Source organism: Trachypithecus francoisi, unplaced genomic scaffold, assembly GCF_009764315.1.
Source record: "Trachypithecus francoisi isolate TF-2019V2 unplaced genomic scaffold, Tfra_2.0 Lachesis_group12, whole genome shotgun sequence".
NCBI classification, from domain to species: domain Eukaryota; kingdom Metazoa; phylum Chordata; class Mammalia; order Primates; family Cercopithecidae; genus Trachypithecus; species Trachypithecus francoisi.
The window spans coordinates 93,030,181-93,091,128 of NW_022681457.1; the positions used below are offsets into that span (position 1 = coordinate 93,030,181).

At 56.8% G+C, this 60,948-nt stretch overlaps 1 protein-coding gene across 12 annotated transcripts; it reads left to right on the forward strand.

Annotated features, from left to right (window-relative positions):
- Positions 1–21,414: 21,414 nt before the first annotated feature.
- Positions 21,415–58,712, forward strand: ADGRB2 (adhesion G protein-coupled receptor B2). 12 transcript variants are annotated; one of them, XM_033227347.1, is made up of 31 exons: positions 21,417–21,610; positions 28,652–29,468; positions 40,757–40,840; positions 41,130–41,294; positions 42,482–42,646; positions 43,240–43,404; positions 43,486–43,653; positions 43,728–43,829; positions 43,975–44,081; positions 44,922–45,116; positions 45,285–45,353; positions 45,429–45,537; positions 45,829–46,156; positions 46,525–46,630; positions 46,832–46,875; positions 47,134–47,260; positions 47,743–47,846; positions 47,966–48,068; positions 48,757–48,907; positions 49,090–49,159; positions 49,586–49,652; positions 49,814–49,899; positions 50,198–50,296; positions 52,339–52,510; positions 52,870–52,965; positions 53,326–53,365; positions 54,062–54,681; positions 57,193–57,228; positions 57,544–57,642; positions 57,743–57,799; positions 58,224–58,712. In XM_033227347.1, the coding sequence occupies exons 2-31, from the start codon at positions 28,667–28,669 to the stop codon at positions 58,407–58,409; spliced, it is 4,722 nt and encodes a 1,573-aa protein (XP_033083238.1). In that variant the 5' UTR covers positions 21,417–21,610; positions 28,652–28,666; the 3' UTR covers positions 58,410–58,712. The 12 variants fall into 12 exon arrangements, with proteins under 12 accessions (XP_033083244.1, XP_033083238.1, XP_033083247.1 ...); XM_033227348.1 differs by lacking the exon at positions 21,417–21,610 and adding an exon at positions 24,585–24,790; XM_033227353.1 differs by lacking the exon at positions 57,743–57,799 and having other exon boundaries at positions 21,415–21,610; positions 57,547–57,642.
- Positions 58,713–60,948: the final 2,236 nt, after the last annotated feature.

Here is a 60,948-nt window from a genome sequence, read left to right on the forward strand (position 1 = left end):
GTCCAAGCCGGGGGCCCAGAGGGGCATCCTGCGACAGGTACGCCCACCTTCCCCAGCCTGGCCAGATGGTGGAGGCTGACAGGCCCCAAGGGAGCTCTCCATCACCGCTAACCCGCTGGCTGACAGGCGGGCACTGAGGCCTGGCTCCACCAGAAGCAGGCCAGGGTGTAAATAAGGAAGTAATGAGGCTCATCAGCTTCTCCCCTCAGCCCCCGCTGTCCTAGGCCAGGATAGAGCCTGTCCCAAGGTCTCTCATTCACAGTCAGACATCTACAGGACACAGAAGGACTTGGTTGAATGTGGGCAATCTCCCTCTAATGCCACAGGCACAGGGGCCCCTTCTGCAGGGTGAGCCACTCACCAGGCCACAGCTGACCTTGCAGAGAGCCTGCCTCCCCTATCTGCCTCCCACCATCTAATCAAAACAGGCAGAAAACAGTAATGTTCCGGGAAACAGATCTGAGGGCCCCAAAGCCAAACTGTCTGTCTGTCAGTCTGTTCTTCCATCAGTCCGTCCAGCCTTCTGTTTGACTTTTATTCACTCAGTCCTTGTTTTTCATTTATTCACTTGCTCCTTCAGTCATTCAGCCAATAAAGACTTTAAACAAATCATGACATTCAGTCCAATGACCTGGCTGTCCTCCTGGCACCCCTGGCCTGGGGGTGTAGGAGCTGGGAAAGGAGAAAAGGGGCCTGGGCTGAGGGAGGAGGAAGAGGAAGTGGAGGGGATCCCCTTCCCCTGCTTCTTGCTCAGTCTCTTAAATGAAAGAGAAGGGGCTTCTGCAGCTGGAGAGAAAAAAAAGCCAAATCCTAGGATAATGGATAATAATAGCTAACGCTTACGCACTGGTACTCTGTGCCAGGCACTGTTCAAATTGCTTTACATGAATTAACTCAGTTCATCCTCATAACAACTCTGAGAGGCAAGTACTATTATTAACCCTACTGGGGGGCACAGGAAGGTTAAGTAACTTGCCCAAGGTCAAACAGCTTGTCAGAGCCACCCCAAGTGTTTAAAGAGCCTAGGGCAACAACACAAAAGGAGGTCCCCAGCCCTCTGCCCATCCCCCTTCTCATCCTACCGTGGGCTCCATCCTGCAGTATAAGGGCCCTTACATGCATGCCTGTGGGCACCCCAACACTCCAGTTCCTGCTTGGTCCACACTCCTGGCAAACAGCCACCCTTTGGGCTTGAGCAGGAAGGATGCGCATGGGAAAGTGGCTCCATAGACCCTGGTTGTTGGCTTAGGCCTCCTTGGGCAGGGAATTCCAGGGTCGCGGGTCGGAATATGGCCAAGAAGGGGACTGGAGCTCCAGGTGGACCCTGAATCTTTGAATTCCTTACCCCCATGCAGAAGAGGGCCAAAGGGTGTCATCTAAAGTGGGACCCCAGGACATGGACCTTGTTTGCCCAGGTCTGAGAGTCCTGGGGACAGTAAGTGGCAGGTCCCAGATAGGATCCCAGTCATTCCTGCCAGAGAGGACCTCTCCCGAGACTGGTGGGGGCTGAGAGAGTGGAGAGGGAAGAGGTTGCTGAGGTTTACTTTCTCATCCCAACTCTGACCTTACCAAGTTCTGGCCATTTCCACCAATGGGTACGCACCCCAGCTCCATGCTGGGTGCCAGGGTCTGTTGAGGATGACTGAAATTGTTTTCTTATTGTAAATTGACCAGTTATGGTTGTATTGATTTGTGGGGTACAAAGTGGTGTTATGAGTTTTTAATACACTGTGGAATGATTAAGCTAATCAGCATATCTAGCTCCTCAAATATTTAATTTTTTTTGGGATGAGAACATTAGAAATTTACTGTTAGCGATATGTCACCCCCCCCCCCCCCCCGTTTCCGCCAGCATTCTCATCCCTCCTGACCAAGGAGTGGGGAAGAAGTGGAGGCTCCTGGGATTGGATGGGGACCTTCCCCATCAACACAGCCAACCCCTGCCTCTGCTTCCCCAGGATTCCTGCTGGGCCTCCAGAGGCTTTTCCACACAATTTACCAGGCCAGGAATTTCGATCTCTGGTGCCAGCCAGGCCCTTGTTATGCAAATATAGGGAAATGAGATGCAAACAGAGCCGTCCCAGATTAACAGAGAAATCCCTGGCAGCTGGAGGAGTCACCTTAAAGTCAGTTCACCCCAGCTTCCCCAGTACCCCTCTCCCAGGCTCTGTCAGGCTGGGCCTGCCTGGCCCCTCCCTGTCCTGGCCACGGCTTTTCTACCCCCTCAGAAGCCTGCTCAGGCACAGAAAGGGGCTGGACAAGGGGGGCCACCAAGGTCAATGCAGCAGCTTGAGATCTCTGCCCCCTCCCCTCACTTTAAAGAAATCCAGGCAAGGGTGGAAGTTAGCGGGGGGTGGTGAGTGGAGCTGAGACAGAGGGAGACCCTCTGTTTTGCCCCATAGAAGAGGGAATTCACACACACACATACACACACACACATGCACACACGCACACGAGAGTGAGAGCAGCCCCTGCAATACACACATATACACTCATGCTGACAATGACCCGCGAGCCTCGCAACACCACCCTACAGGCCTGGCCAGGCTCCCCTTCCCCGATGCCATCAATCAAAGCACAGCCACTCAGAGGCTCCAGTGCAGAGGGCGAACAGGCTGTGTCCCTGGCCTCGGCTCTGGTGGGTGGTGGGTGCTGCTGGTAGGCCCCTGGCTGTATTTGAAGACAGAGGAAATGGAAGATCCCACCTGGGGCATGACCCCCAGGAAGGAGGCTGGGAGTGTGTAGAAGAAGCCGCAGCATGGATGCTGCCCACCAGAACCCCTTAGGGTGTTCAGGCTGGTGTCTGTGCCCTGGTCGTGTCCGGGGGAGCCTGGCCCCTGACCGGCCCAACCAGCCCAGGCCCAACTTCTAAAAATAAGAGCCGAGAATCTCAGCCTCTGGTTGGTTCTGCAGGAGCCTGTTGCCTTGGCAACCCCTTCTCAGAGGCCTCCCTCCTGGCTGGGCTGCCCCGTTGAGCTGCAGGTCCCTGTGCCAGCCCCCTGTGCTGGCCTCTCTGCCAGCCAGCCCTCTGCCCTGTCCTCCTGGAGGAGGGTGGGGGGGCAGGGCAGGAGGGAGGACCTTGGGGACTCTGGCTGAGCACAATGGCCTGTGTGTGAGACCCAGGCTGGGGTTGGCAGTGTCAGAGGCTGTGTAACTGTGGGGTGGTGACTGTGTGTGTGACAGTCCCGTATCTTATAGCTCCTGTCAGGCTGTGCCCCTGGGTGTACATCAGTGCCTGTGACTTGACTCTCAGAGCCCCGTGGGTGGCTGTGCTCTCTCTCTGAGGACGTGTGTCCCCGTGTGTGACAGTGTGTGCCTGTGTCCTGAGGGAGGGACCTTGCCGGGGACTTCCTCACCTTCCTGTGGACTTCCCTCATCGTTGCCCGCCCCACCTTCCAGGGCTGGCAGTGCAGAGGTGACGAAGGTGCAGGGTGCTCAGGGTGAGTCAGAGGTCAGGCTGGGTGTGGTGGTGGGACCAAGGTCAACTTCTCCCATCATCTGCAGCCTAATATCATAGAAGCCCCAGATCTGTCTATCTAGGGGAAATGGAGGAGGAAGCCACTCCTAAAACTGCGATCGAAATCTCTGAGCATGCTATAGTCACTGTCAGCAGCAGAGGCCCCTCCCGCACTCTGCCCCTACTCTTCAATTAATCACAAGTCCTGTCCAATCTGCTCCTAATCACTGCTTCCAAGGGGCCCTCCTCTCTTGGCCACCACTGCCCAGCCCAGGCCAAACCCTCCCTCCTCTGGACATGCAGCAGCCTCCCCACCGCTGCCCCCTTGCCCCAGGTTCCACATCTGGCCTCTCTCTATCTTCCATGCCCCATCCTCTCACCATTCTGTGTCCATGAAGATAAAACACAGCTTAGATCCTGTCACCCACCTGCTTAGGACCTGTCAACGCTCCACTTTGTTCCTAGGGCAAAGTGGCAGCTCCTCAGCCTGGTCTTCTGGGCCTTCCCTGGTCAGACCTCTGCCCACCCCTCATCCTCTCCCTGTTGTCCCCTCACCTAGCCAGTGACTAAGAGTTTCCAGAAGAGGCCAGGATCTCTCTTGCCTCTGCCTGTGCACATACCTGTTCCCCAGCCTAGAACTCGAATCCTCCCTCCGTTGGATAAAGCTTAGTCATTCTGGGACACAGCACAGCCATTACCTCCAACAGGAAGCCTTCCCTGACTGCCTGCAGGCTGGTTAGCAGCCTCTGTTTCTCTTTTTTTTTTTTTTTTGAGACGGAGTCTCGCTCTGTCGCCCAGGCTGGAGTGCAGTGGCCGGATCTCAGCTCACTGCAAGCTCCGCCTCCCGGGTTTACGGCATTCTCCTGCCTCAGCCTCCCGAGTAGCTGGGACTACAGGTGCCCACCACCTCGCCCGGCTAGTTTTTTGTATTTTTTAGTAGAGATGGGGTTTCACTGTGTTAGCCAGGATGGTCTCGATCTCCTGACCTCGTGATCCGCCCGTCTCGGCCTTCCAAAGTGCTGGGATTACAGGCATGAGCCACCGCGCCCGGCCTAGGAGCCTCTGTTTCTCATCCTGGGCTGCTACTCCACCCGTACACACACACTGCATATATTTCTAATGGCTTTTATTTCCCCCAAAAATGTATAGAAGATTTGGAAGAAACAGAAAAGTATAAATTGAAACAAAAAATCACCCAGAATCCTCTCAGATTAACTCTCAGTTTATTTCCTTTCAGACTTCTTCAAATGAATTGATAAAACATTTTCTTTATAAAATAAAGCCCATCCTATCTGTATGGTTTTCTTTCCTGCTTTGTTTCATGTATCATTATATTGTGAGCATTTGCCCAGATTATTAAAAATTCTTCAAGAACGTGACTTCTAATGTTTGCATAATATCCTTATATATGGATATATCATAATTTATTTAACCAACCCTCTATTGCTAGACATTTATGTTGGTTGTGATTTTTCATAGTTGTAAATAACAGTAATAAGCATCTTTGTACCTGGTTCTTTTTAACAGCTGTGTTTATTTTTTGGATTGAGTTCCTCCAAGTAGATTAATGGGGCCAAAGGGTCTATCTGTTTTTAAAGCTCTTGACACTCCTGCCCAGTGGCCTTCTAGAAAAGTTGTTCTAATTTACCCTTTCATCAATGGAGTCTGACAGCGCCCCAGATTGCACTTTTCACCAACCCTGGTGCTATCTTTAAAAAACAAAACAAAACAAAACAAAACAAAAACCTGTCTTAATTTCAACAGGTAAAACTGCATTACACTGTTGTTTTAATTTGCATTTCTTTGATTACTGGGGAGGATAAACCTTTTGGATCTCCTCTTTTGTGTCATGCATGCATCACACTGAGCTATAATTATATTTTCACATCTTGCCTCTCCCTCACCAACCTCAGCTCTGAGGGCGGGAGCTGGGACGGAGGACATCGTATGCCTAGAGTACTGCATGGATTGAATTGAGGCCTCTGGCTTCAATCTGAGCTTTGGCCTCTGGCAGACCTGGGGGTCAAGCCTAGCTCTGAGGCTTGAACTTGGGCAAATCGCCTTGCTTCTCTGGGCCTCAGCTTCCTCATGTGTCAAGTGGGTTTGAAAGAGCACTAGACGGCCGGGTGCAGTGGCTCACGCCTGTAATCCCAGCACTTAGGGAGGCTGAGGTGGGCAGATCACGAGGTCAGGAGATCAAGACCATCCTGGCTAACACAGTGAAACCCCGTCTCTACTAAAAATACAAAAAATTAGCTGGGTGTGGTGGCGGGCGCCTGTAGTCCCAGCTACTCGGGAGGCTGAGGCAGGAGAATGGCATGAACCCGGGAGGCGGAGCTTGCAGTGAGCCAAGATTACGCTACTGCACTCCAGCCTGGGTGACAGAGCGAGACTCTGGTCTCAAAAAAAAAAAAAAACACTAGACATGAAGAGAAAAGTGTGGAGAGGCGTGTGAAGAGCTGTGAGCAGAAGAGTTTTTCAGGGCTAGGAGGCAGTGTTCCGCTCACATCCAGGGAGCTAACTTTGCTGAGGGAAGAGAAAATGTTCAGGACCGGCCAACTCCTCCTTCCCTGAGGCAAGATGGCGCCCAGATGCTTCTTGATTCACAGGCGGATAGGAGCTCAGAGAAAAGTGTCCAGGCAAGACTGGGAAGGACCATGGCACAGCAGAGCAGGTTTCAAATTCAAGTTCGGCCCAGACCAGGGAGTTCCTGTCCTTGTGGTAAGTCAACAGTGGCTCTGTTCATGTGTGGCAGGGTTTTTGTGTTGTGGGCTATTGCCCACACCATTGCCTGCTATGATTTAATCACCATCATTAGTACCAACTGAACAGAGCGGGAGAGTATCTCTGCCTTGGTGGCACAGCATCTCTTCTGGAGGCTGTCCCTCAGCCATGGGGAGTGTCTTGTAGACAAACCCCTGCTGGGGGCGCCCTCATCCATTCTGGCTCAGGACATATTCCAAGACAGACATGCACAATTTCTCAGCACATTATTAGCCTAATGATACTGTCATTTGAGATCTGGAAATGAGGAGAAATCAGCTTTTTCTCGGTAATTAATGTGAGCGATGGGCCTTGAGATAGAGTAGCAGCCCCCCAAGTGAGAACCAAGCTCTCAGGCAAGTCAGCCAGGTCATCCTCCTGCCTCTGGAAAGATCTGTGTTCCATCCCCGGCTGCTTCTTTCCGACATCCCTTGGATAGGTCAAGCCCCCTCCTCTTCCCCATTGGTCATTCCTTTAGGGATCACTTTAGGGATCACCTGAGCTCTGATGGTCAGGAGGTTCTTCCTTGAGCCTGCCCACAGCCTTTCATGCTGCAGTTCAATCTGCTCTGCCACTGCCCCCATGAGAGCTGCCTTTGCTTTTTGGGAATTCTTGGCTATAGGGGCTTTCTTTATCTCACTTACTGAAAGCAGAGGTAAAAACACCAGGGTGGGGGCTGGTGGAGGTGGGGTACTTCAGGAGAAAACCTTAAAGGGGATGGAGGCGGGGCTTGGCTCCAATGGGCAGAGGCTGGAAGCTGACCCAGCTTTCCTTTCTGAGAGAAGCATTTGCCACGTTCATAAATATTTTTCTGGGTCTCTGCCTCAGTTTCCCCACTGTGCTCAGGGGAAAATGTTTCTATCGTGTCCCTTTGTCTTCTCTCTCCATTCACTTTTGGTGCTGCGTGGAGGAGACATCAAGTAAATCAGCACCAGGCCCTTCTTTTGAGATGGGGTTTCGCTCTTGTTGCCCAGGCTGGAGTGCAATGGCACGATCTCAGCTCACTGCAACCTCTGCCTCCCGGGTTCAAGTGATTCTCCTGCCTCAGCCTCCCGAGTAGCTGAGATTAAGGCATGCACCACCATATCCATTTAATTTTTGTATTTTTAGTAGAGACAGGGTTTCGCCATGTTGGTCAGGCTGGTCTCAAACTCCTGACCTCAGGTGTTCCGCCTGCCTCAGCCTCCCAAAGTGCTGGGATTATAGGCATGAGCCACTGCGCTGGGCCCAGGCCGATTCTAATCAGCTCCAAGTCGGGTGGAACAGGCAGACCCTGGTACAAAGAGCTCTGATATGGAGTGACCTGTGCCACAGAAGAAGGAGTTTACAAACAGATCCCAGGGGAGAGAAGAATGGATACTTCCTGGGGAAATCTGGGAGGCAGAAGAGGGGGCCTGGGAGGATGCATTTGGTAACAAAAAAGGGGTGCTGGGAAAGCAATCTGGGCAGAGGGAACAGCACAGCCAAAGGATTGGAGGTGTGAAAGAGCCTGGCATGATCTGTAAATGGTGTCTAGCTCCCAGGGAACAGGGTGGATGCAGAGGTAGGAAGGGAGAGAAAGCTGGGAGGTCTACAGCGGGTTGGAACTTTATTCTGAGAGCACTGGGGAGACATTGAGGGTTTAAGCAGGGGAGGAATAGGGGGCAGTTTCGTGCCATAAAGTGGTCACATGGAGAAAACGTGGACAGGGATGGTGGGGGGACAGGACTGGCAGCTACTGCTATGGTATCTGTGGTCCTGAACAAGGATAGCGGGTTGTAGAGATGTTAAGAGGGCAAACCAAATGGGACCCCATGACAGGTTGGAGGTGGGATGGATGGCTGCTGGTAATCCAAGATTCTGAGTTTAAGATGAGTCCCAGCACAGTCTACTCCTTCTACCCTGAAGCCACGTTAGTGCCCAAGGCCTCCAGGAGAATATTTAAATTTCCTGGAATGACAGTCCCAGCCTGGCCCTATATACCTCTGTGACCTCAGCTCCCCTACCTTCCTGTGCTCTTGCCCATGTGGTTTCTCCATGGGAACTCTCCATGAGTTCCTATGGCTTATTCTAGCATCCAAGCCATTGTTCACATTAATTAATGTTCCCCTTCCCTATGCTGTCTTCTGTCTTCCCTGCCTCCCCAAAATCTTCCCCATCTTCTCACTGAAGCGAGCCTTGCAGGCCTTAGTGCCCCTCCACCCACACTTTCACCTTCCCTCCCTTTCCTCTACCCTCTTCACTTAGCACAGGCCTGAGCTGACCATGTAATGAGCATAAATAGTTACCTAAAGATTCTACAAGGAGAACTGCAGGCCTTGGCTCAGATTAGAGCAGAAAGTTGGCTCCCATCCTCCAGTGGCCCTGACAGGACCAGGCCAGGGGAACAGTCTTGTCTGCAGCTATGTTCCTCGGCCAATGGAGCTGTCGTTATTGTTCCAAATTAGGCACCAATTTGCCCGTGTAATTGTTTGCTAATTAGCATGAAATCCTAATGTAATTAGTTGGGCCCCTTATCCGGGAGCCTGGGGAGTCAGAGGCAGTGGGGGGCCGCTGGAGCAGGGAGGGTCTAGGAGGCTGGGGAAATGGTTGAGAGAGAAGGCCCCGGGCTGCCATCAGGGCTGAGACAGGGAGTGATAGAAATTGCAGAATCTCATAGTCAAAGGGCCTTTGGAGAGGCTAGCACTTGCCAACACCTTACAGATGGGGAAACTGACAACAGATAGGGCAAGGAGCCTCCTGGGAGCTGGTGGCAGAGCTGGGCCAAACATCCAGGCCATCTGTTTACACTGACCAGAGCGGTGCTCTGGCTGTGGGTGAAGGTGACATGGCCCATGGCTCTCTGGCATCTGCTTCTTTTTTTTTTTTTTTTTTTTTGAGACGGAGTCTCGCTCTGTCGCCCGGGCTGGAGTGCAGTGGCCGGATCTCAGCTCACTGCAAGCTCTGCCTCCCGGGTTTACGCCATTCTCCTGCCTCAGCCTCCACAGTAGCTGGGACTACAGGCACCCGCCACCTCGCCCGGCTAGATTTTTGTATTTTTTTTTTAGTAGAGACGGGGTTTCACCGTGTTAGCCAGGATGGTCTCGATCTCCTGACCTCGTGATCCGCCCGTCTCGGCCTCCCAAAGTGCTGGGATTACAGGCTTGAGCCACCGCGCCCGGCCTGGCATCTGCTTCTAAAGAAGGGAACCAGGGAGAGTGGGTGGGGGTGTGGTATCAGCCCACATCTTGTTTTTTTCTTTGAGACAGGTTCTCACTCTTGTTGCCCAGGCTGGAGTGCAGTGCAGTGATCTTGGCTCACTGCAGCTTTGACTTCCCCAGGCTCAAGTGATCCTCCTGCCTCAGCCTCCCACGTAGGTGGGACTATTGGCATGCATCACCATGCCTGGCTAATTTTTGTATTTTTAATACAGACGGGGTCTCGCCATGTTGCCCAAGCTGGTCTCAAACTCCTGGGCTCAAGTGATCCGCCTGCCTCAGCCTCCCTAAGTGCTGAGATTATAGGCGTGCACCACCACACCCAGCCCAGTCCATCTTTTAAGCAGGAATGCAATGGAAAGAGGGCCTAGGCAGGATACCAAATTGTTAGAACTGGAGGAGCAGCAGGAACAAAGAAGAGGTTTCCAGAGCTTCTTTCTGGGGAGTGACTTGGGTGTCAAGAGGGAAGATGGGGAGGCCAGAATGCTTTCCTCCGACTGAAAGGCAAATCCCCCACCACCACCCTAGGCTTTCTGCCTCTCCCCATCTCTCTGGAAAGGGTCTGGAGAAGGTGCTAGAGCCAGCCCATACCAGCTTGTGAGAGCTGACTGTTAAATTCTTAGGAATTTTGCCAGTCAGTTAACTTCACATTGGTAATGTAAATTGGCCATCATGGGAGGATTTACACCATGGAAATTGGCAAATGCTGCAAATCAGGGCTGCACTTCCCCGCCCCCAAGCCAGTTGTTAAATTGTACCAGCATACCACTGAACCTTCTGAAGTGTGATGAAATAGCCCCAGCTCTCTCCCAGGCAGCTGGGTAAGATTGGGAGGAGGAGCAGCTGTTCTCAGGATCATTCTGGGGATACCACATTAGTCACATGTTCTCCACTCCCCACTTCCCATCCCTAGCATCCAGTCTCCCCACAATTGACTCTCACACCTCAGGTTGCTCCCTCTTCCCCTCCCTGCAGTTATCCTCTGTGTCAGTTCCCAGGCTTCAATTATCTTTACTCCCTATCATTTATATTTTAGAGTTGGGGTCTTGCTCTGCCCAATCTTACTCTGTCCAGGCAGTGATCATGGCTCACTGTAGCCTTGAACTCCTGGGCTCAAGCAATCCTCTTGCCTCAGCCTCCTGAGTAGTTGGGACTACAAGGGTGCACTACCATACCTGGCTAATCTTATTTTTTAGCAGAGAAAAAGGGTCTCGCTATGTTGCCCAGGCTGGTCTCAAACTCCTAGGCTCAAGTGATCCTCCCCCATTGGCCTCCCAGAATGCTGGGATTACAGGTATGAGCTGCTGCACCCGGCCTCTTTAATCCCTATCTTTACTCAGATCTCTCCTGTTTCCTGGACACTGTCTCTGGATGTCCTGAAGGCACCTCAATGCAGCATGTCTAAAATAGAAATCATCGACTTCCCACAAGTCTTTCCCCATCTGAGTAAATGGCACACTCCCCCTCAGGGCCTTTGCACTTGCAATTTCCCCTGTTTGAACAGCTCTTCCTCCAAATATCCCTCATATCCCTCAGGAGTCTGCTCAGGTGTCACCTTCTCAGAGACATCTTCCTTGACCACCTTTCCTAAAACAGCCCCCATTCTCATCCACCACTTCTGCGCCCTTGCTGGACACTATTTTCCCTCTTTGCACTTGTCCACATACGCATTCCATACATTTAGGTGTCTGTGTCTGCCTCCCTTTCCCCACTAGAAGGTGAACTCCACATAAACACAGCAGTTATGTGGTCAGGTTCTAGAAGTTCCTTGGCAGCTTGGAACTGTTCGACTGATTGTATCTGTTCTACTCACTCAGTGCTGGACACTTTTAGTAAGCTCCCAATAAATATTGCTTGAATGAATGAGCCTCCATCCAGTCCCCTTTTTCAATCTTGACTCCTCAAATCCACCTTCCATTTGCCCCAGTTGTTTCTTAAACAAACTTGACTGTGATTCATTCCCGTCCAAAACCCTTCATAGATCATAGATCTCTTTTGCTTTCAGAATAAAATCTACCTCTGGTTTTGCTTAGAAGGCCCTCAGTGATGTATTTCCAGCCTAACCTTCATTTCGCACATCTTCCCCCAAGCATAAGCACCACACACACACACGCACACAGCCATGCACACAGCCTGGGTATACTATTTCTGCCTCTTCTGTACAGTGCTCCCTCCCTTCTTAAGTGGTCCTGCATTCTCTGACTCATTTACTTCTTTCCTTCATTCCGTCAATAAGTGTTTTAAATGGAGCAGACCCTTGGTGCCAGGCCCATAGCTGAGCATTACTGGGAGGAGTCAGCCCACACCCCTTCTCAAAATGCTCCCAATCTGGCAGGGAAGGAGGCTGTGAAACCATCATTCCATCTGTAGTTCCTCCTTTACTGTCCTTTGGACATCCTGACATCACCTCCCTGTGCCCAGCCAGTTCTCTGTGGCGGGGGTTGGGGGGAGAGCATCCCTGTGAAGAGGCAGCCCCTGACCCTTGCCTGCTTCTGGCTGTGGTGTGGCACCTGATGGAAATGACTGGATTTGGGGTCTGCTTTTTCCTGCTAACCCTTGACTGAGAGCTTCAGGGAGGTAGGATGTAGGGAGAACCACCTCGGGTTCTCCAAAGCCCATCAGAGTAGAGGCGACACTGAGTGACTCAAGGCTGCCCTTATTCTCTGGGACTTCTGAGTCTTGGCCTTCTTCACCCCACAGGGTCCAAGACCCAGGGAGAGGTGGAGTTGTTCCAGTGTGGGGTGTGCACAGACTTGCTGAGTCTCTGGGTCGGGGGGTGTGGGTGTGTGCACTCCTGGGTGTGCACTGGTGGGCTTGTCCCTGAGCCTGGTGTCAGGGGCCTATCCCAGACTCCTGTGCTGGGTCAGCTGTGCTGGGGAATGTGGTGTGTCTGAATTATGGCAGTTTGTGCATGCATCTGCTCAGGGATGGTGCTGCCTGGGACCCCGGTGGTCCCTCCTGCACTCTAGCTTGAGTCTCCAGCTCAGCCACAAGACAGCCAAGATCTCACAGAGAGCAGGTCCATTGCCGAAGACTGATGAGCTGTCCCCAAGCCCTCAGCAGAGCGAGAGCGTGAAGCCGGAGCCGCTCGGTCCCTCCCGCTAAAGGCCCATCCTCTCCGGCCATTGCCTCCCGAGTGCCCATTGAGTGCCCGTGGGTCAGCAAGCGCGGCCTCTGGAGGAAGGGGCGGGTGTGCCCAGGGCTGGCGGCGGGCCCGGGGTCTCTGGGAGGAGAGGCCCATTCGCTCAGCTCCCTCCCGGCGCCCAGAGAGGGCCCCGGCGGCACACAGGGGCACATAGCGCCGGGCGGGGGTTGGGGGGGTGGGGGCGGCACCGTCCGTGGGGTGCGCGGGCTCGCTTAGCCTTCTGCACCCGCACCCCCTCGCGCAGTGCCCCTTCCGCACACTCACACACACTCATTCCTACAGCTACACACTCCAGAACCTGCAGGCGCAAACGCTTGCAGGGACACACCACGACACAGACACCCAAGCACACGCACGCATCGGCTGGAACACAGACACACAAAGGCACAGGCAGGTTCATAGACTCGTCCCTGAATCACACATAGCCCAGACTCAGATGCACACACACAGATGGGAACGCTCGCTGGCACGTGCGCAGACACAAGGACACACCCGCACACCCCCGCGGGGGTCCGAACACACTCGCGCCCCGGCAGACGCTCACAGACACACGCAGGGCCGGGAGCTCATACACACAGACACAGGCTCATATAGACAGACTCGGTCCTAAAAATACCCACTCGCAGAGGCAAAGATAAGCGCACAAGCACGCACAGACACACCGACAGGCGGCCCACGGACACCGCTCTCCCTGCCACACAGCCCACGCAAGAGCTCACACACGGCCTCACGGAGGACAGTCACAAAACACCCAGACACACGCCACACACGCAGTCGCACATTCGCGGACACACAAAAGCGCCGCACACACAACAGGGCAACGCAGACGCACTTGGGCCCCGGCTGCCTTTGAAATTCAAATTCGCGCTCTCTTCCGCCGCTCCCGCCCAGGCGGCCCCACACCCGCGCCGCCACCGCCACGGGCTCGGGACTCACGACGTGGCCTGCCTTGAGCGGAAATTAAAATTCATTTCAGGGGAGACCCGCACAAGGTGTGGGAGCGCGGGCGGCTTCTGGCGGTGGGGCCCTTTGTGAGGGTAAGGGGTAAGGGCACCATAGGAGTGGGAGCCTCTGTCCCCCCATATGTGACCTTGACCCGGTGGCTGTGCAGCCTCAGGGTTCCCTCCGGAGGCGGACCTCCAGTGGAAAGTCAGGCTCCAAGCTGGCCAAGCTGGTTGTAAGGGAGGGCCTGATGGAGGATTCAGCCTGGGAATAGGAGGGGGTGGCAGGCTTCCAGGGAAGGATTAGTTCCCAAAGTCTCCAAAGACAAGAATCCCAAGGCCACAGGTACAGATCTGCAGACATGCACCACAGTGGATCCAAACCCCTCATCCAGACACAGATATAGGACATCCAGAGACACACACCCAACAGTAACACACAGACCTCACTGGAAGTTGAGGGCCTGCCAGCACCGCCAGGCACACACAGAGACACGCACCGCAGGTTGGCATAGACACATACCACTGACATGCAGATGCGGTCATATTTGGGCCTGCAAATGCCAGGCACCCTGACTCACCAAAGGCACAGACACACACAGGCCTGCAAACACTTTCCACACACACACGTTCAAGCACACACCGAACACAAGGAAACATCGCACTCTGGTTGCACACAAACTCCAATAACACGCAAACGCTGCCCTGTCAATACACCTCACATTTGTCCAGACACTGAGTGGATGCCAAACCCCAGCATCGTAGGTGTGTATGCATTCTATGCCACACACACAGACAGAGAAAGAAATGCACGAACACACCGCACACTCTGCAAACAAAGGCACACACACGCACATGCAGCAGAGATCCCAGAGCCAGGTCCAGGCTTCTGACGTACAAAGCCTAGGCAGACAAACACGAAACCTGCACACAGGCACACCATATACACACACAGACTCTCCCCCTACACATTGACGCACACAACCACCCACACGTGTACCGGAGCTCAGCCCCACTCACTCCCACTCTGACACACAGAACACTCACTTGGCGAGGTGCTCCAGGGCCCTCCCCTCCAACTACAAGACTCCGGAGCCTTACACCCCTACCCCCGCCCCATCCACAGGCTTCACCCCCAAGCCTGGGACCCTCTGAGGTGAGAGTTGCGCCAGAGTTGGTGGTGAGCCAGAAGCAAGCCCCACAACCCTGCAGTGATTGCTATATTGCCAGCATGAGTTGGTGTACCTTCCTCTCCAGCAAGAGGGACAGATGTCCTCCTGGGGTGTGTCATCGTGTGGTCCTGTCAGTAAGGAGTGTGGTTGTGCCAGCCAGAGAGGCATATAGGTGTCACTGGTCCTGCATTTCGTCCTTCTCAGCATCCTTAGCAACTCTGGTTGCCTCCCCCAAAACCTAGGTGTCCAGCCTCAGCCTCTTCTAGCAGGTGTCAAGCTCTGGGAGTCAGACCTCCACCGACCAAATCTCTCACCGCGAGGGAGCTGGTCTTCTTTAGAAGATCAACTCTAATCCCGAAATAATTTTTTTCAAAAGTTGGTGCTTGGTCTGTCCACTGGGAGGTGGCAGGGAGGACCAGGCCGAGGCAGAATGAGGCAGAACTGAAGCAGGGCCTCTAGCAAACCCTGAATGGGGTAAAGGCCTGGCTCTAGTCTCAGCCTCTCTGTAAAGCAGCTTCCTCATCTGTGAAATGCAGGTGACCAGACCGATAGCAAGGGTTGTTCTGAGGGCTCATTTGAACAATAGGTGAAGAGCAGCTGGCACAGTGTCTGCCTATAGAGGGGCTTGGCTGGATGAGCCAGTGCCTCCAAACCTCTAGGTCCCTGCACCCCTGCCTGCTAAGCCCATGTGTCCTGCTTGGCACAAGCCCAGTTCAGCAGGATCCAGGTGGCACAGAGCCCAGGAGAGAGGACCTGGGGCATCCCAGGCAGTGGAACATACTGGCCTTCCCCCACTGCCAGTGTGCCCCATGCCTGCTGAGAGTGTCCCAGCCCCTCCCTGAGGGATGCTCCTCACCCCTGCCCATGGCAGGAAGCTGGGAGCAGCTCCTCAGGCGCCTCCGCCCTCTGCATATCCACCAGCCTCAGGGTGTGGGTACAGGGTATGGTGCTGTCATCCCCGGCTGTCTGGAATGGCTGCCAGGGCTCATTGACCTTAAGGCCTACAGCAGGGGAGTGTGGGATTAGACCTCAGGAAGAATTTACCAAGGGGGAGTGCCTGGGCTCCCTCCTGTGAGGGACTGTGTCTGACCTCAGTCTAGAGCCAGAGGTGATGGGACTAATAATAAGCCAGACTGATCCCCACCGGACCAGAAAAATGGAGGGGGCTTGTGTCCTAGAGTTGTGTGTACGTGGTTATTTATATACTTGTGAATCCCAGTCCAGTGTATATGTTGATGGGCCAGCAGCTGTGTCAGTGTGTAGATATGGCTTTATCTGTACATGCAGGTTGTGTGTGCGCACGTGTGTGTGTGTGTTTACACAGACATGGAAGGCTGAAAAGGAAGAGGAACTTCCAAATAAGGAGAGGAGACGCTGCAGAGAAGTGGATCCAGATTCAGTTTCTCTGCAGGGATCCCCCCCGCCACACTGTCCCCATCACACTGGCAAAACCTTGGCTCCTGCCTCCTTATCTGGAATGATCTCAGCAGATAAAAGCTCCTCCTGGTACACCTCTCTTCCTTTTGGGGATGTGGGGGTTGCTGGGAAGGTGTTAAGGTAAGGGCCCCAATTCTGAGTGATCTCCGTGTCCCCAGAATCTGGAACAGCCCATAGACCTAGTAAGTTTGAAAGGGGCCCACATTCATGCAGATAGCGTCTACATGCAGATGACATCTGGGCATAGCACTGTGTGAGACACTTCCTCTTTTTCATCTGATGTGACCCACATCAGCTCTGCTAAGTTGGGATCATTGTTTCCATTTTACAGAAGAGAAAACTGAGGCTTGGATATCGTAAGTGATCTGCCCAAGGTCACACAACTGGTGAGGGACAGAGGTAGGAATCCAGATCTGTGTGGCCTCAGAGCCTGAAGTCTTGGTTCATCACATGGGAAACTGTGAACCAATGTTTTACTGCACAAACATCAGTCAAGAGTCACAGATCAAAAGCTCTGTGAGGGCAAGGTGTCTGCTTGCCATTTCACCATTCATTCACTCAGCAAATATTTGCTGACTACTTACCTTGTACCTGGTGCTGGGTGTCACAGACCCCAGCTATGAAGGGATGGACAAGGTCCCTGACTTCACAGAACTCACAGTCCAGGGGGGCAACAGGTGACATGTGTGTAAATAAACAACATATTTTCAGAGCAATGAGTATTGCCAAGGAAATGTAACAGGGGTATGGGATGAAGCAACTGGGGGTGGGGTAGGGTTATTTTAGAGGTGTGGTCAGGGGAAGCTCCCTGGAGGAAGTGATGTTGAAGGTGAGACCTTCTTGATAAGGGGTCAGCCATGGGAATTGCTGGGAGAAGGGTCTGGAGTTTCCTAAAAGCAGCAAGGAGAACTGTGTGGCTGCAGCATAGTGTGGGGTGGGGGGAGGGGACTGGAGATGGGTCTGAGAGGCTGCTAAGGGTCAAGCTATGCAGGGTCTGGAAGGCCACATTGTCAAGTGCAGTGGGAAGCTACTAGCAGGCTTAAGAGGTGCCCTGATTTACACTTTTAAAGAGATGGCTCAGTGGGTTCCAGGAGAATGGACTGGGGTGGGGGAGGTAGAAGTGGAAGCCCAGAAATTAAATAAGGGAGAATCTAGGCATTGGATGATGGTGGCGTGGACTCCCCTGTTGGCAGTGGGGATGTAAAGAGTGGATAGATTTGGGATATTTTGGGAGGTAGAAGCAACAAGACTTGCTGATGGCTGGGATCCCAGTGCCTAGAACATAGTAGACTCAATAAATATTTGTTGAATAAATGAATAAAGGTGCCAGGCTCTATATATATTTGTGTGTACCCTCTGGTATGAGGCATGTATGTAAAGATCACCCAAGACCCTAAAGGGCTGCTCTATCCTCTGCCCTAGGGGCCAGGGGCCAGAGAATGCAGGTCCTGCTCAAGGAGTTGCACACAAACCAGGCATTTCAGAAGATTTGGCTAGGGAGCAAGGCATCGTCCCTTCTTTCCCCAATCTGCAACAGCAATAAAATGACAAACACCCAACCTGGGTTGCCCCAGGCTCCTAACCCCTTTGGCATCTGCAGCAGGAAGGATGGAAGCTAGACATGAACTATTTCCCACAGGCAGAGAGGGCCAGTCCACCTTTTCCAGGATGGCCTCCAGGATGCATGCCATTCAGAGCTCTCAGGTGTTGGTCATAGGAACTCTGGGGCAGAAGATTGTCACATGGATATAGGTGTCTTTAGGGACAGGTTATGAGCGCCTGATAGGTGGCTGGGGTAGGGGTGGGACTGGAAGGAGACCTTGGCACCCACAGCTTTGGGTGGCCTAGTTGAATGGCAGTGGTGGAACAGGGCTGAGTGAGGGGTGCTCCTAGGTCCCACTGGCTGGAAGGAAACCTGCCTAGGCTCTGGGCCAAATAAATCATTGGGAAGGGAAGAAGAACATTTTCTCATCTGTTTAAAGGGCAACGAAGCATAGCAGCGGCCGGCCCAGCGGGAGGCAAGGCTAAGGCCAGGCGGGTGAGGCCAGGGCAGCTCCCTTCCTCCACACACCATCCTCTCCTGAGCAGCCCCACCGGCTTAGGCCTTGAGGGTTGTCTGCCTTCCAACTGGGCCATTGATGGTTGCTATTGTTGACAAAATATTAATTAATTAGTAATAAAATAATTACTTACAAAGGCCCTTTCAGGGACATAACCCTTGCTAATCCATCTTTTATCTCACTGGATCCCAGGCTGAGATCATTTATACCATTTCCCAGATAAGGAAACAGAGGCCCAGAGAGCTGAAGGGACTTTCTCAAGGTCACGTAGCATGGCAGGGTGACAGCAAGGCAGTTGCCCTTGTGGGGTGGGTCCCCATAATCCCATCAGAGGTTCCAGAGGGGGCCCCAATGGGACTAAAGGGCTGAAGTCATTGTTCTCGGTCCAGCTTAGGGGGTTCAGGGGGATGTCCCTTTATTCTGCTCAAGCCCTCTGTGCTCAAGCTCTGGCCGGTGCCCCTTCCCATGCCCAGTCTCTGCCCCATGCTCCCAGGAGGCCCCTCCTGGGGCTAAGACTTGCTCTCTTCACCCCCACCTGAGCTTCAGAGAAGTAATTTCTCTTCAACCAGCTGGATTTGAATATGGAAACGATTTGTAATTACACCAAGTCCTCCTGGGCGGCCTTATTACCAGAGTGAGTCTGGAAGGGCAGGAGCTCATGGGAAAGGAGGTGGGGAAACCCTGATGCGGAGAGGTGTCTCCAGGGAGAGCCTTCCAGAGGTCAGCCTAGTCTCGCTTGCTCACTCCTGTACAAGTCCGGGGAGGTCCTGCTGTCCCCACACAGCTCCCACAGCCCCCTTCGCCTTGCTGACCTCCCCACCTTGCCCCTAGTGAGTCCCCAGGTATGGGACACCATCTCTGTCAGTCCCTCATTCTGTCTTCCGATCTTTCCTTGGGCGTACATTTTTGTGGCTGATGGAAGGGGTCAAGAAGTCAGAGGGCTACCGAAAAAAGAGAGAGACAAAAAATGCTGCTGTCCATCTGGAGCCAGTCCCTCCCATCACCTCTCACCCAACTGCATCCTGGGGAAGAAGGAGGGGGTGTCCTCAGGGATCCAGCTGCATCACATCTGCAAGAGACCTGCCTGGGTTTCTCTGGGCTCCGGGTCTCTAATATGCTAATAGTCATGAATATTCATAGAGAGGGAAGCAAGCTCCCTGTGGGAGAGGAGGGGGCTGGAGCTTTGGACAGGGTCCTGGAGATTTCTAAGGGGCTTGCATCCTTGTGGGCAATCCATGTCTCCACCATTTTCCCCACTTTTGCCCACCTCCTTGAAGCCCCAGTCTCAGCTACCCCATTGCCCCTCCCAATGCCCATGTAAGGAGGGGGCCCAGACTTCCCACTGCCCTGGGGTGGCTTTCAACACACTTTGCAGCTGGCAAGACCTGCCTGGCCTGGCTTTCACATAGCAGCTGAGCCTCGAAACCCAGAGATGTCTGAGTGTGTTTGAGGGTGCCCAGCAAACCCTAGGAGCCTTGCTTGCCAGTGCTAGGCCCAAGGCATGGGTCTCCTTGGGCATCCGCAGGGAAAGGGAAGGTGCCGGCCCAGCCCTCCTCCCTGCCTCATAAGGCCTCATAAATTCTCTTAAGGTGACAGGTGATATTCCTTCATCGCCCCTTATTACCTCCTTCCATTAAAGTCGATAATCTCTCACAATCACTCACAACAAATGTCACTGAGGCTGCTGGAGGTGGGAGGGACAGAAGGAGGGAAAAGAGGGTGGTTCTCTGCCTCTTCTTGGTACTGCCCCTGAGAAGAGGTAGGCTTTTCTCTTCTTGCCCCATCTCGAGGGTGACACAACTCAAGGAGCATCCATGGAGAGGTGGGGTTGGTATTTGCTGGAATGAGGACTTCTTTGCCCTGAAAATTTGGCCCTTCCTGGCCAGTGAACCTTCAAAGAGTATGGTCCTGAAACCATCCCATCCTCATTGCAAAGCTGAAACCATCCCACCCTTATTGCAAAGCTGCCCCCTGCTGGTTTCTCCTCTGACCAAAGTCATGGGATTAACCTACTTGTGTTGGCTGCAGCGGTGTATCAGCCTACCTTACTGATGTCAACATGCTCAGGCCACAAACCCCCTGACTGGGGCCCTGAGCCATGGGCATCTCCCTGTGTACCGCCTGAACCACGAGGGCTCAGGCCCCACCCAACTGTTTCTGGGCACAGTGCCAAGATGGGGAAGGGGTGGGTCTGTACATCTCTGCTGCTTCTACACAAGCAGATGCAACATGGGGGCGCCCCTGGCACAGGGAAAGGCACTTGTGGGAATAGACAGGGACTCAGGAAAACATGTAACACACTGCACACGTGTAGCATCCCCGTGCCTAAGGACGTGCAACATTGCAGTTTAAGTATGCATCAAACATGTCACATTGCAGCATACATATGTGGCTGCTACATATGAGTTACCCACAGTCCTCAGCACACATGTGGCACCTGTAAGCTTGCATACATATAGCATTCCTGCGCACAGGAACAAGCAACATGCATTCAGGACTTGGGCACATGTTAATACACCGTGCATATGTGTAGCACTTGCATGCACCTACCCAGGCAACATGGTAGTGCACACTTAGGGCACCTGTATGCATATGCAAAGTTCAGCGCACATGACTGGCACCTGCATGCACACGGACATGCAATATGCAATGCACATGGGAAGGTGAGCAAATGCTTCAGCCCGCAGGGCCCGGGAGACCCTGGCGGCGCGACAAGACTCCGGCATGGGTATAGCTGGAGGGGCGTCGCGGATCGCCTCATTCTGCGGTCCAGGAGGCAGCGGGCGGGGCGGGGGCTTACCCAAGGCTTCTCCCGCGCCGGCGCCTGGGGCCCAAAGAGGGGAGGTGGGGGGCGCGATCGGCTCGGCTGGCGCTGTTCCCCCTTTAACAGGAGGCGGCGCGCGTCGCCCCCGCCCCCCGCCCCCCGCCCCTTCTCCCGCGGCTCCTCGCGCCCGGCCCGGCGCGCGCCCCCTCCCGGGCCCGGCCCGCGCAGGCGCCGCGTCCCGCCTCGGCCGTCACTCGGCCCGGCGCGCGCTGCGGGCAGCGGCCGGAGCGGCCGGAGGAACCGGGTTCGGCGGCAGCGGCGGCGGCGCTCAGAGACCGAGGAGGATGCGGCACCGGCTCTCAGAGCTCGGGGCTGCGGCCGCCGCCCGCAAATAGGAGGCGGCGCGCGGCGCGGGCGGTGCTCGGGGCGGGGGAGCGGGGGGCGGCGCGGCAAGGAGGCGGCGGCGGCGGCGGCAGGAGCCCGCGCCCGGCCCGGCGCCCGCCCGCCCGCCCCGCGCTGCTCCACGGCGCCTTTTCTGCACCCGCTGCCCGGGAGAGCGGGAGCCTCGGCCCTCCGCGCGGCTGCAGCTACCTGCCCTGCGCCCGGCCCGGTCCCCGACTTAGGGATGGCAAACTTGCGCCCCGTGGCCGCCCCCGCCAGCGCCGGCCCCCGCTCCTGCTGCTGACGGCGCCCAGGTGAGTGCTCGGCCCCAGACCCCGACCTGGCCTCGCACCGAGCCCTCCCGGCGCGGTCCCGAGTTTCCGCACCGGCCCGGACTCGGGGCGCTTCCCAACCCGTCTCTGCTGAATTCTCCCCCAGCCCGAACTGAGTTCGTTCAGCGTTCGCGACCCCCATCTTTTGGGGAACTCCCAAACCTGGGGCCGAGGCCCCCTTAATCGCTGGTAAATCTCTAATCTCGGCCCCCCCTCCCCCAGCCTGGACCGACCCTCTTACCCATCTATGCTAAAGTCTCCCCCTCCAGAATTCTGACACAGACCGTGGTTGCTGTCTCGAGTCTTTCCCTATCTCGGCCTGGATCCGGGCGGTGCGCCCCCCACCTTTATTAGAGGCCCCCCTACATTAACCTGCAGCTCAACTGTGTCTCCCCCTCCATCTCCCATCACAGTCTGAATGCCGGACGCTGCTCCTCTCCTCCACTTCATCTCTGCCCAGAGTCTTTCCTGTCCCCATCCATGTCTGCCCATAGTTTCTACCCTCCCCCGCGCCCCTACACTGACCATGCTTCTTCTCTATTTCTGCCCCTAGTGCCCCCTCCCCCATATTTGCCCGGAGTCCCGCCTTCCCTCGCCAATCTTGCTGCAAGTCCCCTCCCCCCAGCTTGGAATTGGGGCCGTGTCCCCCGTGTCTGCTCCGCGCCCCCTCCCCTCCAGCTGAGATCCCGACTGGACCCGCATCCCTGACTCCCGTGTCCATCTTTGGCCGGAGTCTGTCTGTCCATCCCCCATCCCTATCCTCCCACCCCTGGTCACAGAGCTGGGCACCAGACGCACCCTCCCGCAGCCCCAGGGCCGGCATGATCCGGAGGGGGTTGTAAGCTGTGAAGTTGGCGGCCACTCCCGCAGTCAGCTCGGTCGGAGGGCACAGCCGGGGAAGTCCTCCGCGCCGCGGCCCGCGAAGAGCGGGCGACGGGTCTGTTGCCCGCGAGGGGGAGGGGCGCCCGGGCCGAGAGATGCCGCCTGCCTGCCCGCCTCGCCAGCTGCCGGCCGGGCCCCTGGGCGTCCTCTGGCGCCCCCTGCCCGAAGCCCGGGACCCACCACCCCTTCTCCCGTGGGCAACCCCGGGTTTCCGCAGCCAGAGCATCAGCGGTGGCTGCAGGACTGACGCTGGGAAGTCCCTGGGGAGAGGAGATTGGTGGGCCAGGCCAGGTGCCTCCTTGTGCTAGCCATGCCCAAACACTGCTGGTTGTCAGGCCATATGTTCTGGGGGGTGGGATGGGTTGGGGTGGAGTGGAGGGCTCACCCCAGCAGCAAGTCAACAGTCCTTTGAGCCTTCACGCACAGACCAGCAGGATTGGCCGCAGGCTCCGGGACGCCTGGTTGGGCTTGTTTGTGCTTGGTCAGGTGTTGCCAGGGAGCCTCTACCCCATGGCATTTCCCATGAGGTGAGGGCTGGGGGCAAAGGTGGGCTGTGCCTGGCTTGTGCATGAAGTCGGTTGTGGGGGAATCCACCTGACCCTGGGACACAGCAAGCACCTGGGGAGTATCCTCTGCACTGCTACTGGGGTGAGGGGCAGTGTGGACTCTGTGCAGGATATGTCCTGGTGATGGTAGTGGGGAGGTTAGGGAGGGTCTTCTCTGGACCAAGATTGAGAGAAGAGATCTTCCCCTCTTCTTCCCTCTCTCCTCCTGCTCTCTCTTCTGCCCCCTTTCTGTATCACTCTTCAAAAGGACATGTCTAGTCTGGGGTGTGCGTGCGTGGTCTGCATTTCTGTAACACAAAGTGAGGTTCCATCTGGTCTCTGCCCCCATCCCTCCCTCCCTCCCCACCCCCAGGTAATGAAGCTGAGTAAGTAGTTAGGAACTCAGCTTTCGGTCAGACAACCTACGTTCAAAAGCTGTGTGACATGGGCAAGCTACTTAATCTTTCTGAGCCTCAGTTGACCCTCTATAAAATGGGTCATTGATCACTGCCTCATATAGCTGTTGGGAGAATGAAGTTAGGTTGTTTGTATAGAGTGTCTGGCACCTAGCAATGTTCAATAATGATAGGGGTGTGGGGCTGTTTCTGTTTAAGGCCAAGGTCAGGCCCTTCTCCACTTCACTCCTAATCCCAAAAGGGAAAAATGAAAAACAGGTTCCAGTGCCTTCACTTCAACCCCCAGTATAATAAAGACAGAAACACCTTTAGCCCCCAGTCCCCTCTTCCTCCCCAAAGTATGGGTGCAGGGGGAGCCAGTGACTGTCAGTTTCCCTCATCTCCTCCTTGGTCCTGCAACTTCTCACTGTATTTCTCTGGGATCAGCTGTGGCCAGAGGGATATTAGTGAAAGCCAGGCCAAGGTCTCTGAGGTCTTGGTTCAAGTGTAGAGGCTGCAGAGGTGGGAGAAGTACAGAGAAGAAACCCCAGTCAGAGTCCCAGAAGGCAGGCAGCCTGTTAGGGGTAGCCAGGTGGGAAATCACTCAGCCACAGAAGAGCCTCTACCCTCCCCCAGGAGGTCAGACACCGTCAGGAATTTCCCAGGGCCCTTCGCCTCCGGTCAGAGTTAGCAGGGCCACCGGGCCTGAGGGCCTGAGGAGTTTGAAGAAACCCAGCTTTGGCCTGAGTGGCTTGGGGGAAGGGAAGGTGGCGCGGAGGAAGGGGACTCGAACCTGTGATGGCTGGAAGTCCTCTGGGCAGTGTGGCCAGACCTGGGTCCCACTGGGGAGTGGCAGCCTCCTTGTCACCCGCCTGCCCCGGCAGCCCTGACATTGGGGAACAAAAGCATTCGGTTCCTGTAGCAACGGCGGCTCCAGCTGCTGCAAAGTTCCGGGGAGGCGGGCGGAGGGCGGCTGAGTCACCGCCCCCTCCCCCGCCGCCCGCGCGGCACCGCCCCCAGAGGCCGAGGGCTGCCCCTTGTCCCCCTCCCGGTTCTGCCTGCGTTTTCCTGCTTAAGGAGGAACCCCCTCCCCCAAGAGAGCGACCCTCTCTGGCAGCTGCACAGAGGGGGGCGCTCCCTCCCCTCGGCCCAGTCCCCCAGCTCCGGAGGCAGGATGGAGGGTGTGCGCCCCCCGAAGCGAAAGAGCTCTGGGAGAGCAGCTCCTGAGGACCCTGTCCTCGGGTCCGAGCACTGGCAGAGGACCCGAAGGCATCGAGTAGGGGTCCCAGCCTGCGTGGCGGCCTGGGCAGGGCGGGCGGCAAGCGCCCGGGAGGCAGAGGGTGAGTGACGGGCAGGCGAATTGGAGCTGCCAGGTGGATAAACGCGACGGATGTGCGCATCGCCGCGCCCCCTCCCCCGGCTAGCCCCTCCCCCGCCACCCAGCGTCAAATGGGAGTCATCCCGGGAATCCCTGACCGGCCCAGGCCCTGAGACACCCCTCTCTTGCTGCTCTGCCCCTTACCCCACAGTCTTGCCTTGGCCCTTTCAGCTGCTGAAAGCCTTGCATTCCTTTATTGGTGCAGAAGGGAAGCTGGGGAGCCCTGAGGGGTTGAAAGAAAGGGGACTTGAGTGCGTTTGGGCAGAGTGGGATTCTTGGGCTTGCTGGGGTCAAGAGCATGTGGTGAAGGCAGCCCCCAGCCCCCTAGAGGAAGGGCCTTGGGTAGGGTTAAAAGTGAGAGGGAGACTACTCCAGTCAGCTCCTCACCATCTCTGAGGGAGGAGGCCTTTTGATCCTCCTATCAGCCACCTCTGGCCCAGGAAGTTCTTCCTCAGAGCTGACCTTAGTACCTCTCCTCTCTAACTCTTGTGCAGGGATTGGTCTGTGGTCTTCCTGGGTTTGGAGGTAGCCAAGCCACTTACGGTTTAACCGAAAGAGCCTTCCCAGAGGCAGTGCCCTGTACCTCAGCAGGCAAGAGGGTAGCGTTTATGAGGTCCTGAAAAGACGGAGAGGAGACAGGGCTGTGGGCCAGGCTCTGTGCTGGGAACTTGTTGGGAGGCTGATGAGGTGTCTACCATCCCGAGGGCAAGGCTCATGGTCTGCATTGCACAGAGAGGGAAACTGAGGCTCAGGGAGGTTAATCATGACTAAGAGCCACTTGGGCTGCCTGTGAGACAAGGATCATCCTTCTAGGTCCTCTTCCCGGGGTGGGCCAGGGAGAGGCCTCTGGGTTGTCAGTGCTCCCAGGAGGACAGGCCTGGCTACACACAGGCAGGAGGGTCTTTAATGAACCAGTGGCTGTCTGTGACCCAGCTTGGAATTGGGTCTTTGCCTTATTTTGAATGATGGGAAGTGATATAAAAAGGCACCCCAAAAGGTCTTATGTCGCAGCTGACACAGTGAGGGTCGCACATGTCCAGGACGAAATCCCAGAATGAGCGTGAAGGTGTCTGAAGGAGACTGAGGGGTGGGGGGGTTTGGGTTGGGTTAAAAGTGGCTCCGTTCTGGAGAAGCCAGCCTGTGGCTGTGAAGGATGTGGACCTTGTGCTTCTTGATGGGGCGGGGCTGTGGAGTAGTGAGCAGCAGCCCAGGAGCCGGGTAGGGGAGGGAGCCCCAGCTTCAGATACGCAAAGGAGGGCCCCTCAGAGGATCCTGCCTGACACTTAGCTGTCATATGCCGAGCCTCGGAGGGCCAGATACTCATGTAGGTTCTCACTTGAGAGTGCGTGTGCACCTCTGTGCATGTGTACACGTGTGAGCCTGTACACCCCTGTGTGTGTGTGTTCACTCCTGAGTGCATGTGACAGCATGAATCTGTGGGTTTCACCTGTCTGTATGCATGTCCGTGTGCATATGTATCCGTTCGTATGCAGAACTCCTGTGAACGTCTGTGCACTCATGCATTGGTGTGTCCTCAGGGCACAAGGGTGTTCAAACCCACGTGTGTTGGTGTGTGTGTGAGGGGAGGTTCCCTGAGCTGCTGTAAGTGGGGGAGGGGAGGCCGGTTATAATGAGCCCCCACCTCCCCTCCACTGAGCAGCAGCCATGGCCTGAATTTTGCAGCCTGCTTAAAAATAATTGGGGGCAGCAGGGGGATTGGATGTCACTCATCATCAGCCGCTGGCTTTGCTAGTGCTGCAGCAGGTGGGGCGGGCTGAGCAGTTTGGGACAGGCATGATGTAGGGTGGGAAAGACCAGAGGTCTCATCCCTTTTCCAGCTCTGAGGAGGAGGGTGGGTGGGTGGGGGCAGAGGCACAGCCTGTCTGGCTTCTGCCGAATAACTCCATGTGGGTCTTGGGAGGAGGGTGGGGTGGCTCCTTCGCAGTGAGTAGGTCTTCCTGGAGCTACTCCACCATCTCCCCCAGCCCCTGTATGACTGGGAGGGGCAGATGCTTGCTTGGGCCTGGCTTGGAGGTACAGCACGAGGGGATGTGGCATCTGGGGCAGTGGGGAGCTCCATGGATGCTGCACAGGGACTGGAAAGTTAGGGTTCTAAATCCTGTCCCCCCTCTGCCCAGTGTTTATACTCCTAAAGACCCAAGGGGAAGTCTGTTCCCTGGGAGCAACTGTGTCTTGGGAAAATCTAGCCATACCTGTGAATTGTCCTGTGTTTCTGATTCAGTCCCCAGAGCTAATAGCTGGTCCATCTGGCCTGAAGTCTGAGCAGCAAGCACAGGGAAGGAGCAGAGGCTACTGGTGGAATAAGAAGGGCCTGGGCTGGGCCTCAGATCCTGGGCTTGAGTCCCCTCTGGCCACCTCTGTGTGATCTGGAGCGGGTTGTCTCCCTTTTCCTAGCCCCATCTTTTCTCCTCTGATGTGGACCAACTGCGCTCTAGGGGCCCATGCAGTGCTGTGAGTGATCCTGTGGCATGGAGGAGGGAGGCCGTGTGGATTACTTGGGGGGTAGGATTGGAAGTCGGGCTGATTCAGACCACGCACTAGGTTCCATTTTCTGGGCAGTTGGATAGAGGCTGGGCAGGCTGTGGGCAGTGACACAGCCCTGGCCTGAGGGGTGGGAGGGCACCTGCAGCTCTCCCCATCCTCAGCCCTTACCCACTCTGGCCTGACTGCTCTGTGTGTCTGTAGGGGTAGGGCTTGGGTCCTAGGTGCCCACCCACACCTGGAGTACATTCACACCTGTTGGGAGCTCAGCTTGGTGCAGCACTTTAAGGGAAGGTAGAAATCAACAAGTTCGGGTCCCCACTCTTAGGAACTGGAAGACCCATGAGCTGAATGAGCTAGTCTTAGGGAAATAGTATAGGAGAGAGGTCACGACTGGCTGGTGGCTTCACAGGGCAGGGGGTAGCAGGCCCTGAACCAGACCTTGGAAGATAATCCCATGGAGCTGGAGGGGAAGAGGGAAGTAAGATGGGGAATTTCTGCTCCCATTTTACAGACGAGAAAACTGAGGTTCATGAGGGTCACCCAGCCAGCAGGCGGCTGACTGGGTTGGGGCTCAAGCCCAAAGTCCCCTTGCTTGGTGCCTCTCCCCCTTGTTCCAACCAGGAAATCCACGGCAGTGATACATATGACATCCACACTGACAGTGCGCTCCTGTGGGCATGGCTCAGGTTGTGCGCAGTTCCTGGTACACTGGCTGTAACTCCGCCCCTTTCTCTCCCTCTCAGTAAAGCAAGTGAGAATGACATTGTTCCAGGAATAACCTCAAATTGCTCTAATTTATAAAAAAGCAAATCGTAGTCAAACATCACCGCTTTGACAATTACCGCAGGTTACGTGTGACATGCCTCATAGCTGATCATGACACACTGGGACTGAGAGCAACAGTTATGGAGAATACAGTTTGGATGGTGGGGCTGGGGCTTGGATCTGAATGTCAGGCAAATATGCTTGTAGTTGATGGGCTGACTCAGAGGAAACAGAACAATGGCAACAACAGCTACTGTTTCTTCAGGGTTCACAAGATTCCAGGCACTCTCCCAAGTCCTTTCCCTTCCTTATCTCGTTTTACCCTTGTAGGAAACCTGTGAGATAGGTACTATCATTGGTCCATTTTACAGGTAAGGAAACCGAGGCTCAGAGAGGTCAAGTCCCTTGTCTAAGTTCACACAGGTGGACCTGGGTGACACTCCTCCAAAGACCATGGTCTTAACTATGAGGCCCACTCCACAGCTCACCATAGGAGGTTCAGAGCCCATGCTGGCTGTGCTGGGGGCCCACTGACCACTGTCTCTCTCCACAGGGCAAGGGACATAGGATGACCCCAGCCTGTCCCCTCTTACTGTCTGTGATTCTGTCCCTGCGCCTGGCCGCCGCCTTCGACCCCGCCCCCAGTGCCTGCTCTGCCCTGGCCTCGGGTGTGCTCTACGGGGCCTTCTCGCTGCAGGACCTCTTTCCTACCATCGCCTCGGGCTGCTCCTGGACCCTGGAGAACCCTGACCCCACCAAGTATTCCCTCTACCTGCGCTTCAACCGCCAGGAGCAGGTGTGCGCACACTTTGCCCCCCGCCTGCTGCCCCTGGACCACTACCTGGTCAACTTTACTTGCCTGCGGCCTAGCCCCGAGGAGGCAGTGGCCCAGGCGGAGTCAGAGGTGGGGCGGCCAGAGGAGGAGGAGGCGGAGGCGGCAGCCGGGTTGGAGCTGTGCAGCGGCTCGGGCCCTTTTACGTTCCTGCACTTCGACAAGAACTTTGTGCAGCTGTGCCTGTCGGCTGAGCCCTCCGAGGCCCCGCGCCTGCTGGCGCCTGCTGCCCTAGCCTTCCGGTTTGTCGAGGTCTTGCTCATCAACAACAACAACTCCAGCCAGTTCACCTGTGGTGTGCTCTGCCGCTGGAGTGAGGAGTGTGGCCGCGCTGCCGGCAGGGCCTGCGGCTTTGCTCAGCCAGGCTGCAGCTGCCCTGGAGAGGCGGGGGCCGGCTCCGCCACCACCACATCTCCAGGCCCTCCTGCTGCCCACACCCTGTCCAATGCCCTGGTGCCCGGGGGCCCAGCCCCACCTGCTGAGGCCGATTTGCACTCGGGGAGCAGCAATGATCTATTCACAACCGAGATGAGATATGGTGAGTCTGAGCAGGGCCTGGGTGGGACGGGGTCTGCAGGGGCTGACAGTGTCCTTGGTGTCCATCCTGGCAGATCTTCAGCCATGCATGTAGCTGTTCACTGATGTCACCCCTCTGCTGAGCCTTGACCAAATGTTGCAGTCACCAAAATGCATGGCAGTGAGACCTCACTGTTGAAGAGTTTGCAGACTGGCTAGAAGAATGGGGGCACAGATCAGATAATGCAGGGTGATATATAAACCCAGGGAGGGACCTCCTAACTGGGCAGGCAGGAGAGGCTCCCTGAAGGAAGTAATGTAGGAACAGAGACCTGAAGGACAAGCAGAAGTGAGATGAGGGCATTCTAAGCAGAGGAAGAAGCGTGCACAAAGGCCCAAGGCTGGGAGTGATCGTGGCAGGCCCTGGTGCTGCAAGTTGACAAGTTTGCCTGGAGGCTGGAGTAGGCAGGGAACAAGGATGCATTCCTGTCCACACAGGTCAGTGAGTTTTGGCAGTTGCCCCAGGGTCAGGGCAGAGAGAGGCAAGGAAGAGTGTGCCTAGGTGAAGAGGCCTGAGCTTCCAGGCTGCCTTGGAGGGTTGGGCTGGCTCAGCTCCCGGTGTCCCCTGTCTCCCCCCTCAGGGCCCATGTCTTCTGGGACTGAGGCCGCCAGCTGCTAGAGCTTCCTGCTGACTGGGCAAAAGCTCTGCGAGCCCTTGAGTCCTGCCTGCTCCCACTCCCACCCCAAGTCCCTCAGCCACAGCTGCCTTCTGCAGACCCTGCTTCCTGCAGCTTCAAGGCCCTGAGGGCCTCGGCTAGATCCTGTGTGACCGCTGAACAGTGCTGGACCGGGGACTGACCAGGAGACCTGAAGGGAACATGGACCGATGACATGGGGATGGGAAGGAGGCAGGTCTAGGGTCTGTTCTGTAGCTCTGGTACCGACAGGGAAGCCTCTCCTCTTTCTGGGCCTCAGTTTCCCCATTTGGTATAACAGGTGCTGGCCTATCCTCATGAGGATCAAGGATGCAGGGATAGAGGATGGAAAGGGCATCTGGATTTCACTGGGAGAGTGTTTACAAGGAGACGGAGTATCGTGTGAGGGCTGCTAGGAGTACTGGAGGAGTGCAGCCTGTCCCCAGCCCTGCTTTGCTGGCTAGAGCCCTGGAGTTGGCCTCTACCTTTGACTGTTACCTTCAGTTGATCCCTTTATTTATGGTGGGCAATGATTTCTTTGTAGAATGGGGAGGTATCCCTGAATTAATTAGAGGGGGTAGTTATCTTGAAAGTAGCCTGACCCAGTACTTTGGATGGGGGCCTTCTTGGCCTTTCCAATGAGACATCTGGCATCGTGCCCATCCACGGCAAGTGCCCAGTGGCCTTGCTGTGGCCTCTCTCCTAGGCTAGCTTGGCCTCTAACGGCGGTCAATGAAGCTGTCCGAGTGACAGCCAGGCCGCGGGCAGGTTACAGGCCCTGGAGGCTGGCCTGGGATTTAGTGCCTGTAGGAAGAAATTGAATTTCGCTTCTTTGTTGAACATCGGCGGAGAACACCAGGCGTATATCAGGAGGTTTATGGCTCTTCCTGCATGGCCACCAATGCCTGTCACTCTGTGGGGGTCTCCCCCATCCTGCTCAGCTGCAGGCGGGTTCTTTTGTCTGGCTTTCCCTGCGGTCCATCGGCCCAGTGATCTGCAGTGGACGGAGCAAGGCTCTGCCCTCATGGGCGGGCACCATCTGGGCAGGCTGCCATGTGGAGCACAGAGCCAGGAGCAGCCAGCTGGGCTTGGTTGAAGCCGGAAGCAGGAGTTGGTTGGTAGCTGGGGTGTCTTTGGGGATCAGAGAGGGCCGGCGATGGGAAAGGCACCATCATCAGAACCTCTGCAGAGGCCTCTGGGGCTAGAGATGGGTGGAGATTGGATGCCTGATATTCCTGGGCATGAGGCCAGGTGTCTCTTTGAGCAGGGAGCCCTGAGCTAGGGCTCCCAGCTGTTCCCAAGCCTGACCTCTGCTCTTGCCCCTTGTCCTACTTGGCATGTTTCCTTGGAGTTGCTTTTCAGGGAGGGCCCCTGTAGGGAGCTGGCATGGGATGGTGTGGCATCAGCTGTCATAAGGGGGCTCACATGGCACACTGGTGCCCAGAGCTGGGCTGGCACAGCCCCTTCCCCTCCCTTGGCAGGCAGGAAGTTCTTCTATTCTGCCATCTCCTCCCTCCTGCCCAACCTTTCTGGTGCGAGACACAGCAGGCACATGACTGTTTATTCCACGTGTCAGGGCATGTCTGAGAGTCCGTGGCACCGTCTGTGCCTTGTGGCAGCACCACCTTTGCCAAGCCTTTGGTCCCCTCCATTCCTTCCCTTGTCTCCTCCCCACTGGGCTGCAGGAGAATGGACTGGCACCTGCAGCTGCCAGACTGAGAGCAAGATTCGTGGGGATGGTAGTGAACAGGTAGGGTGAGACCCTTGTCCTGGCCCCTCTCCCAGGCACCAGGGCAAGGAAGCTGTGTTCATCTACTCTGGGACACCGCTGAGGAGGATCCACAGCAAGGCCTTAGCAGGGTGGGCTTGGGCTGGTACCGGAAGAGCACTGGGCTGGGGGCTGGTGGGCAGTGACTGGGCGGAGTGCCTGGGACGCTTCAGAGCCAAGTGAGTTTGACAAGAGGGTACAGGCGCCTGTTAATTTCACGCAAACTGCCTTTGATAGATCTCTTGTTATTTTTGGTGAGTTGAGCCATAAATTTGTGCCATCTTGCTGCCGCAATCTGTTAAGTGGGGGGAAAGGAAGAAAAGAAAGGCAGGCAGGAAGGAGCTTGGTGGAGGACTGACACGGAGGCTGGCTGAGGCCAGGGCTGGAAGGTGGGCTGCAGAGGTAGTGCCAGCTGCAGGGCTCAGCTCCTGAGGGCTGGTGCCAGCCTGCAGTTCCTGCCCACTGACCTGCTAATCCTGAGGAGGCATTGGGCAGTGGAAATGGCTGTGCCCAGTGACACTTGGGAGAAAGAACCCCACCTCATGCACACCTCTCTCCTTGGCCACAATCCCTACCTCCCCTGTGGGCATTGGCCTGCCCCTGGCTGCTTGCTGCAGGCTCACCCTCCCCATCACCAGGCTCCATCCTTGGGGTGTGGCCACCAGGTGAACCTGGGGTCTCCTGGGAGGCAAGAGTGGGCTCAAACCCTCACCCTGCCACTGCTGCTCTGTGACTTGGTCAAGGTGCTGCCCATCTTGGGGCCTCAGAACCCCCAGTTATCTGTGTGTCACTCCCTCATCCAGCCCCCAGAAAATCCCCAGTGTTACCCAAACTCCTCAGCCTGGTATTCAAGGCCCACCGGGGACCTAGCTACCACCTGCTTTTCAGCCTTCTTTCGAATTTTCCCCGACGCTTTCAACCGAGACTCCTCCCCTGGAATGGTCTTTGCCCTTGGTTATCCAGAACTCCTGCCTCCTTCTAAGCACTGCTCAAGCCCTGTCCCCTCTAGGAAGCTGATTCGCCCAGCCCTGTCCTGAGATTGGCATTTCCTTCCCAGCGCTCAGACCCTGCTGCTCTCTTTTGGCCATCCTGGTCTGGCAGCAGGAAGTGGGGACCTTCCCTGCCTGTTGGAGGCTCAGGCAGTGAGGAGGCAGAGTAGGGGCGGGGAGACCCAGCACACATGGTGGTGGTGTTTCCTGGAAGGTCCTTCCAGCCCAGATCTGTGCTGGGAGAGCTCTGTGTTCTCTGTCATAGGGTGGGGAGTGGGGCCCAGACGTCGCCAGATATCTCAGCAGAGACTGAGTTCCAGCCAATGCCTCACACACATCTTCCTGTCTTTATCAGAGTGGAGTTTGTGCCAGGCCTAGGGCTGGCTCTGAATGAGATAGGAGGTGAGCTGGGCACACTCTCTGCCCACTGGTGGAGGAGAGAGAGCACTCACTAGGACAGTGGTGGTCAAGGCCACAGACTGAAGTTGCCCAGTCCGGGTTCAGTTCCGGACCATCCCACTGACTAGCTGAGTGACTGTTGATACGTTCCTTCACCCCTATGTCATCACCTGTAAAGCAAGGGTAGTGACAGGCATTCCACAGAGCTGTGGGGTGGGTTCAGTGAGAGGATGAGAGTCAGTGCTCAGTGCCTGGCACATGGTAGATGCCTAACAAAGTAGTAGCTGGGTCATCATAATTTAGTGTAATAGGTATGATGGTGACCCTGCCAGATGTCGAAGGAAGAGGAAGAGGAAGAGATTAAACCACAGAGGGGAGGACGGTAGTGTAAAGGTGATTTGGAGTTGGGTTTTAAGGAATGAATAGGAATTCACTAGCCTGTGAAATTTCTCTTTCAATCGTATCATTTTTAAAATTTAATATATTAAAAATAAGTTTCATATCTTAAATGGAAAGAGTATCATTTATCTGAAATAGAAGATATCCAAAGAAACAACCACAGTGAAAACAAAGCGCCATTATTAACTTCTAGCTAGATGCTTTTCCTACCTCTCCGTTTGTTAGACAGAGGAATTAGCACACATTGGGGATGTGTTAAAGTCTGGGACTGCACAGGCTTTATTTCTCATGCAGTTGGAAGGATTAAAGTGACCATGTAATTTATCATCTAAACTATGGCACATCTGAGGTTATGAAGGGGAAGAGGTGGGTACCATTAATTACATCAGGACAACAGGCACAAACCAGACTATCCCATACAAACTGATGAAGAGACCTGGGAAAGCCTGATATCCTCAGTCTGGGATCCAGTGTTATTTAATGGCACATTTGTGAGCCACCCCAAGTCATCTTCCGCCCCATGCTTTGGGGAAGCTCTCAGGAGGAAGGGCTTTTGAGGTAGAGGAAACAGCCTGTGCAAGGGCGTGGAGGTGTGAACCATGCTGGGGGTAGGAGCTATAAAGAGACTGGATCTGCTGGATGGTAGCCCTAATGGAGGGAGACGGGGCCAGAACTTTGACTGCCATCCCAGGACACTGGGGCCTTATCCTCTTGGCCAAGGGCTTTATGGCAGCAAGAAACTGGGCGTCGTGGGGGAAGCAGGCTGAGTCAGACAGGATCCCTGCTCTCGAGGAGCTTCTGGCCACATGGGGGAGGTGGCAGGGACGCAGCTATCTCTGGTGGGAGGCTGAGTAGATAGGTCAGCAGCCTGGGGAGGAAGAATTTTATTGGAGGGGGGAGTCTGGCATTCTGGCTAGGTACATGATCTCATGGGGTGCCCAGTTTCATTGGACTGCAGGGGTGGAGCCTGTGCCTTTCAAAAGCCACCTCTTTCCCCCACTGCGCCCTGTGATTCTGATACACTGTGGGGTGCAAGAAGCACTGCTGGGGATGGGGTGCCATGGAGGGACATGACAGAGCATATGTCAGGGGGATCAGTCAGCTCCTGCTTAGGGCTCTGGGGCCAGCCTCAGGGAGGAAGCAGGGAGCCCCAGGAAGGGGCGATTGCTTTGTAAATCACAGCGCTCTCTCCCCGTGGAAGTGATGATTATTGTGGTTATTTTTCACACATTCATACCATAGTAGGCTGAGGGCACAGGACTGTGTGGAGTTGGGGGGGCGGGGTCTGTGAACCACAGCATAGCAGTTATCTGCAGTCCTGTGCAAGTGGCAAAGAGCCTGTGCTCACCCCGCCTGCTGGCACCAGGGGTGAGGCAAGAGGGTCCTCTGTATGGTTGGGGTGGAGGAACTCCCAGCAATATCTGGCCCATGTTCGCTGAATGCCTGTCTTCCTGGAAGCTAGGCCCTCTGGGCAAGAGAGTGGCATGGGAGACTGAGACCCCTCCTCAGAGACCACAGAAGGGATGAGCCCAGGATCCTCACAGCTATAGAAGAAGATGACCTGGGGACTAGGCCATAGAAAAGGGGACCAGCATATCCAAACCCCTGTATTGTCAGTCTAGGAAGGCTTCCTGGAGAAGGTGGCAACTGAATGTAGATGATTTTGGCAGATTGCAATAGGGGGAAGGGTATTTCAAGGGCAAGGAATAGTGTTAGCAGATGTGTGGAGGGAGGAAAGCATTTGTACATTCTAGGGATAATGAAAAGGGGTGACATCTCCTTTTCTTTTTCTTTTTTGTTCTTTTTCTTTCTTTCTTTCTTTTTCTGAGACAGGGCCCCCTCTGTCTTCCAGACTGGAGTGCAGTGACACAATCATGGCTTACTGCAGCCTCAAACTCATGGCCTCAAACAATCCTCCCACCTCAGCTTCCCAAGTAGCTGGGACTACAGGCACATGCCACCAAGCCCAGCTAATTTTTTTGTACTTCTTTGTAAAGATGAGGTTTCACCATGTTTCCAAGGGTGATCTTGAATTCCTGGGTTCAAACAATCCACTCTCCTTGGCCTCCCAAAGTGCTGAGACTGCAGGGGTGAGCCACCGCATTCAGCTGACATCTCCTTTTCATTGAGAGTGGATTGTGCTCCAGGCAGTCCATATCTCTGGTTTCACTGAATTCTCACAATGAACCTATGTGGTAGGAAGTGTCCTCCTTACCTTCAGTTGAAGAATCTGAAGTTCAGAGAGGTGAGGTGCCTTGCCCAAGGGTACACAGCAAGACAGTGGCAGAGCTGTCAATCAAACCCACATGTGTCTGGCTCCAGAATCTGTGCCCTTCCCACAGGTCCATACGGGTTTGCAGTGTGTTTGGCTGCCCAGTGGGGTGAGGGAAACAGGATTGGACAGGTCAGCAGGGGCCGGAGCATGCCAGGCTCAGAGTTTCACATTGGCTGTAGCAGTGGAGGAGCCACTGAAGATTTCGTCAGCTGGGAGTGGTGTGGTTGAGGCTGGGATCCTCAAGGCTCACTTTGGAGGTTACACAGAGGAGAATCAGGCTCACGTCAGGGGAAAGGGGAGCAGGTGTGCAAAGGAGCAATTAGACAGTAGCACGAAAACAGGATAAGAGGGGCGAGGACTAGGGGCTTAGATGGAGGTGGGGAGTGACTTGGGGTCCCATGCATTAGGGAAGGTGTCTCCAAGGAGGTCCAAGTTGAGTGGCATTTTGTTAGAGCCAGTGCAGTACAGTGGAAAAAGCACGGCCTCTGGAGTCAGGCAGGCCTGGGTTTGAATCCCGCCTCAGCCTCTCTCCAATGTGAGACCTTGGAGCCTTCTTTGTCTTTAGTAAAATGGGGGAAACTAGCGCTGATGAGGATGAAATGAGGTGATGCCGAGTGCATAGTGACTGGCATGTAGGAGTTGTGTAGTAAACGTTGCCTTGTTCAGAACAGAACAGGTGTGAGGTCATCAGGTGGTCGAGTGAGGAAGTGTGTCCCAGGCAGCACATCTGTGCCCACGACTGGCAATCTGATGGGAAAGCTGATAGATTGCAGGACTGCAGGCCTTGGGGCGCCTGGCCCATAAGCCCCTGAGCTCACTGGGTGGAACACTCAGGAGTTCTCGGGGTACTCACGTCCCTTCTGGGGGCCCCTCCTGTCCTCTTGGACCCTGCCTGGCTCAGCTTCCTCGTGGCTTGCCCTGTTCTCACCTCAGGGCTGGCTGGGGCCTGCGCACAGTGTGTGCTGCCTAAGTGTGTGTTTCAGTAAATGATACCTCTGCTCTTACCTGTCTTCTTCCCCCTCCAGGGAGAACCAGCCTTTCCCTGTGTGGGAATACATTGCTGGCCTCTCCTCTCCTCTGAGTGGGATGGGTGGGATTGGAGGGGCAGGCAGGCAGTGCAGGGCCTGGTTATGTGGCCCTGGGCTTATACCTTCCCCTCTCTGGCCCAGCTCAGGAGGCCAGAAAAGGGATCCAAAAGCTGAACCTCGGACATGTTCTGATTTTCAAATAGGGTGGATTCTGGAAACCACTGACCCCCACCTGCTCCCTGCTCGCCCTGCCCCTCCTGTTACATTGTGGGGCTGGCCAGCAGATGGTCAGTGAGCGGTTAGAAGAGGAGCAGGGACCACAGGAAGCGGTGTGAGTCCCCGACAAGCAGGTCAGGCTGGTCTCTCACGTGTCCACATTTGGTGGGCACTGGATGCCAGACTGGTAGATACCCCAGATGTGATGATGGGCAGGAAGCCCACACAGGAGCTGGATGGGAGGACTCTCAGCTGGATTTGCACCTCCAAAGTGTTTGTGAATTAAATAGGGGCCAGAAGCCCTGTCTTTGAGCCTGTCTTAGTGGTCCCTGGGATGCAGGCTGCCATATCAAATCTGAATGCTGTTGCTGTGGGAAGGAGCTCATACTTTGCATGGGGAGTCAGGATCACAAATGACCATTCCCCGTGAGCCCCATTGTGGGGAAACTGGGAACAATGTATTCATTGGTGCTTATTTCTTGGTATTTCGCTGGACTGAGTTGTGTGCTGGCATTCCCTAGGGGTCGAGGAGAGGACTCAGCCTTCCCTCTACGGGCTTATGGTAGAGATTGGGGCGTATTTCTGAGAGTCAGAAGATGGACCCATCTGTGATGAAAGGGCACATAGAAGAGCGGGTGGCCAACTCTGCCTCAGGAGTTGACAATATGGAAGTCTCCATAGATGAGAGGTCATTTGAGGTGGGTTTTGAAGGTCAAGTAGGAGTTTTCTAGGCAAAGAGGGTGGGGGAACAAGCAGGTAGAAGTTTGAGAGGAGAGGGTGGGGGAACAAGCAGGTAGAAGTTTAAGAGGAGATGGTGGGCCTCTTGGACATGCTGAATTTGATGGTCAGGAGAACTGCTCAGGAGGCAGGAGGATATCCAGGAGTGGAGAGGCAGGGCTGGGGGATGATGATTTGGAAGCATTGGTTCAGAGGGGGTTAATTAAGCCTGCAGGGAGTGCATGCAGTGAAAACAGGACAAAGCATGGACTCCTGATATGGGAAACAGCAGGAAAATAGACCACTCAAGGAGATGGGGACAGGGTAGCTAGAGAGGTGGGAAACCAGGAGAGTGCTTCAAGGCAGGACGAGTCAACAGGACCAAATGCTGCTGAGGGGTGAAGCAAGACCAGGTCTGCAAAGTGTCCACAGGATTTAGCAACACGAAGGGCGCTGATGACTTTATCAAGAGCACGTTCAGCAGAGAGATGTGGGCAGAAGCCAGACTGCAGTGGATTAACAGGGGAGGTGACATTTGAGCCAGGAAGTGGTGTGTCAGGTGAAAAACCAGAGTGCCGGCTGCGGACCAGTCACTGATGGTGGAGGGAAGCAGAGGGTCAGAGGAGGGCCTGTCCAAGGAGGGAGGAGGCCTGGATCCGTTCCTGGGCTGCCGCAAGGGGAGAATGCTGACGGGTGCTGACGAGAGGGGATAATGGGTGGAGCCCTCCTGAAGGCAGGAGGAGGGGGATGCAGGCCCAGGCCACAGAGCTGGCCTTTGTGGGGAGAAGGGCTGCAGGGAAGTTGGTAGTTGGAGAGGCTGGGCAAGAAGTTGGGGGCTCCTGATGTCGAGGTCATCGCTGAGAGAGTGGGCAGAGATGGGCTTGAGGAGAGAGGACAAGGTGCAGTATGGCCACAGTGGGGAATGAGGAGGGAATGGAGCCAAGAAGGGCCACTGAGAAGCCCCGGGTGCCCAGCGGATGTGGAGCCCCTGAAGCTGTCACGGTGCCAGTTGGCAGAGCCATAGATTTCTTCAGCAGCCTGGGGGTGGGCGTGGAGAGGGTAGCTTGTCACAAGGCTCCAGGGCTGGGGACGGCTGAGCGGGCATGACGGAAGGGCTGGGGGAGGGGATCGAGGAGCTGGCACGCCTGGCCCTGCCACCTCCTCTGTGGTCCCAAGAGAGGCAGAGGCCAAGTGGAACTGCAGATGCTATTCAGAGGGAGTAGGCTTGGGTAGCACATGAGGGGCTGGAAGGGGTGGAGGCTGTGAAGAGAAGGGAGATGATAAAAATAAACGAGAGCAACTGTCTTCTGAGTACTTGCCGTGTGCCAAGCAGGGTGCTGAGGGTTTCAGGGCCCTCCTGGCAGGGGGTCCTCACTTGAGTCCTGGGGGCGGAGTATAATGAATGTTGTTCTCCAGAGGATAAAGCAGGGTCAGAGAGGTGAAGAGACCTGCCTGAGGCCACGCAGCTGGTCAGTGTCAACACCCCATTTGGGATCCAGGGTTAACTCACTCCAAAGCTCTTCTGGGAGTCCAGGTTTCAGAGATGGAGAAATTTCAGGGACCGTGTGGATCAGGCCCTGGGGCTGGTGACTGATGTGGAGGGAAAGGCCCCAGAGTGGATGAGACCAGAGGCTGAGCTGGATGGCAGCTGGATGCCGAGCCCCCAGGCAGCAGGTTTGCTCAGGCTGGCAGCTCCTCACGCTTGGTGAGAAAGAGCTTCCTCTCAGCTGCAGTGCCTGGGCTGGGCAGCAGGGGGCAGGAAGAGGCAGCCCTGGTGGCTCTCTTCACACTCAGAGCGCCTGTCACGTGCTGCCGGCTTTTAGAATTAGGAAGGAGCCTGGAGGTGGGGGAGAGGAGCACCTAATAGTCTGGGGACAGCATGGGGTGAGCCCATCCTCAAAGGCTCTTCTAGTCCCACCTGCTCATGCAGAGGCTGCTGGGCCTTTCCCTTCTGTACCCATGTCTGCCCCTCCCTGACACCCCATTGTGAGAGAGGGCCCTGATGAGCTCAAGTCTGTGCAGGAGGGCCAGGCTTTGGAGAATGGAAGCTACCAGGGCTAGTAGTGCTTCCAAGGCCTAGACCAGACACATAAATCAGGGCAGCTGAGAGCCTGGTGAGGCCAGGGTGAAGGTAGCCTAGCCTCCTCAAGCACCTGCTGCTCTCCTGGCCTCAGGGCCAGCAGGAGAAAGGTCCGTTAAATGTGGGCACCTGCCCTAGGCCCCTTGGGTCTCATGGGGTGGCATTCTGACCTGTGCCTCCAGGTCATAGTCCAGTGCTGCTTGAGGAGCATGAACTATATCTCAGAGATAGGCTCGGGGCCAGGGTTGCAGCAGCTCAGCTTGGATGTTTCTTCAGTCTCTAGAAGTCAGTCCAGTGGAGGAGCAAATGCAGCTGTGTGCTCTTGGACAAGGCACTTCCCCTTTCTAGCCCTCAGTTTCCTCATCTGTAAACAGAGATGATGGTTCTTCTTTCCAGTGAGAGGACTAAAGGAGAGGGGTATGGGCCGCACTTGGCACAGAAGCGTTCCCAGAGCTCTTTCATGTGGGCGCCGTGCCCCTTAAATCTCCCCCACATCTGGCTGAGGCAAGAGGTGGAAAAGATGACTGTGAGGCCAGGGGCTAGTCCTGTGTAGCCTTCTGAACCTAAGTTTCCTTGTCTGAAGCAGTAGTGGTGGGGCAGAGGGCAGGATGTGATCCTGAGAGAGCATCATGCAGTTGGTTCCAGGCCCTCAGGCGGAGGGCAAGCAAGGCTGCCTTCACTGTGCCACTGTGGCAGGACCTAGCTGGCCTTTGCTGAGCCCCTGCCACCACCTCCGTGTTCCAGGTGAGGAGCCGGAAGAGGAACCGAAAGTGAAAACCCAGTGGCCGAGGTCTGCAGATGAGCCTGGGCTATACATGGCGCAGACAGGTAACTCGGGCCCGCCTCCCTTCCTCTGCGGTGGGGGCCCGACTGTGTGCGTCTGGTGGCATGTGTGCTTGGTGTGTGCCTGTCTGTCTCTGTCCTGGAGTTCAGTCGCATCTGTGCCACATGAAGCTTGTGGGAAGGGCTGGGTGGCCTCCTGAAGAGCCTGTTACTTGGGGTCAGCGTAGAAGGATCCCTCTGATGCCTGCCCCCACCTTACTGCCGCTCCCCCATCCCTATGAGACTGAGTGCTTGGGAGGTGCCCCCTGCCGCCGACGCTGTCCCTCTCTCGTAGGCGACCCGGCGGCTGAGGAGTGGTCCCCGTGGAGCGTGTGTTCCCTGACGTGTGGGCAGGGTCTGCAGGTGCGGACCCGCTCCTGCGTGTCCTCCCCCTATGGGACCCTGTGCAGCGGGCCCCTGCGGGAGACCCGGCCCTGCAACAATTCAGCCACCTGCCCAGGTAGGCCCATCCTCCTCCCCACCCCATCTGCCTGCAGGGTTAGGTCCTGCCTGGGACTTGGGCAGATTAATTTCCAAAATGGTTGGTTGCCTCCTCCTTTCATTCAACAAATGTGGCTGCTCCCCACACCATGCCCAACTGTGCACCATGCCAGCCTGGCGCAGGGCACTGGGGACACAGATGGATCAGACCAGGGCCCATGCTACTGGGTCCGGTTCTGGGCACATCATTCCCCTAATGCCTGCATCCTGGTAACCAAGGCTCGTGTTTTTACCGACTCCGCTCTTGGCCATATCAGTAGCTTGTGCACTTTCCCACCTCCCTGCATTTGCTGATTCTTGTCCTATCCTTCCTCCCCCACCTTGGCTATTCAAATTCAGCCTGTCCTTCAAGATCTAAGACAAATGCCACTTCCCTGACCTTCCCCTCCCTCCTTTGGGCTCCCCCTCTCCAGGGAGCCTCCCCCAAGCCTCCCTCAGTTGAGTGTGTAGTTGTTAAGGAAATGCATGTGCTTGCTTGAGACAGTAAGGGCAGGGCAGCCTCAGCCAGTCCTGTTCCTTGCTCCCTGAGGGGGTGAAGTGGGGCCTAGGCCATGCCAGTGGTATTGTGGATTTAGAGCAGGGCCTACCTGGGAAGGGCTCTTGGTACCTGGGGGTGTGGCAGGAGTTTGCAAAGGCCTGGGGCAAAGCTGTGTTCCAGAGTGTGAGCTCGGTGTGTCGGTGTCTGTGTAGAGGTTCATGTTTATTTGTGTGTCTATGCGCTTGGGGCTGGGAAGGGCACTTCTCTTGCCCCCGGACTGCTGTGTTGTATTCAGGCTCTGGGTCTAGGGGTGGGGTGGGGAGGGGTGGAATGGCGTGGATCCTGGGTCCTTTCCTGAATTTTCCTGTGCCCTCAGGAGAGGAGGACCCCTGGTTCTCCTCCTCTGTTGGTCCTGGCCTCCTTGCCCAGGCATCCACAGGGGCTGTCCTATGTGAATTAGGACCAGAAGCCTGGGTCTTGCACATCCCTTGGAAGGGTCGCGCCTTGGTGGGGCCCTGGGAGATCCCCCTGTCAACAGAACCCGGGGCAGAGCCAATGAGGAGCAGCCGCAGAGCTGCGGAGCTCCTGATTGGTGGGCGGATGGGCAGGCTGTGGTGGTGGGCGGGGCCATGGTGCCGCCCAGCCACCGGCCACGTGCTTCCTTGCAGTGCACGGCGTGTGGGAGGAGTGGGGGTCCTGGAGCCTGTGCTCCCGCAGCTGCGGGCGGGGGTCCCGGAGCCGGATGCGGACCTGCGTGCCCCCCCAGCACGGCGGCAAGGCCTGCGAGGGTCCCGAGCTGCAGACTAAGCTCTGCAGTATGGCTGCCTGCCCGGGTCAGTAGCGCCCGTGGGCTTCCATGAGGGCGCTGCCCAGCCCGGTGGGGGGTTGGGAGACCTGGGGAGGCAATCAGGTCCAGTGACCTGCCCCTGGGGGCCCCATAAACTTTGACCAAGCATGGGGAGACTGGAGAAGTATGCCTGCCTGTGTGCGAGGTGACCCCCTAGCCCTGACTTGAGTTAGTATCCTGTGACTCCATCAAAAGGGGACCACTCTTTCTCCAAGTCCTGGGCTGCCCTTGCATTTTGGTGCATGACTGTGAGAGGACACAAAGTTCGGCTGAAGTGCTGACAAAGATCAGAAGACACCCCTGCAGCCCCTTCCCTTAGCCAGAAGTGAGTTGTGCCTGGTGCTAAGAGGAGAGGTGCCCTGTATTTCTGGAACTGGTGGCAGATAGGCAGCATGAGGCCCAGGCACTACCTGCTCACTCCAGCCTCCCTCATAACCCCCTCCCCTCCCCACTCCAGTGGGTCTGGCCTGGCTCAAATCTGAATGCCTAGCAGGCTCTGGGTCTCCCTCTGGTGCTCCACACCACCAGCCCTCACACAATCCTGCTCAGCAGCCACCCTGCTTGTGTCTCCCCATGCAGTGGAAGGCCAGTGGCTAGAATGGGGTCCCTGGGGCCCATGCTCCACGTCCTGTGCCAATGGGACCCAGCAGCGCAGCCGGAAATGCAGTGTGGCGGGCCCAGCCTGGGCCACATGCACGGGTGCCCTCACTGACACCCGGGAGTGCAGCAACCTCGAGTGCCCGGGTGAGTGCTTGACACGGGTGGCAGGTGGCAGCTCTGGCCATGGGGGCACTTGGGCCCACTCATGCCTCCCCTCTCCCACAGCCACTGATAGCAAGTGGGGGCCATGGAATGCATGGAGCCTGTGCTCTAAGACGTGTGACACAGGCTGGCAGCGCCGCTTCCGCATGTGCCAGGCCACAGGCACGCAGGGTTACCCCTGCGAGGGCACCGGAGAGGAGGTGAAGCCTTGTAGTGAGAAGAGGTGTCCAGGTACTGCCCTAATGACCCTGGGGGCTGGGGGCCCCATGTACGGGCCCAGCTGAGCCTTACTCTTATACCCACAGCCTTCCACGAGATGTGCAGGGATGAGTACGTGATGCTGATGACGTGGAAGAAGGCAGCTGCTGGTGAGATCATCTACAACAAGTGCCCCCCGAACGCCTCAGGTAAGGAGCAGGTGGCTTTCCCCGCCACTACCACCCCTGCCATTCTCATTGCCCCCCTTCTGCACCCCCAGCCTCTCTGAGGTGTGGAGGAGTGTGGGTGAGAGCTCAGTCCCCATGCCCAGACCTCTGTCCTATTGCCCTGCAGGGTCTGCCAGCCGCCGCTGTCTCCTCAGTGCCCAAGGCGTGGCGTACTGGGGGCTGCCCAGCTTTGCTCGCTGCATCTCCCATGAGTACCGCTACCTGTATCTGTCAGTGAGTGCGCCCTGCTGGGCTGGGGCACCGCAGAATCTGTCTCAGACTCTGCTAAGGGGTGGAGGGAGCGTGATTCTCACTCATTCCCACGTGCCTTGGCATATTCTGTGCCCACTTCTGCCTGGCTGTGCCTCTCCTTGTCTGGCAAACTCCTACTCATACCTCAAGGCCTGACTCTCAAGTGTCTTCTTTTATCCCTGGTGCCTACCTCTGCACTCCTGCAGAATGAGCTCCTCAGTCATTAGGTGCTCATCCAAGTATCTGTGTGTGCTGCTAGACTGGGGCCTCCTGGAAGGCAGGGGAAACGTTGAATTTAGTTTTGTGTCCCCAGTGCCCAGCCCAGGGCCAGTCATGGGGTAAGAGCAGTGTCAGCAAATATGTGTACACGTTTGACTGTAACTGGGTATTAATTGTGTGAATGCATTTAGAGCTTGTGTTGAGAGAGAGTGAGAGAGAGAAAGAGAAAGAGACTGTGTGTGTGTGTGCGTGTGTGTGCGCGCGCGCACGCGCCCGCACACTCATTACACATGACCCCTTTGGGATGGGGAGGTACCCTGTTCCCATACTGTGCTTGTATCTTTCATATGTACATCTGAACACCTTTTTTTCTCTAGGTGTTTCTATTTCAGTCTTTTTTAAAGTACCCTTTGGGATTCTCTCTGTCTTTATGAGTCTCTTTCTCGGATTCTGTCTCCCCTGTGCGCCCCTTTGAGCCTCTTTGACCCTTTCCCCGTTTCTCTCCCTGTGGATGCAAGCAGTGGGTGGACTGGAGTGGGATGGGCCAGGGTCTGGTTCCAGCTCCTGACACTTCAGTGACTGTGGCCCCCTCATCACCTACAGCTTAGGGAGCACCTGGCCAAGGGGCAGCGCATGCTGGCGGGCGAGGGCATGTCACAGGTGGTGCGCAGCCTGCAGGAGCTACTGGCCCGGCGCACCTACTATAGTGGGGACCTGCTCTTCTCTGTGGACATTCTGAGGAATGTCACTGACACCTTTAAGAGGGCCACCTACGTGCCCTCGGCTGATGATGTGCAGGTACCGCCTAGGAGGAAGGAGGGTGGAGGGTGGAGAAGGCCCAGACTGAAGGGGGAGGCCAGGTACCTAGGCAGAGTCTGCTGCAGAGGCGGCAAGTTCGGCTGTAGTGGGGGAAGCCCCCTGTTCCCTGGGGCTAGGACCCCCTGCCACTCATTGCTCTCTCCCCAGCGCTTCTTCCAGGTGGTGAGCTTCATGGTGGATGCGGAAAACAAGGAGAAGTGGGACGATGCTCAGCAGGTGCGGGGCACAGCTGCCAGCTTCTCCTCCTGTGACCCACCCTGCCTTGGACCCTTACATACTCTCTGTCCCCAGGTGTCCCCTGGCTCTGTGCACCTGCTCCGTGTCGTGGAGGACTTCATTCACCTGGTGGGCGATGCTCTCAAGGCCTTCCAGAGCTCTCTGATTGTCACGGACAATCTAGGTAGGAGGAGGCAGGCCGGGGAGGGGGTCCTGAATGTGCCAGAACTCAGGAGGTTCCGTCTTTCCTCTACCTAACCCCGTATTTGTGTCTTTCTCTCCACATTCCACCCTCTCCTTCTCTGTGTGGTCTGTTTCTCTGTATACGTCTCTCTGTCTCTGTGTTTGTACCAACTTCCGTGTCCTCATCTACCTTTCCTGGTACGTATTTCCCTTACATCTATCTCTTCCCCTGGTCTGCCACCCTTTGCCTCTGCCCCTCTGTCTGTCTCTGCCCACCCTTCTGCCACTGCAGTGATCAGCATTCAGCGAGAGCCCGTCTCAGCTGTGTCCAGCGACATCACGTTCCCCATGCGGGGCCGCCGGGGCATGAAGGACTGGGTGCGGCACTCAGAGGACCGCCTCTTCCTGCCCAAGGAGGTGCTCAGCCTCTCCTCCCCAGGGAAGCCAGCCACATCTGGGGCAGCAGGCAGCCCTGGCAGGGGGAGGGGCCCAGGAACGGTGCCCCCTGGCCCGGGCCACTCCCACCAGCGCCTCCTCCCAGCAGACCCCGATGAGTCCTCCTACTTTGTGATTGGTGCTGTGCTCTACCGCACCCTTGGCCTCATCTTGCCGCCCCCCAGGTGAGTCCTGGGGATGGGTGGATGGGGCTGCTGAGGGTCCAGGAAGGCCCAGGTAAGGGAAGGAGGACTGAGCCAGTGCTGGCTGCAGAGATCCACGGCAGCCTCCTCCACCTTCAGGAACCCCTTGCCTGGCTCTGGATACATGCTTCTCAAATATATCCATGCTGCTCCCAGAGGCTGGGCTGCCACCCATGGGGTGATGGACAGAGCTGTAGACCTCACCCGAGGTCCTGGACCCCACTGAGCTAGGCCTTCCCCTAGGTCTTGGCTCCCTGGAAACCTCTGCCCCCCCATCCAAAGCGGCTTCAGGTTTTCTGACGGGGGCTGGCACCTGCTGGCAGGAGCTGACTTCAGTACCTGTCCCCCAGGCCCCCACTGGCCGTCACATCACGGGTGATGACAGTGACTGTGCGCCCCCCTACCCAGCCTCCAGCCGAGCCCCTCATCACTGTGGAGCTCTCCTACATCATCAATGTGAGTGGAGATCCATGCAGAAACCCTGGGTGCACCCCAACCTGGGCGGCCAGAGGCCTGTCTGGTGGGAAGCACTCTATCCCTGATGGTGGGCTGAACGTTGGACCTGTGTGGGAGGTGCTGTGGCCCCCATGGCATGGGCAGTGGTGGGGTGTGGTGAACTTCCCTCTTTAGACTGCACTCATGTCTTCTGCTCCCTAGGGCACCACGGATCCCCATTGCGCCAGCTGGGACTACTCCAGAGCGTGAGTTGGGTGGCTCCTCTGGGTGAGGAAGGGAGCAGCCCTAGGGCCTCTTGTCAGAAAGGGGTCTCCTCCTCCTGGCAAGAGGGATTTTTGGTGCCATCCTAGCCTAAGGTGTCAAGAACATATCCTGGGACTCCCTGCTGTTGCCTCGTGGATGTGGCCTTACTGTGGATTTAATCTGTCCTTGGGCAGTGGCCAGGACTGGGGGCAGGGCCATGTAGCTGGCCTGGGGCTCACTGAATCTCTCCCCTACCCAAGAGATGCCAGCTCAGGAGACTGGGACACTGAAAATTGCCAGACCCTGGAGACCCAGGCAGCTCTCACCCGCTGCCAGTGCCAGCACCTGTCCACCTTTGCTGTGCTGGCCCAGCCGCCCAAGGACCTGGTGAGTGGAACAGAGGTGCCTGGGCTGGACAAGGGAGGAGGCCCTGGGCTTCCAGCAGCCATCAGTGATGGTGTTGGCAGGCACCTGGGTGATCCTGAATGTGCATCTGCAGGTGCACTTGTGGGATTGCACTTGGATGTCTGTGCCCCTGGGATTGTGCTGACAGCAATGATATTTGCCTGGGGGTATGCAGCAGTGGCCAGTTGTGTGTGTGTGTGTGTGTGTGCACATGTGTGTGTCTGGTTGTGTGTGGAAGAGTGCAGGTGACTGAGCGTAAATATGTGTCCACGTGGATACCTGGGTCTGTTCTGTGCATGCATGAGTACAACATCTAGAAGGTGTTGCCCTTCTGCCTATGGGTATGCCAGTCTGTGGTAGATGAAGGAACGGGGCACCCCTGCAGCTCCCCTCTCCCAGCAACCCATCTGACCGTCTACCCATCTGACTGTCTGCCCATCTGACCGTCTGCCCATCTTCTCCAGACCCTGGAGCTGGCGGGCTCCCCCTCGGTCCCCCTGGTGATCGGCTGTGCGGTGTCGTGCATGGCACTGCTCACCCTGCTCGCCATCTATGCCGCCTTTTGGAGGTAGGTCTAACACCTGGCTCTGGTGGCTGGCGAGGGGGGAGGGGCGTGGGAGGTGGCCAGCCACACCAGGTTGGGTAGGGCAGCCAGCGCCTCTGTCTCTGCCTGCTGTGCCCTGGCAGGTTCATAAAATCTGAGCGCTCCATCATCTTGCTGAACTTCTGCCTCTCCATCTTGGCATCCAACATCCTGATCCTTGTGGGCCAGTCCCGGGTGCTGAGCAAGGCAGGTGCAGGCTTCCAGGGCTACCAGGGTGTGAGCGGGGTGGAGGGGTGAGGGTGGAGAGCTCAGTGTGTGTGTTTGCTTGTATGTCCATCAGTGGTGGCGTGTGCATGCCCCATGATGAGATGAGAGTGTGTATGAAATAGTGTGTGAGACCGTATGTGAAGACGTTGGAGAGGGGGTGTGTACTCAAGTGAGGAACGTCTGTGAACATCAGCAAATGTGTGTATGAGCTGAGCGCTGGGTGTGTTTTGGTCAGGTGGTATTGGGCCTCCTTCTGTCTGTGAGCATGTGGGAGCCTGAGTGAGGCCTCCTTTGCCACCTACCTGTGGATGACCTGTGCAGACCGTTCCCTATGCCCCCTTGGCCTTCTCTGCACAGCACCAGGCATGGGGCCTGCCTGGCTGTGATGTGGCGGGTGCTTATGTCTGTCCCCCTCCCTGCCAGCCCCGTCTGTGCGTGGGCGGCCTGCCCACCCGCCTCCCTAGATGCCGAGTGCTGTGTGTGTGTCACCAGGCCCGTGTCGTGCTGTGTGTGGGTGCAGGAAGGTGGGGGAGCCAGGCAGGGCTCTGTGGGGGGCGGGGCTCAGGTGGGCGGCCGTGGCAGCGCCCAGCAGCGGGCGTGGGAAGCCCGGCGCCTCCTGCCCTGGCGGCTGCTCAGGGCCACTCCCTCCCATTCCCTCTCCCTGCAGGGCGTGTGCACCATGACGGCTGCCTTCCTGCACTTCTTCTTTCTCTCCTCCTTTTGCTGGGTGCTTACCGAGGCCTGGCAGTCCTACCTGGCTGTCATTGGGCGGATGCGCACCCGCCTCGTTCGCAAGCGCTTCCTCTGCCTGGGCTGGGGTGAGCAGGGCCAGTGCTGGACTCTGCTGCTGGGCCTTGGTGGGCAGGGGCAGCAAGAGAGGTTCAGCTTTGGCCCTGGCCCAGCTCTCTGGGCACAGGGGTCAGCTGGGCTGGGAGTCTGGGAGAACAAGGGGTCCCTGAAGACCAGCAGCCACCTCACTCTGGCGCCCCCACTCCCCCAGGTCTGCCTGCCCTGGTGGTGGCCGTGTCTGTTGGCTTTACCCGAACCAAAGGATACGGTACATCCAGCTAGTACGTGGGCCTCCCGTGGCGGGTGGTAGGGTTAGTGGATCTGTTAGGGAACTGGACTGGGAGGCCAGCTGAAATCCTGGCCCATGCCTGTTGTGGGTCTTTGGGCAAGTTCCTCCCCATTTCTGAGCCTCAGTTTCCCTGACTGAGGGAATGTGCTGGGACTGGGTAATCCCTAAGGGACTGTTTAGCTCAGGAGTCTGCCTTGTGTCATCCCCATGGGAGCACTGGGGGATGAGCCTAATGTTCTGGACCTTTGTTGGAGGGGAAACCAAGGCTCAGCAGGAGCCAGTGGATCACTCTCACTGTCTGGGGCTCAGACTGCACTGGTGATGCCGGCGTGGCAGCCTGGGAGGACTGAGGGATGGTGTTTGAGGGTGGGGAGGGAGGCTGCCGGGTGTCTGACACCCTTCTTCTCCCCCACCCCAGCTGCTGGCTCTCCCTGGAGGGCGGCCTGCTCTACGCCTTTGTGGGCCCTGCAGCCGTCATTGTCCTGGTACGTGCCCGTTCAGCATCCTGGAAGGGGCGTGGCCCCAGAGGGTCATCCTGTTTCTCCCTCTACCTCCTCCCTGCACTCCAGCTCCCACGTGGGAATTTCCCTGCCAGGAGGGCACCTGGTGATCCTGTCTCCCCCACTCCACTCCACTGGGCCCCCAGGTGAACATGCTCATCGGAATCATCGTCTTCAACAAGCTCATGGCACGTGATGGCATCTCCGACAAATCCAAGAAGCAGAGGGCCGGGTAAGGGGAGGGCCTCTGAGACTTGGCCTTTCTGGAAATGGTGCAGGGAGGGAGGGACATGGGTGCTCTTGGAGACTCAGGGCTCGATGATGCGACCGGGGCTCCCCAACCTTGGTGCATCAAGGTTGCAGGCAAGGTGGGCACCCGGAGTGCTCAGCCGCAGCCCCTCACCCACCCTAACCCAGCTCTCTCTCTCTCGTCTGCCCTCCCCTCCCACCCCACTCGGGGCTCACTCTGCCCCATCTCCCGGCTTCCCATGTGTTTCCCCTCCTTCTCCCATGTCTGTGCCGCCCCCGAGGTCGGAGCGGTGCCCCTGGGCCAGCCTGCTCCTCCCCTGCTCAGCGTGTGGAGCGGTCCCCAGCCCCCTGCTCAGCTCAGCCTCGGCCAGGAACGCCATGTTAGTCGTGCCCCCTGGGGGGCGGTGGGGGTGGGTGGGGCAAAGGAATTGGGGGGGGCAGTGCCCATGGTGGGGGGAGGAGGAGGGATATCAGCCCAGTGCCCTGGAAAGCTTGCCCTTTCCTGCCAGCCGCCACACACTCTCAAGGGCTCGGCAAGAGGTGGCCAAGGCGATGAGGAGTGGATGTCTGTGCTTCCCACAGGTGCCCGGTTCCTTCGCCCACCCTTGGATCCCGCCCCTGCCCTCACTCCCAGCTAATGTTCCATCCTGCACAGCCCCACACTCCCAACCTACAGAGACTCAGACAATCTTAAGCCTTAGAATTTTTGAGCTATAGAACCTTAGAATTAGAATGATAGAATCTTAGAATAAGACAATCAGAAGCTAAGAATGTTAGAATGAGTGAATCATTGAGTCTTATCATCTGTCATAGAATCTGAGACTTAGCATTTCAGAGGCATTGAATCTCACCCTCAATTGGAGACAGAGAATCATGGAGGTAGAGAATTATTTCACTGAGACCCCCGCCCTAGCATCTGAGAATCTTAAAATCCCAGCTATGCGAGGGTAAAACGAATCCACAGAGACCGTAGGCCCAGCCTCCCACCCAGGGCCTGAAATCCATCCGAGCCTCCCTGCTTAGTGAGGTCCAGCTTTATCTTGCACACCTGCAGGGTCAGGGAGCTCAGAGCCTCTGGAGGCGGCTGGCACCGTCACTGCGAAGCTCCCTCTGTCTTGGGCTGCCGTCTGCCTCCCTCACCCTGTCTGCACTAGCTGTTTCAATGCTTGGGCTTTGGAGTCGGTCAAGCTGTGTTTGTATCCCAACTGTGCTTCTCCCTGCCCAGCTGGGCACACTCCAGTTTCCTCATCTATAAATTGGGATAATAATCCCATGCCTGTTAATTGGAGTTATTTTGATCACGATTTCAAGTAATATATGTAAAGTGTTCGGTGTAGGGCCTGGTAGAGAATTGGTGGTTAATCAGCGTAGCTCTTATTACTGTGATTAGACCCTCTCTTGGTCTTGGCTCCACCTCCAGGGGCTTCAGAGCCCATTGTGCCCGCCCCCTGCCAGGCTGAACAGCCCTGGACTGCTCTTCCTAGGGCAGGTCTTGGCCCCCTGCCCATCTCTCTGCCTTGGCCTCCCCCGGCTGTCTCTGTGGAATGGTGCCACCCTCTGCCTTGCCCAGAGCTGTGCCTGACTCTCCCACTGGGGGTGTTTGCAAAGGAGAGTGGGCTGAGTGTGGCACCTGGCCCGGGAGGGTATGGTGGCCCCGCTGTCCCTCGTGTGCTGTAGCAGGTTGGGGAGGGGTGGGAATGGCTCGGATGCCAGGCCCCATCTGCTTTTTTCTGCCCTCCCCTGGCAGGGAGGCCCCAACCCCAGCTTTCAGCCCCAGCTCTGATCCTTCTGCCCGAGGCTCTGAGCAGTCCCTGGGAGCCTGGCACCTTCTCTGTGTGTGGGGGGAGTTCTGCTTCACTGGTCCTGGTCCCCGGTCTTCTCCCTGAGGATTCGTGCTCTGGATGTCCCCGGCGTGCTCTGCCTCTTTAATCTTTCTGTCTGGGTGTCTCTGTCGCATACGTTCTCTCACTGGTTATTGTCTCTTTGTCCCTCTTCCAGTCCCCCTCCCTAGCCTACCCAGTTAGGCTCTGGGGATGCCATCCAGGCCCTTTGCATTTTAAAAAAGCTTCTCGGGTGATTCTGTGCAAGTTGGGGCTGAAACAGCATCTGCCTCTGTCTACCTCCTCTTCTCTCTCCCCATCCCTTTCTACTGTCTGTGGCTCAGTCCCACTGTGTCTGTGTGTCCCTCCCCACCTTCCTGGTCCCTGCTCTGACCCTGTAGTTCGCTGCTTTCAGTCTCTGTTCTGTTTCTCTGGCTCCGGCTCCTCAGCCCCTCTCTGCCTGGGGACATTACTGAGGCCCTGGGGTTTGGGGCCCTCCCAGTCTTGGGCAGCTGAAGGGCTCCAGATGAGTGGAGGCCTAGGCTCAAGCCATCCTGTCCCGTGGAGTATCACTCTGATCGGCTCTGCCACTGTCCCCTCAGGGCCTCACTCTGGAGCTCCTGCGTGGTGCTGCCCCTGCTGGCGCTCACCTGGATGTCTGCCGTCCTGGCTATGACAGACCGCCGTTCCGTCCTCTTCCAGGCCCTCTTTGCTGTCTTCAACTCTGCGCAGGGCTTTGTCATCACTGCTGTGCACTGCTTCCTGCGCCGAGAGGTGGGGCTGGGCCTCTTCCGCCCCTGTGTACCCACCACACCTGCCAGGCCCCTGGCTTCTCCCCACTGTGCAGACCGGGAGGGTCAAGGCCCTGACCAGGGTGCTCCAGGCCCCATCTGGGCAGCCCTTAGTGTGGAAGCTGATAGCCCAGGGTACCCACAACTGTCCCCTATGCTTATCCTTGGCCTCCTGGGTCTCCTTCTCCCCTTGCACCCCACCCAGGTGTCGTCACCTTCCCCAAGGCTGGATGTGTTGCCTGCCTTCCACACTTGCCTGGGCATCTGGGGTGGGAAGCACAGCCAGCTGTGGTCGGGGGCCCTGCAGTGGCCTCAGGCCCAGCAGGCACCCTCTGTCCCCAGGTCCAGGATGTGGTGAAGTGCCAGATGGGGGTGTGCCGGGCTGATGAGAGCGAAGACTCCCCTGACTCATGTAAGAATGGGCAGCTGCAGATCCTGGTGAGTTAGGGGCCTGGGCAGGGCCTGGGCAGATTCTGGGCACCCCCCACCCCAGTCTTCCTGCCCTAGACCATTTACCTTCCCCATCCATGGCAGAGTTGGGATAGGGATTGGGTTTGATTCAGGCTCAGCCACTAACACATGGGTGGCATTGGGAAATCCTTCCCCCATTCAGTTTTCCCAGCCATCAGGTGGGGCTGGGGTAGACCATGCCTGGGCTCTGCTGGGCTGTGGGCTGGGCCATGGGCAACCCTCAGGCAGGCAGACTGGGCAAAGCTGGCTGGGGAGAGCCTGAGCCTCCTCCCACCCTGTTACATTAATCCTCCCTCTGCCCACCTGCCCCTCCCTTTCCGCCTATAGTCAGACTTTGAAAAGGATGTGGATCTGGCTTGTCAAACAGGTGAGTGTGCCGTGACAGAGCTGAGAATGGCCCTGGGGTTGGAGAAGAAGGGGAGGCCCCGAGCCCCATCATGGGAGGCCCTGATGGAGTTCTGGCTACTGGAGTCCAGCTTCAAAGTTAGACAACCCTGAGTTGGATGCAAGGCTGTGAATGTCCCTTTCTGTATGACCCTGGGCAAACAACCTGCCTCTCTAAGCCTCAGTTAACACACCTGTAAAGGAGAGAATACTGTCGTCCCAGGGCAGGTTGGAGGCTCAGGGGCATGCATGAATCACGGAACATCGAGTCCTTAGCAGGACCCCGGTACAGAGTGTTACCTTATTATACCATTTCCAGATTCTTACCAGAATCTCTTTCCATTTCTGTCTCCTGGGGAACTGCTGCACAGGGAGGTGGGAAGACAAAGCCCTTTGACAGCCCTGGGACTATGGGGTCAAAGTCGGGACCTGCACCAGGACATTGGGAGCTGGGCCTTGCCTTTGTGTCTTGCCCTGTCTCACTGTGGGGACTTTGGGGCCATTGTCTTCTTAACCCCTCTTGTATGTGAGAGATTACCAACCACCCAGCCATCTCTCCAGGACCCAGTTTCCTTTCCTGTCCAAGCGCAGAGGCTTGGTACCTCCCCAGCCTGGGCAAGGACATCTAGAGGTTCCTTCTCCTCAGGACTCACCCCCTCCCTCCCACTCCTGCCCCCAGTTCTGTTCAAGGAGGTCAACACTTGCAACCCGTCCACCATCACGGGCACACTATCCCGCCTGTCCCTGGATGAGGATGAGGAGCCCAAGTCCTGCCTCGTGGGCCCTGAGGGGAGCCTCAGCTTCTCACCACTGCCTGGGAATATCCTGGTGCCCATGGCAGCCTCACCAGGGCTGGGGGAGCCTCCGCCCCCGCAGGAGGCCAACCCTGTGTACATGTGTGGGGAGGGCGGCCTGCGGCAGCTGGACCTCACATGGCTGCGGCCCACTGAGCCGGGCTCTGAGGGGGACTACATGGTGCTGCCTCGGCGGACTTTGAGCCTGCAGCCTGGCGGTGGGGGTGGAGGCGGTGAGGATGCCCCCAGGGCTCGGCCGGAGGGGACCCCCCGGCGGGCTGCCAAGACAGTGGCCCACACTGAAGGCTACCCCAGCTTCCTGTCCGTGGACCACTCGGGCCTGGGGCTGGGCCCTGCCTATGGGTCTCTCCAGAATCCCTATGGAATGACCTTCCAACCTCCACCACCGACACCCAGCGCCCGCCAAGTGCCCGAGCCAGGGGAGCGCAGCCGGACCATGCCTCGCACCGTGCCTGGCTCTACCATGAAGATGGGCTCCCTGGAGGTAAGGGGCTGTAGGGAATGGGGTGTGTGTCTGAGACTCTGTGTCAGAGACTGTGTGTCAATCACAAGCTGCAGCCAGGAAGGGACAGCCTCAACCTCCCCAGAGCAGCCTCTTGTAAAAGTCACTGGGGGTGGGTCCACTGAGCATTTCTCCCTCTGTTTCTGCTCATGGCAGCTCTATGGGGCCTGTGAATCCCTCAGACACGCTGGGACTTCATGCACTGGAAGTGCGCTTCTCGACTCGCTCGTACTTGCTTTAAGGCCTACTTTAGGGTGACTGATTGGGACGAGTCCTCATTTCAGGAGACTGTGGCTCAGGCAACGTGCTATGCTGTTGGGGAAGCCACGTCATAGGGTGTGAGCCTGGGCTTCTGCGTCACGCAGGTCTGAGTTCCAGTCTGGACTCTGTGATTGGCAGTGAGATCAGTGAGCCTTAGTTTTCTTGTGTGCAAAGCGGGGATAATGTAGCAGTCTCTTCGTAGAGTAGTTTTGAGGATTGAGTGATGCAAAGCATTTATCTTCATGTGGAGCAAGTAGAAAGTGCTAGATAATTGGGGATTGCTGTTGTTAGCACCCCTGAAATCAGCTGCAGGCGCCGCCCACAGGCCTGTGATAACTGACCATCTCTTCCTGGGAAAAGCAAACCCCTCTGGGTCCCTGCCTGTGTGTGTTCTGTGAATGCTCCACCTTCCCGCTGGCCTCCTCAGGTCTGCTCCCTGCAGAGGATCCCTGGGAACAGACAGTAGTGGCCTGCTGTGGAACTCTAGAACATTCTACAACTTTATTGGAGTCATGAATTGGGCGTGGTTAAGGAAAGAGGCAGGAGTCATGGCTTAGCCACAACTGACTGTTCCTGCTCGGCCTCAGAAACCCACTCCCCATCCTCCACACAATGAAAATTAAGTTAGTAGCTAGGGGGCTCGCAAATTTAGTTTTTCTCACCAAATGTTTCTGGAACATTTGGTGCCTGCTCCTGCCACAGATGGCAAAAACAGGAAGGCGTAACAAAGACAAAACGCAACACCAGCGTCGGAGAAGGGCGCGCTTGGCGTCATGGCGGGTTTTGTTCTGTGGACACCTGCCTGCTGGCCACTGATGAGGGCGGACGTCAGGCTCCTTGTGTGGGAGGCAGCAGTAAATGCAGCAGCACTTTGAGGGGTCAAGGATGACATCCAGAATTCTGGCGTGGGCAGCTGTGATGCGCGGAGGAGCAGATTTGGGCAGGGAATTACAAGTGTATTCCATTGGTGTGAACTGCACGTGCAGTGCGTGTGGGGCATCAGACAGGGAGAGGTGCCCTGTTGCCCCCAGAAAGAGAGATGCGGCCAGGATGAGGAGGATACACGTGTGTGTGGTAAAGGCAAGATAAGGTGCCAGGGCAGAGCGTGAGTGCCTAGTATTAGAGAAGCCAGGGTGGGCAGCGGGGAGAAAGCAGGTAGGGAGAGGAGAGGAAAACCAGGAGAGTGGGTGCCATGGGCCCATGGTGGTCAGCATGCCCACAGGCCTGGGAGATCCAGATGGTGGTCCTAGTACCACCTTCGAAGGCCTGGGAGCAATTCCCTTCGCCTCCCTGGGTCTCAGTTTCCCCATCTGTAACCTGGGAAAGTTGGCCTTGGCTTCATGGGTCTTCCTGTGCCAACATTTTAAGACTCTCAGGACTCTTTCTTTTTTTTTTTTGAGACGGAGTCTGGCTCTGTCGCCCAGGCTGGAATGCAGTGGCCGGATCTCAGCTCACTGCAAGCTGCGCCTCCCGGGCTTACGCCATTCTCCTGCCTCAGCCTCCCGAGTAGCTGGGACTACAGGCGCCCGCCACCTCGCCCAGCTAGTTTTTTGTATTTTTTAGTAGAGACGGGGTTTCACCATGTTAGCCAGAACGGTTTCGATCTCCTGACCTCGTGATCCGCCCGTCTCGGCCTCCCAAAGTGCTGGGATTACAGGCTTGAGCCACCGCGCCCGGCCAGGACTCTTTCTTGAGTAGCACTGGGTGCGGTACAGCTTACTGGGGCCTTGAAAGTGGTCTGGGGCAAGGAGAGCCAGGAGAGGCATGAGGGAGCAGAGAGGCCAGGGAGGCAGTGCCTGGTTTGGCAGGAAAAGGGGCAGTGTGAGGTCAAAGGAGGGTTTCTGAAAGCTTGAATCCCTGTGTTTGCAGGACAAGTGGAAGATTCCAAGGGGAGGGGTAGCTATGGCTGGCAGAGAGAATGGGGCAAGATGGGGAAGGATACAGGGTGGGCTGTAGGGCACAGAGAATGAGCATCGGCTCTGATTCCATGTGGGCATCGCGGCCTGTCATGTTGGAAGTTCGCACCATGCCATTTGACCCGTGTATGTGTGTCTGTGTATGTCCAGTGAGGCCTGAAAAGCTGCCCCATGAGGGTCCCCAACTTCTGGGCCTGGGCTGGGGGAAAGTTGCAGCGGGCAGACCCCTGGGGTGCCAGGCTTCCTGTCTCTAAAGCCCCTGCATGTGGTAAAAAGCTTTCTTCTCCTCCACTGCCTCCTTGTTGCTCCTTCCCAGCGAAAGAAATTACGGTATTCAGACCTGGACTTTGAGGTAAGGGCCGTGTGTGTGCTGGGTGGTGGGACATCTGGCTGCGGTGTCTGTCCCTGGAGGGCCCACTCCTAAAAGTAGTCCAAGCTCTGTTGCAGAGCCTGACCCCAGGAGCCCAAGCCTGTGGGTTCTGTGGGATCTTCCCATGATTCCCTCCCTGCCCAAGCCCATAGCACCGATGTGAAAAGAACCAGGGCCTGTCCCAGAGGGGCTGGCAGCAGGGAGGGATGTGGAGGGCCCGGGGTGCTGAGTGCCCTGGGTAGGGGGGATCATGGTTCTGCCTCAGGGAGCAACCCTCTGATGCCCTATGGCCCCTAGAAGGTGATGCACACCCGGAAACGGCATTCAGAACTCTACCACGAGCTCAACCAGAAGTTCCACACTTTTGACCGCTACCGCAGCCAGTCCACGGCTAAGGTGAGGGCTCCTCCCGTGGCTGCCCCTGCCCCGAAGCTCAGGGCCTGACCTGGTGCAGCAGCCCCTGGGGTTGGAGCCTGACCGGTGGCCCCCGTTGCAGAGGGAGAAGCGGTGGAGTGTGTCCTCGGGTGGGGCGGCCGAGCGGAGCGTGTGCACCGTGAGTCCTCCCGGGCTGGGTGGGGTGAGGTGGGCCTGAGGGACCCGTGCCCTCCCTGCCCTCCTGCCCCTCCCAGGCAACCCCAGCCTGTCTCACCAAGGGCCTCCCCCATGGCATGGGCAACAGTCTGGGGCCGTCTGGGGGTGGGGAAGGTGCCGCAGATGGCGAACAGGGGTGGAGGTCCTCCAGGATTGGGAGGGAGAGCGGTCAGCAGGAGACATGTCCCGGGGGCCACTGAGAACAGGCAGGGGTCAGGAGCCCCACCCTGGAACCAGGCAGGTCTGTATTTGAACTCTGCTTTGACACCTGATTGCTCCATAATTTTGGGCATTACCGGCCCTCTCTGGGCCGCCTCAGTTTGTTCTTCTGTACAATGGGTGAGGATATTGGACCATCTCCACGGCCCCTCCCGCTCCCTCCACAGGATAAGCCCAGCCCCGGGGAGCGCCCCAGCTTGTCCCAACATCGGCGCCATCAGAGCTGGAGCACCTTCAAATCCATGACACTGGGCTCACTGCCCCCCAAGCCCCGAGAACGGCTGACTCTGCACCGGACAGCAGCCTGGGAGCCCACAGAACCACCGGATGGTGACTTCCAGACAGAGGTGTGAGTGCCACGCTGGACTGCCCACTGCATATAAATATATATATCTCTCTATTTTCACACTCCACTTTGGAACTACCCAGGAGCCAGCGCCCTCTCCCCTCTCCCGAGGGCTGGGCAGGGAGGCGCCATGGACTCAGCCAGGCTTGGGGAGCCAGACACGGCTTGGCCTGGGGGCCCAGGGCCCTTCCTTGTTTCTCAGAGGCCCCTCAGCCACTGGAACCCCATCTTCAGCCCAGCCTGTCCGTCCCTGTCCCGGGCTGGGGAGGGGGGAGGGGAACTTTGTTGGGAATAAACTTCACTCTGTGGATTTTGCTGCTGAGCTGTTTGCTTCCCTCAGGTAAAGGCCCAGCTCTGGGACCCTGATTTTGTTCCTGTCTCCTGGGTTGAACTCACTTGATCTCATCAGATTATGTGATGGGGTTGGGCCAGCCCTGCCTGGGAGGGGGCGGCCTAGGCTCTGACCCCATCTTTGTCCCTGACTCTCTGGGTGACTCATCCTTTCCCCGATCTGAGTTGGGGAAAGCAAATTGGGAGTGTGGGAGGGGACCTCTTATGGCTGGCCTTCCCTGGTGGCTGTGATGGCCATGGCTGCCATTCACTGGGGCACAGAGGCCAGACTGCCTGGGCTAGAGCCAAGACAGAGCTTAGTGACCTCGGTTCCACATCTGTGAAGTGGGGATGGTAACAATGCCCACCTCACAGGGTTGTTACGGGGATGGAACAAATTCCTATGTATAACGTGCTCAGCAAATACCCGGGACAGGATAAGCTCTTGAAGGATTAGCTGTTACCACATGGCACTAGTCTCATGCAGTGCTCTAAGCTAGGAGCTTCACACACGTCCCCTGGCCCCTCACAACAACCCTGTTGTTGGCCCATTTTGTGGATAGGAAAATGAGGCCAGAGATGGGAAGTGCCCTGCTCAAGGCCACAGTCAGAGGCAGAGCTGGGACTTCAAACCCATGCTTGGTGGAGGTGGGGCTTCAGCTCAGCTTCCTGGAACTTGACCATGGCTGCAGGGGGGCCGCAGGCGCTGGGTTGTGGTGGAGCTGCAGGTGTTGGGCCGGGCCAGGCCAGGGCTAGGGTGGGGTGGGGTGCGGGAGCCAGGCTGGCTTGGTGCCGGGGGCAGGAGGCTTGTGCTGAGTTGCATTCGTTACATGCCTGAGTGAGCAGATCCTTGCTCAGTTCTCAGGCCCCCGGAAAGAGGGGGCACAGGATGACATGGGGAAACGTCTTCTCGAGTCAGGCAGCAGCTGGAGCAGAGGCACAGTTAACAGGGTCAAAGGTCCTTGCTCGCCTGGTCATTTAGCAACATGGGCGCCTCTGGGCCCCTTCCCACGGACTCAGAGACACAGACACAGGTCCCTGGAGAGCTGAGGGAGGGCTAGGTGCTGCGGCAGCCTGGGTGGGAGTGACAGAAGTGACTGGCTGCTGGGGTAGGGGGTATTCCAGATAATGGCCTGCCCAGGGGGGCTGGAGGAGGGGTGGAGGCCTCTTCAGAGTTTTGCAGGCCTTGATGGCACAGGCTTGCTCTCGGTCTCATTCCAATCCTGCCTGCTGTGAGACCTGGTCAGAGGAGCTGTGCAGGCAGAGTCCACTCAGGACTGTGCTCCTAGACCCTCGGAGCTCCTGCGAGTCATTCCTCTGCCTCCCTCCCTTCGGGCAGCCCCAGCACTTAAGTGTACACAGAGCTCACTCAAGCATTTGATTCTTCATTTGATTCTTCAAGGTAGGTATTGTGACTGCCCCATTTTGGAGATGAGTAAATCGAGGCTCAGAGAGGGGACATGACTTTCCCAAGCTCCCACAGCTTGTGACTGGGACTTGTGGCTGGGAGTGGCAGAATCTGATACCAGCCAGCTTAGGCACCTGGGGGCTTTGTTCACGCAGGAGCATGCTGTGGCAAGGACAGCAGTGGGCAAGTGCGGCTGGCCTTGGTGATAGGACCTGGGATCAGGAGTGCCACCGCATGTTTCATCCTCTCCTGACGTTCTCTCGAATGTGTGTCAGCTTCATTCCTTAAAGCCTCTTCCCCCAGGGCCCACCAGACTTCCTCCTCCCAGCTCCATCACTCAGCATTGCCCCTAGAGGGGAAGGAACTTACTCTCTTGAATCCCAATTAGAAAACCCTCAAGGAAGGAAGAGCTCTGGCTGGCCCCAGGCAGGAGGCTGGGGCACTGTGATTGGCAGTCCCATCAGGAACCATGGGGGAGAGGGAGACGGGGGAGAAAGGGGGGTCCTGTTCGTAGAAGGGGGTTTGCACAAACAAAGCCCCCATCCCGGACCGTATACCAGCAGACCCTGCTCCACATCCTGGGCCGTTCCTTCCTCTGACCATCACCTAAAGGCCCTCTTACTGCCTTGTCCTGTGCTCTCACCTCCCTCCTTCCTGGTCTTGGGCTCCGCTGGTCACCACCTCTGGGGCCCTCTGGGGCTGAGGTGCGATGTGCACGTCCCTGCCCTCCTGTCCGTTCTTGCTTTGCATCTAGTTGAAGAGGAAGTTTAGTATTTACCTTGTTGATTCTGCTCAAACACAAACCACA

Coding starts and splice junctions, on each gene's coding strand:
- ADGRB2 (XM_033227347.1), top strand. CDS start 28,667: ATGACCCCAGCCTGTCCCCTCTTACTGTCTGTGATTCTGTCCCTGCGC. Junction 47,847..47,965: donor ATCTATGCCGCCTTTTGGAG/GTAGGTCTAACA, acceptor GTGCCCTGGCAG/GTTCATAAAATCTGAGCGCT. Junction 48,908..49,089: donor CTTCCTCTGCCTGGGCTGGG/GTGAGCAGGGCC, acceptor CCACTCCCCCAG/GTCTGCCTGCCCTGGTGGTG.